This window comes from Phoenix dactylifera, chromosome 5 (genome assembly GCF_009389715.1).
Source record: "Phoenix dactylifera cultivar Barhee BC4 chromosome 5, palm_55x_up_171113_PBpolish2nd_filt_p, whole genome shotgun sequence".
Classification (NCBI taxonomy): domain Eukaryota; kingdom Viridiplantae; phylum Streptophyta; class Magnoliopsida; order Arecales; family Arecaceae; genus Phoenix; species Phoenix dactylifera.
The window spans coordinates 15,469,730-15,541,818 of NC_052396.1; the positions used below are offsets into that span (position 1 = coordinate 15,469,730).

At 35.8% G+C, this 72,089-nt stretch overlaps 1 protein-coding gene across 2 annotated transcripts; it reads left to right on the forward strand.

Moving 5' to 3' along the window:
- The first annotated feature begins 1,859 nt into the window (after positions 1-1,859).
- On the forward strand, positions 1,860-45,807 carry LOC113461497. 2 transcript variants are annotated; one of them, XM_039126876.1, is made up of 16 exons: positions 1,860-1,972; positions 4,965-5,014; positions 6,715-6,778; positions 7,104-7,212; positions 10,231-10,347; positions 10,776-10,793; positions 11,392-11,639; positions 11,705-11,758; positions 19,745-19,933; positions 29,667-29,716; positions 31,416-31,515; positions 34,382-34,498; positions 34,794-34,944; positions 35,543-35,790; positions 35,856-35,914; positions 44,865-45,807. In XM_039126876.1, exons 1-16 carry the CDS (start codon positions 1,898-1,900, stop codon positions 45,013-45,015), a joined length of 1,800 nt encoding a protein of 599 aa, XP_038982804.1. In that variant the 5' UTR covers positions 1,860-1,897; the 3' UTR covers positions 45,016-45,807. The 2 variants fall into 2 exon arrangements, with proteins under 2 accessions (XP_038982804.1, XP_038982805.1); XM_039126877.1 differs by lacking the exons at positions 35,856-35,914; positions 44,865-45,807 and having other exon boundaries at positions 34,927-34,944; positions 35,543-35,752.
- Positions 45,808-72,089: the final 26,282 nt, after the last annotated feature.

Below are 72,089 nucleotides of genomic sequence, written 5' to 3' on the forward strand. Positions count from 1 at the left end.
GTGCCGTGATCTGATTCGTCAGCTCATCATTCATATGTCAACCTAGACATTCTTAGAAATTCTCCAAGCAGAACTATTTTGCGGAAGAGGCAACCTGGTTCATTCACCTAGGTGCACATGTGGCTTCAGCAAGTTCATCATGTGTTAAGTAGCTTTGGCTCATTCTTGGGTTATTATGCCATATCAGTAGTTTGTTATGTACGATCTTGAGTTTGATGGGATACAATTCATTGAAGATGTAGGATTCCGGCTATAACAAAATCTAAAATGTCATCTATAGAAGGTGAATGCTCCACTACTCTCTAATATAGACATTATTATCTTTTTTTTTATTATCTTTGTGTGTGTGTATATATATATATCATGGAGACTAAGCTTGTACAGCTTTCTCCATTCGATATATAGATGCTAGTATTAATATGCTCGACAATGATTAAATTAAAGCTCATTACTTAATATGTAATAAAAATTTGACCATTGAAGGCTTCTATTTATTATAAGTTATTGTGGCAATAAATGACCAATATAATGTACCGTGATCTGATTCGTCAGCTCATCATTCATATGTCAACCTAGACATTCTTAGAAATTCACCGAGCAGAACTATTTTGCGGAAGAGGCAACCTGGTTCATTCACCTAGGTGCACATGTGGCTTCAGCAAGTTCATCATGTGTTAAGTAGCTTTGGCTCATTCTTGGGTTATTATGCTATATTAGTAGTTTGTTATGTACGATCTTGAGTTTGATGGGATACAATTCATTGAAGATGTAGGACTCCGGCTATAAAAAAATCTAAAATGTCATCCATAGAAGGTGAATGCTCCACTACTCTCTAATATAGACATTATTATCTTTTTTTTATTCTTCCTTGCTTTTCACCAAGACTACTGAAACCTTGTATTTGTTATCATATATTATATAGTTATATTATATTTCGTAAAATTGTACCATGCATTTCGTGTAGGGTCGATCTTAATAATGCTAGTATTAATGTTGGTAGTTTTTATATGGAGACACTTATAGAGAGTTTAGAGGTAGGGATTAATAGTGTCAGTTTTAATAATAATTGTTTCAGCTCGGTCATGATTAAAATTATTTTCTCAATCTACAATAGAAGTTTTGCTAAAAAAAATATTTTAAAGTATTTAAAACAACTAAAAATTGAAGGATAAAAAAAAATTAATTAAAACTCCAATACAAACTCCTTCATAATATTTTGAGTTTTAGAGTTGAAAAGATAAACTCCGGCTCCCATCTTATGCTGTTGCACGTCGCTGCATGGAGTGCTATACTTATTGCATCACGATAATAATTTTAAACATAAAGCATCGATAATTGAAAAATATGTGACAAATTCACGACCATCCATATCGTGTTTTTTTCACTCAAATAGTCCACACACGTGATAGCACGGGACAGCACAAGGAACACATCGGTCAACCTACTGATAGACGAATGGCGTGCACTTTCGAAATTCCAAATTGATTGTATCCGAGTAGTATGAATTGCCCGTTTTAGCAAAAAAAAAAAAAAAAAATTCAAATTAATTGTACCGTCCATTCTGAGAAAGTGCAGGGGGCATTTTGCAGGGTTTAAGTCACCGGACAGTGACGGGATTCATGACCAACATGCCGACGTCGACCCGTTCGCCAATGAGATTGAATCTCCTAAAATGCCCAAAATGCCCTCACATCGCCGACATTCCATCGGGGGCCCTTGTAAGGGCATTTTGGTCCTATGGCGACCGATTTAAATCCCGGTTATCTCGTCAGGTGACGTCACCGTGGGCTGCCCTTTAAATAACGGCTTCCCTCACTCGGCTCAGCAGTTTTCTTTCCCCTCCCTCTTCCCCACCTCTCTCTCTCTCTCTCTCTCTCTCTCTCTCTCTCTTCCGGCGATGGAGCTCTCGGCGGGCGGAACTTTTGTTCTCCGGCGGTTGGGATTTCTCCTGGTGATCTCTTCTTTCCTTCAGGTGGTGAAGAACGAACTAGGGTTTTCTGATCTCTCTCCTCGCTCTCTCCTGGGAATCTCTGCTACGTAGTTTGATTTCTTTTTCGTTCTTCGAGTGGAAATTCTTGGAATTCTTGAGCTAGGGTTTTATTTTTTTTGGTTTTATGTTGTTAGATCGAGCAGTTTTAGATGATTCGAAGTTCTTGATTCAGGGTTCGTTAAATTGGGGGGATTTTCCATGGGATTAACAGTTTTTCCTTCCCCCCCCACCCCACCCCCCTGCCTGAAATTTTGAGTTCTTTAATAATGGTTTTGGATTATAAGGTCTTCATATTTGAAGCATTGATGGGTTGGCAGTGGGTTGGCAGTAAGAAAAAAGAATGCAAGAAAGGTGATGGTTAAGGGACGGTAGAGGCAAGTTTGTTCTTCGAGTTCTTTTGCTCTAGCTGTCTATTTTGTTAATTACTTTGGTATATCATCTGTTACTTTTTTGGTTTTATGTTGCTCGATCGAGTAGTTTTAGATGATCGGAAGTTCTTGATTCAAGGTTCGTTAAATTGGGGGGATTTTCCATGGGATTAACAGTTTTTCCTTTCCCCCCCACCCCACCCCCCCTGCCTGAAATTTTGAGTTCTTTAATAATGGTTTTGGAGTATAAGGTCTTCATATTTGAAGCATTGATGGGTTGGCAGTAAGAAAAAAGAATGCAAGAAAGGTGATGGTTAAGGGACGGTAGAGGCAAGTTTGTTCTTCGAGTTCTTTTGCTCTAGCTGTCTATTTTGTTAATTACTTTGGTATATCATCTGTTATTTTTTTGGTTTTATGTTGTTCGATCGAGTAGTTTTAGATGATAGGAAGTTCTTGATTCAAGGTTCGTTAAATTGGGGGGATTTTCCATGGGATTAACAGTTTTTCCTTCTCCCCCCCCTGCCTGCAATTTTGAGCTCTTTAATAATGGTTTTGGTGTATAAGGTCTTCATATTTGAAGCATCGATGGGTTGGCAGTAAGAAAAAAGAATGCAAGAAAGGTGATGGTTAAGGGACGGTAGAGGCAAGTTTGTTCTTCGAGTTATTTTGCTCTAGTTTTCTATTTGGTTAATTACTTTGGTATATCAGCTGTTATTTTTTTGGTTTTATGTTGTTCGATCGAGTAGTTTTAGATGATAGGAAGTTCTTGATTCAAGGTTCGTTAAATTGGGGGGGATTTTCCATGGGATTAACAGTTTTTCCTTTCCCCCCCACCCCACCCCCCTGCCTGAAATTTTGAGTTCTTTAATAATGGTTTTGGAGTATAAGGTCTTCATATTTGAAGAATTGATGGGTTGGCAGTAAGAAAAAAGAATGCAAGAAAGGTGATGGTTAAGGGACGGGTAGAGGCAAGTTTGTTTTTCGAGTTCTTTTGCTCTAGCTGTCTATTTTGTTAATTACTTCGGTATACCATCTGTTATTTTTTTGGTTTTATGTTGTTCGATCGAGTAGTTTTAGATGATAGGAAGTTCTTAATTCAAGGTTCGTTAAATTGGGGGGATTTTCCATGGGATTAAGAGTTCTTCCTTTCCTCCCTCCGGCGCCCGAAGAAAGAATGCAAGAAAGGTGATGGTTAAGGGACGGTAGAGGCAAGTTTGTTCTTGGAGTTCTTTTGCTCTAGCTGTCTATTTTGTTAATTACTTTGGTATATCATCTGTTTGTAATAACAATTTGACTTAACTGATGTAAAATCTGGGTACTCTTGATGTCTTTAAGGAGTTTTGAGTTGAGGATTCTGAGTTCTTGGACAGTAACTTTTGGTATATTAAGCACTGACAGCATTGACTGGTTGGTGAGAAAAGATAGAATGGAAGAAAGCAATGATTAAGAGAATGTTGGGGAAAGTTTGTTGTTGGAATTCTTTTTCAAATTTCTCTTTCATTCTTGATTTGAGTAGTGCTAGCTATTAATATTATGATTTTCACTTAACCACCGATACATTTGGATAACCTTCATGTGTTTGAGCAGTTTCCTCTTTGGGATTTTCAGCTTTTTAACAATATTTGGCATTTGAAGACTTCATACTTTTGACTGTTGTGAGAAAAGGCATAAGGGAAGAAAGCGGTGATTATGAGCTGCTATAAATGGAAAAAATTGTTATCTCTATGCTCTTTGGTAACTAACCAAATCTTATCATTTTGATAGCCAATTAATTTTTAGTAAAATAAAAAATTAAAATATTAATTTTATTTTGTATTACTTTTTTTACTGGCCTCTTCTTAGTAGCTGAGCAGAGTATGAAATATACTGCTTGCTAGAAGTTAGGAGATCAATGATTTTTGGCTCAGTTTTTCAGTGTTGCTGAGATAGAGAAGTATGGGACAGAGCTGAGCAACTTCTGTGAGCGTCATTGATGTTAGTTAACTTCTCTAATTCTTAGTTACAAGATGTTCTGCTATGAGATGTTCAACTTCAGGGTAATAAAAGTTGGCTTTTTTAGTTATTTTTTTTGCCGCATAAAGTCCTATTCCCACCTTCATGTGGAATTGATTATGTTAGGCAATCATTTTTTGATGGTTCAGTCTTGGAACAAACCTCATCTGTTTACTGTAGGAATTTATATATCAATGAACATAGTCCACAAGTCATGGCACCTTTATTAGATGGTTTGTTGTGACAAAAAAGTGTTGCCCATACAAACTGTTTAGTGCTGATATAAAGGTTGTTCAAGGTGGTAATATGTCGTTATTTATTCTCAAAATTAAAGGCTGCGACTCTATTTGGAAATGAAAATTCTGTGATCGATGCCTACTTTTAATTTGTCATCTTACCTTTGCTGATTTAAAATGGAGGAAGAGTCGTCCTGGGGGGAGGGGTGAGTTGGGTTGGGGTTAATTGATGTCCAGGTGCAACATCCGAGACAAATCTTACATAATGTTATCTCTCTGTAGTTTTCAGAAAATGTTTTTGCTTGTACATAATTTAAATTTGCTTTGAGCATTCTGTCAACTCTTTTTGAAGTTGCAATCTCGTATTTGAATGTGCAGATCACTCTTGTGCCTCCAACAGGTGCTCAGCAGTCCAATGCTACAACAGTGTAAGGGCATTCTCTTGACAGATCATGATTTATAATGTCCATTTGGGTAAACAAATTTTAAATGTAGGCCTTCAGCTATTGTTTCATTTGATAGGTCTGCTTCAGGTTACAAATTCTAATTTTTACATTATATCTGGCTACATATCTGGCATGAGCAAAATGTTCTTATGTTTCCATTGCTTGGTGTTAGTTGCGATATGCAATAGTTTCATTCTTTCTTTCTTTTTATTTTTTGTTGATGTTTAGACTTTACTTCTTAGCTAGAGAAAGAGTGGTGAATTATTTCTGAGCAGACAATGACTGATTCCATTGAACCAGGAACATCATTTCTCAAGAAACTAGTAAATCTATCCAATAGAATGCTGAAGGCTATACCAGCCTATAGAAGCACCCGAAAAACTAGTACGATTTTTTTGGCTAGTTCTGGTTCAGGAAGTCCTTTTTTTGTCTGCTTCTGCATCTGGTGCTTCCGACAAATAATTTTGAGTTCAGCATGTTTAGCATGACTAGTTAAATTTGAATGCCTGTTCCATAAAGGGATAAATTCAAGTGAAAGAAACATTTTATATAATGGAAATTTAAGTGAACTATTTTTTTTGTATTGCAAAGATATAACATTTATATATAATATACTTTTTCAACTTCAGTTTTTTGAGAAATCAGTAAACTTGGTAATTTTGAAGCTTTGCCTACTGAATTCAAATTTTTTCCTTCATCTTTTAGTACAACTCAGAAGCATAATTAATTTCCTCATATTTTTGAGATTAAGTGGATATTTAGTCAAAATGCATGTAGTTATTGAGCATTATATTTTGTTTAATATTATTTTTGAGAAATCTTTTGTACATAGTTGTTCATGTAGTCTTTATAAACTACAATAGCGGCCTTTTTGTAGTCCACAGCCTGTCAAGTGTCATGTATTTTTTTTTTAATCTTTCCCTTTTTTTTTACTCAATATTAAACGGAAAAACTGTTGAAAATATCTTACAGCCTATGTACTAAACTAGATAAAGAAATGCCCTCTATCTAGTATGATATTAAAGACCAAAATCTAACATAAAAAAGCATCTGATTAGCTTCCATCATATAGAAAAAGGTATTTTTAAAGTCAAGCTGATAGATTAGTTATCTGGCAGTGTAAGAAAATGTCCTTACTGCCATGTTTTTGAGTGAGCCAGAGGCCACAAAGCAAGACTTCTAATGCTCATTTGAGCTATCCAATGATTCTTATTATTCTAGATCCAAATTGAACATATAGGGATTTTCATTGATTGAAGGAGGGCAGGTTCTGCTGAAGTGACAGTGATCTAAGATTTCTTACATTTGACTGGCCAAAGATCATAGATTTGCCTTAGAAGCTTGACTAGTCCCACTTTTGTTGGTAGTCTTGTAATATCTGTTAGAAAAGAATCCCTCAAAGGTAGTAAACATCTAAACTTTTGTAACGAGGTATGAGATAAGTAAGACACAATGATGAAAAAAGAAAAAGATTTGATGCAGACATGGGGTGTCTGGCCACAATAACTAATAGTAATCATCATTCATTTACATAGGCACTTTTTAGCTCCTTTGTCACATCCAAAACTACAAGTTCCATTGCCTTTCTTGAATCTGATCGTTTATGATAATCACTGTCCATTTTCTTTCAGAAATTCAATATTCTATTTTTGCATTTGAAACATTTTATCATTTTCCTTCAGAAAGATATATGCAGAAGGGTATTGTTCCATGTATGGTATTTGTGGACGCCGCGGTGATGGAAAGGTTTTGAACTGTCCTTATAATGTCCCTTCTATCAAAGTACTTGGTAACACATTGTGGTTATCATTTTATATTTGTATGCAAGATTATAGTTATATTTGTGCTGCTAAGTTATCATTTTGACATGAATATCTGGAAAGGAAAACAAATTAACGGTCTTCTTTTTCTTTCTATAAAAAAAAGGTGGGTGGGCTGGTGTTACTGCATGTGTGTTCAACCTTTTCTTCCTAAATTATTAGGTCTTAATGTATCTGTAACCTTGAGTAGTATAAAGTTAAACTGTGATTGGACTCTTGATCTGTAAAATGTTTTCTTTTTTCCTTCTCAGCCAGATGAGTTGTTGTCCTTGAAGATCCAGAGTTTGTGTCCAACAATCACTGGCAATGTCTGCTGCACTGCAGATCAGTTTGACACATTACCGAGGGCAAGTCCAGCAAGTAAGATTTGTGGCTAAAGTGACATTGTTAACATTCACTAGCATGACCACTCCTTAAAAGGAGAACATTCACATTGTGCTATTTTAATTTCTTATTTTTTTTTATAGAACCCCCATGCTTGTTACTCTGCTTGTATCATGTCCTTAGATTTGTGGTCCCAGTCTCCTACACTAATAGTAGTACATTTATTTAGTATATCTATTTCTTCACACCTGGTTCTTCAGTGTAATGTCATCTTGTTATGGATCGTTATTTACTTCATTTTGAAACACAGAATGCTAATTGCCTTGACTGTTCTCATCATGCATAATCGTGCATGCTATGGATGTTGCCAGGATTGCTAAGACCTCTGACTTTCTAGTTATTATTCTTGCATTATTAAAAGTTTACAAGATGCAGACTTATAAAATAGTAAATGCTGGCTAGTTTACATTGTTACATAAACTAATCTTGTGTTTCTCTCAAGCTTACGAATTTATCATCTTTCTTTTGAAATTTATTATTGGATATTATTGACAAGTTGGGATGCCATTTAGCAAGTTGTAGAATCAATGAATGTTAGAGAACTAGAACTACTTAGGTCAAGGTATAGCATTCTTCAAATCATGTTCTGGTGGAATTGCATCTTATTTCAGGACATCAAACTGCTAAAATAGTAAAAACGTTAAGTCATAAAAGATCATAGGGTTTTTGCATATATTCCCTTCTAAATATGCAAAATTGCATGAATACCCTCGTCAAACTACTATTTGCATGTATATCCTTCTTTTTTTTTGCATATGTACCTGTATTATTTAACGTCGTTAAAAAATAGACGGTTTAAAATTAAAATGACTACAATAATCTTATGGGTAGATATGCAAAAAAAGTTATAAGGGTATATACGCAAATAGTAACTTTCATATTTAAAAGGGTATACATTCAAAAAATTCATTAAAAAATGTCAAAACTCAGCTGAAATTTTCTAAGTCTTTTATGATTCAGTTGGATTGATAAGTCAAAAAAATGTCGAGTCACATTGTTAATTTTTTTTTTAAGATCTTGGCTCAGTCAAGTTGGAATATTAGGTGGTCATTTTGGTAATTCTATTCTTCATTTGATTTTGATATAATTATAATTATTGAATTTATGACATCTATATATTCGTCATTATTTTTAAAAGATTGAAGCTATCAAATTTAAATTAATTATAGATGCTTAGATTAGTAAAATATTTTTTTAGTGATTTGTAAATGTTGAGTTGTTTGTTTTTGAGACGAGAATTTCGTAAAAGTAACATGATTTATTCTGTAAGAGTTGATATTAACATGATTTAATTTTATTTTGTTATCTTTTTTATTAACGATTATCTTTACTGGATTTTGATTATTTTTGATTAGATTTTTTTGAAGTGTATACCCTCCTAAATATGCGTAATTGCATGAATACCCTCGCAAAGTTGCTATTTGCATGTCTATCCATATGAAGTTTTCTTTTTGCATGTATACCCATAAGGGTATTTTAGTCATTTTAATTTAAATCATTTAATTTTTAACGGCGTTAGATAGTATAGGTACATATGTAAAAAAGAAAGTAAAAGAAGGGTATACATGAAAAATAAATAATTGATGAGGGTATACATGCAAATAGAAATTTTACGAGGGTATTCATACGTTTTTATATATTTTGGAGGGTATATATGCAGAAAACCCAAGATCATATGTATCACAAGGAAACATAATAGGTAGACAACAAGGAATGGAAAAAAAAAATGAACAACCTTTTTGTATATACACTTTGATTTTTTTTGGTGGGTTAGCTCAGCCCACGGCTACATTAAATTATCTCCAAATAAATCCTCCAATTACATATTTTGGTACTGATTCTAAGAAGCAGAGTTCGTGAAATCGTCCTGAATCGGACGGTTCCGGTAGCTTCGAGCCGTACCGGCGACTCACCGGTATAGTTCCGGCAACGAAAACGAAAATCGTTGCCGGTACCGAAGAAGGAGAAGAAAAGAGAGTGCGAGCGGGGGAGGGAGGGAGATGGAGAGGGTGGGAGGCGGGCAGACGCTGGCAGAGGCCGGCGGAGGGTGGCGGGAACGAAATAGGGGAACCGACCGTTGCCTCCACTGGCCCTTCACCGGCCTCCTCCATCATCCGCCTGCCTCGTCTCTCCCTCTGACACGGCATGACGCGGTCCCGTACCGCCTAGTGCCATCGGAGAACTAGTACGGTGCTCAGTATCTGTTCCGCTGACCTTGGTAAGAACACAATTACATCTACCGAAGTTCAAAGACCAACCGGCTGGAGTATTGCCTTCGTGTATTATAGTTTTATATTTGTTCTCTTAAAGTCTATTAGTTTAGCAATGACAACATATATCTGAAATGAGAAGTCAATTTCTCAATGTTGAATATTGTCTGCTAGCATACTTCCCGGTCCTCTTCAATTGATATATTCTTCTTCCCTTGTTTGATCAGTTGGTGTGATTTCTTTGAGTTGTCTATGCTTTGCAGTATGTATTTGTATTCAGAGTTCTTAAATACAAAAAAAGGCAGATATAAGCATTGTGTTAAAATATTTGAACTATGGATGATAACCAAATAAGTTTTGCAGGTAAGAATAAATCACAATTGGTGCACATTCTACCTCTCCTTCTGTCTTTATTGTTATAGAAAAAAGTGGATTTATTTGAAGTCATAGCTTCATTCAAAATAATCAGTTCTGATATTGACAGAAACATGCTTGAACTGAATTTTTATCAAAATTGGTGTCATGTTCCAGTTTGGTAGGATAAGAATTTGACTTCTCAGAGGATAAATATTGTTGGGTTGATTTTAGTCCATCACCTAGGATTATCCGCAACCTTTCGGTTTGAACTAATTTGGGGTTACTGCTTAATTGCAAGTTCCGTCCATTGCTTATATTACTTATATAGTTGTCTTTTGTTGTTTTTGAATACTTTGATCCTCTTTTTTCTGTTTGCTGTTATTTTTTGTGTAATACCCACTTATTTTTCATGTGATATCTTTTGCAGGCAATTCCTTTTCTTGTGGGATGCCCAGCATGCTTGAGGAACTTTTTAAATCTTTTCTGCGAGCTCTCTTGCTCTCCAAATCAAAGCCTCTTCATCATCGTGACTTCTGTGATGAAGGTCCTTTTTCTTTATACCCATAGTTTATTTGTAGACAAGGATTTAAGGTTATGGCTTCCTAGTAGATAAACTACTTAATAGTTAACATCTGATTGTTCTTTGTGATAATTTATTGTTCCAGTTCATGATGTTAAAGATTGGGTTCGCACTGTTTTTCCTCCCCTCACCCACTTCTTTTTGAAGTGAATGGCATTTATATATGGAATAAATATTGGATTATGATTAAATTATAAATAACTGCCTACGATGTACAGTCATATATATACTTTTAAATTGCATTCTTATGTAGTTGCAGGTCAATGACAGTTTGACCGTTGATGGCATAGATTTTTATGTAACTAGTCAGTATGTAGAGGAGTTATTTAATTCATGCAAGGATGTGAAATTTGAGACTATGAACACTTGTGCAATGGATTCTGTTGGTGCAGGTGCTCAAAATTACAAAGGTGAGAAGTGCCAAGGTTTTATGTCTAACTCATGCATGGTTGCAAGTGGGACCTAAAGTTCATCTATCTTTGTAATTGCCTTGTCTATCATGCCGAATGAACTAAGCAGAGTAAGAGAAGAAAAAGTATGGATGCCCTTTGGCCTAGGGATATTTTTCATATGACAGCGACATAATTTAATGAGGGAAATAAATTTTTTAACTTTTGAACATGTTGGTTTAAATTGTCTATCAATTATTGCTAATGCTTACATAACGTAAAAATGATCATATTACTGTTCTCATTGTTGAGTTGAACCAGTAAGTTGTTGAAGATTTCCCTTGTACCTATTCTCTTCGGATGTTCTCTCTTGGTCCTGCATTATTTTATTGTATCAGCATGTGCTATTTACGGTGCTGTGTTATAACTTTGATCTCAAGTCATGCCATCATTGCATTGGTATCTTGATTTATGCCCTTACATTTAGCTGGATAAACAATTTCTAAACCTGGGAAGTTGTTATCTTCACTAGCTTCTTTGTTATGTTCAACTGGCGGAATTGTCAATCTTGCTTCTATTTATGGTTGGTTTAACCTTATGCTTCTGATTGCTTTTCCAGAGTGGCTTGCATTTATTGGTCATCAAGCAAATCCCAATGAACCTTGTTCACCATATGCAATAGCCTTTCGAACAAATCTTAATGATTCAGTCAGGATGAAGCCTATGAATGTTACAGTTTATTCATGTGGTGACCCTTCTCTTGGCTGTTCATGTGGTGATTGTCCTTCATCTTCTGTATGCTTTGATTCTGCTTCACCTGCTCCTCATGAGAAACCAGCCTGTGCTATTAGAATTGGTTCTTTGAAGGTATAACTTATCTTTCCTCTGTTGCTTTTTGATGTGATAAAATCTGATGACATTTGTTTCCTTAGGTCATTGGGATAATGTGGAACTATCATTCTGTGCAAAGGATAATAGGCAAAGTAGTAAGGTACACCGTCTCAGTACCGGGCCTCCTACTGTGCCACACTATTGCTGTATCAGTATGTTACGATACGTAGATGGTTCAACATATGGAGTGTCGGTACGCTCCCATACTATGTATTGGTACCGAACTGGTATTGTATGGTATGATGCTCCATATCATCCGGTTCGGTACGTTATGGCGAATCTTGCAAAGTAGTATATACATGCATATCGTGAACTGAAATAATGCATATCGTGAATTGAAATAATGCATGGATTAATTAATCTTATTATCATTTTTCTTCTTGTAAAAATGGAAGACCTTTTGAAATATAGCGGGATCTTATTATTAGGGAAGGAAATTGGTCCCATTTGTATACCCCATCCCCCACCTTGGCGCCCCCCCCCCAACCAATAAAAAAAGGGCGTTGGGGGGGGGGGGGGGGGCTCACCTTGGTTGCACTTGTTATCCAAGTTTTGTATATGATGACATCTGTTTCTTTAAGTCACTGGGATAATGTAGAACTATCATTTTGTGCATAGTATAATAGGCAAAGTAGCAAGATATACCGTCTCAGTACCGAGCCTCCTACCATGCCACATTATTGTTGTCGGTATGTTACGGTATGGGGATGGTTCAGCGTACGGAGTGTCGGTATGCCTCCGTATTATGTATTGACACCGAACAGGTACTGTATGGTATGTCCTGTATCGTCCGGTTCGGCACGGTACGGCAAACCTTGCAAAGTAGTGTATACATGCATATCGTGAATTACAATAATGCATGGATTAATTAATCTTATTATCATCTTTCTTGTAAAAAGGGAAGACCTTTTGAAATATAGCGAGATCTTATTAGTAAGGAAGGAAATTGGTTCTATTTGTATTCCCCATCCCTCCCGTTGGCGCCCCCTCCCCCCCCCCCCCCTCCCCCCACCCCAAAAAAAAAGGGGGCCCTCACCTTGGTTGCACTTCTTATCCAAGTTTTGTATTGATCTCAATACCTTTCTACCTCTTTATCTTTGCCTCAATTGTGATCTTGATCCTTCAATTAATCTTGATTTCTGAATCTTGCTCTAGATATATTACAATCCTCATGCAATACATGGGAATGGACTAGAATCCCTAAGAACAGCCACACATGGAGCCTTTGTCCTAAGTGTCAATATTACATGGTGCAGACATGAGAATCATATTTAGATGTATAGTCAAGTGTCTGACTCAGTAAGAGGAAAGAAAAAAAGAAGATATGTGAATGCTTAAGATTGATGTAGGATGGAAGGAGGAGAGGGAAGAAAAGGGAAGAACGGGAGGGAAGAAAAGGGAGGAAGAAGGAGAAGAAGAATCAGAGGTAGGGCCAACTCAATATTCTCAAATCTCAATAATACAGAACTTGGGTTCTTAATTACATATTAGTGGGTATTTATAGACCCAAAATCCAAGTAAGAGTCCATGTAGAAATAAAATATTGAAGTCCTCAGAAAACTCTAGTCTTAATAAAAATAGAGTTCCCAATAAAAATAAAATTCTCTTCTTTTCAAATAAAATAAAATTAGCCTAAATAAAATAGAATTTTTCTAATTCCTATATTTACGCCTAATAGTGGTGTGCCTAGATCTCTTATAGAATGATCCGTCAAAGATACTATATTAACAGAATTATTTTTATTTATACCTTTACCTATTGTTTGTTTAAACATGAATGTCTTTCAGCATATTTGTTTCTTGTCCAAACTTCCCAGTTGACCTAAGGGTATAAGAAAAATAACATTTTTCCAAAGTTGATTCAACACTTACATCCTCGACCAATTTCTAGTGTCAAATTGGAGAGTGAAAACTCATTGTTGGAAGAGTCCAACTGTTGACCAATCGCTGAAAGCTGCAACGAAGGAACTTCATTAGTATCCAAGTTTCTGACATATATCCAATTCATTGTGAAGCTGGATGTGTGTGTCTATGTAAGATGTCAAATCACAACCTCAACCATGACTAGATCTTATCATAATGTTGACCTTCTTGTCTAGGATCATACCTTGTTTCGTGAACATGAGGTAATATTTTTTGGCCCAATCTTTTTTTGTAGCTCTTAGTGCAACAAATTCCTTACTAAAGACTTAGATCCACTTCTTCATGAAACTTAAAGAAAAAGTTAATCTTCCAAATCACTTACTTTGGATGTCCAAAAATACATGTCTTGATTTTCTATTTCAACAATCTCAATAACTGTAGGTTGATTTATTTCAATTCTTATCTTATTATAGACCGAGTCAAATCCTAGTCTCATTTCTATTGCAGGTTGATTTATCACTTATGCTTTAAGTCATAACTTAAACATTCATTCCAATATACCAGTTATATCCCCAATTCATTTGTTAACTAAGATCCAAATCTAGTGCTACTTCAAAGCTAACTTTGTTTCTTGATCGAACCGGGATCCGTATCGGTCAAGGATCGCCGAACCGGTACCGAGTGCTGTACCGGTCAGCTCCCGATACAGTTTGGTACCAGTTCAGACTGAACCGAACCGGTATTGAACTGGTTAGTGTCGGTTCACGCTTGACCGATACAGATCGGTATCGGTTTGGACCAAACCGGTACCGAACTAGTTGGTGCCGGTTCACGCACCGGCACCCTAATTTTTATTTTTGGAGTTCTCTCTTTTCGATCTTTTATGAATTTAAGTCTAATTTGATATTTTTTTGATGCTTTCTGATGTTTCTAGGATTCCAGTTTAAGCTAGATGATGCATCTTATTGCTTTAAAATGATATAAATCATAAAATGAACAACATAAAATATCTTCAAACCAAGATACAATCAAATTACATACTTTTAAAGTCCAACAGACATACATAATGATATTTAAAATCGAGTCGAGTGGCGATACCTCTCGTAGATATCCGAATCATCAGCATAATCAGAAAGCACATCAACCCATATCTCTGTCCAAGCGATATTGGAGTCTTATATGTTCATCTCATAAGGAATGCGTGTCGAGTTATAAGCACTTTCGGATCTCTCGCTAAAGCTCTAGCTCTGAGAGGTGTTCTTAGTTGATAATACGGCTGTAGAGGGGACCATCCGACTATGCCGGTAGCAAAATCCGACCTGTGGGATGCTCTGAGGTACGTAGGATAGTAGCCACCGAGTCTGAGTCGAACCGGACGGAACCGGCTAAAAATTACCGGTTTCGGCTGGAATTATTGAGGTTTCGACCCCTATGGGGTTGGAACTATTTTCCTATAACGAACAAACTCGGTATGGGACCGGGTTGGCTCGATTCGGCTTGAACCAAGCCGTACGGCCCGGTTTGATCCGGTTCGGCAATCCTTGGACTACCGATCGATCGGCGGGCCGGAACTGGCATACCAATTTTTTTAAATGTTTTCTAGTTTGATTAATTGGTAATTGATTTTTTCAACTTTTACAATGATTTTAAGTATAATTTGATATTTTATGATGTTGCTATGATCCTGGTATAACTTAATGATGCATTTTGTTGTTTTAAAGTAATACAAAATATAAAATAATTAGTAAAATATTGTATGTTACAAGAAGCAATATGAAATATTCTAAAATCAACTAGTGAGGTAAAAAATATAAAATAATATAATTAATTATATATATAAAATACAATAAACATACCGATATCTAAAATCTCATCGAGTGATGATGCCTCTCGTAGATATTCGGATCGTTAGCATAGTCAAGAGGCACCTTAGCCCATCCCTCTAACTAAGCTGCATTGTAGTTTTGTATGTTCATCCTATAAGGAACGTACTCTAGGTTATAAGCACTTTCGGTTCTCTCGCTGAAGTTTTAGCTTTGAGGTGTCCTCTGGCCGATAATACGACTGTAGAGGAGCTCATCCAAATATGTTGGTAGGAAAATCTGACTCGTAAAATGCTCTAGGCTGCGTAGGGTAGCATCTAGACGATGTCTCAAATACACCATATTTATATCCATATTTGTATGGGTTATAAGCTGCATGTGGCTACGGATAGCAGGATCCAATATACAACTCGGAAGTTGATACATCTATTTTTTTTGAATTTTATTTTATTTTTTTATTTTTCAATCCAAAAATTATTTAATTTTTAAAAATTATATATAATCCTACAATTAAAAATTTTTATGTGATCGTGTAGATCATCCATAGATTTACAACATACATAAAATTAAGCCAAAATCAAAAATTTTAGTATGATCTCTTCTTATTTTGCAAATTTTAAGATATATTTTGGTATTTAAAAAAAAGAGAAAATGAGATAGGAAAGAGGAAGCATACCTTATTTACGGTTGGATCCTTCTTCAATCATGCTGAATCAACGTGTCTTTCACCATGGGGAAGGGGGTTATTCGAATAGGTAGCTTCTCAGGCCTTCCTACCTTTAAACCAGAAGGAAGAGAGAGGGGAGGGGGGTTGGTTCAGAACCGGTCCGACTTGGTGCCAACCATTTGGTTCGCACCAGTTCCGCATAGAACTGGCTAGTTTGGATCGAGTCCGTGCGGTTCGCGACAGGTTCCGGCCGGTTCGCGATAGATTCCAAAAAAAAAAGGTGAACCGACCGGGTCCCCTACCGGGGCGGCTCGACCCGATTTGGCCCGGTTTGGCAAACCTTGTTCTTATTAAAGTTATAATTGAACTATTGGTATAAGTTTCAGTCTATACAATTCTAGATCTTATTTTTTATCATTCTTTGATTGACCAAATGTCTTTTCAAATTGCTTGAAAGTTTATACTAAAGATTCTTTTGCTATCATTTATTACATTATACGAATGTTCACTCAAATTGTGAATAATTGGATTTAGGAGCCAAGACAACCATATGATTTTAGGACATGAAAATACTAATAGTGTTATACATTTTTGATGCTGGAAACCTAACTCACGATATGATTTGGGCAAGGTCTGCCGAACTAGTATCGGGATCCGTACCGGTTGGCGGGCCGGTCATTACGGTACTAGTTCGGTACCATACCAATACGTGGTACCCAAAATTCTTTTTTTAAGTTTTTTAAATTTGATTAATTGGTAATCAACATCTATTTTTTTTAAGTTAATAAAGTTTGATTATTTTTCAACTTTTTCAATGATTTTAAGTATAATTTGATGTTTCTATGATCCGGTAGAACCTAAATGATGCATTTTGTTGTTTTAAAATTATACAAAATATAAAATAATTAATGAGATGTTGCATGCGACAAAAAGCATGACATTTTCCAAAATCAATTACTAAGGTAGAAAATATAAAATAATATAATCAATTATATATATTTAAATTACAATATACATACTGATATTTAAATTTTCGTCGAGTGGAGATGTCTCTCGTACATATCTGGATCATTAGCATAGTCAGGAGGTACATCAGCCCATCCCTCTAACCAAGCAGCATTGTAGTTTTTTTCTTTATGGTTCCATTCCTGCAGGTTTATTAGGTATATCAGTTTATCAATTATTTAAAAATAGCAAATTTTTGTTACGATTAAGATAATATTTTTTACCTTAGAAAATGCATTTAATTTATCTAATACATAGTGCTAATTTTTTATATTTATTTATAATAATTTTTAAATTAAAAAAATATGTTTAAATACCATAAATTCAGAAAAATATGTTTTTTACTTCAAAAAATACTTTTGAAATATATATTATGTACTATTTAATTTTTTATATATTTTTAATTATTTTTAATTAAAAAAATAACTTTTGAATCTAAATTTTTTAAAAATTAATTTGATCTCAGATCCATATAGAACCCTATTATGGATGCTACATATATTGTTCTAGGCCCATGGGTATGCATCAAAGGCTACTTATTTCTTAATTTTTCTTAAAATTTAGGCTTAGACTCCTATCTAAATGATCACATCAAAACTTAAATAAATGCACAACAAATTTAGCTAGAGAATAGTTTGCATGCCCCAAAATATGCTTCTGATTTTATATTTTTTTGAATTTTATTTTATTATTTACTATTTTATTTTAAAATAAAAAAAATATATTTTTAATTTTTAAAATTATGTGTAATTTAAAAATTAAAAATTTTTATGTGATTTTATAGATCATCTATAGATCTACAACATATCATAAAATTAGGCCAAAACCAAAAATTTTGGCATGATCTCTCCGTATTTTGCAAATTTCAAGGTATTTTTTGACGTCCAAGAAAATAAAAAAAATGAGATAGGGGAGAAGAAGCATATCTTATTTAGGGTTGGATCTTCTTTCAATGGTGTTGAATCAGCGTGTTTTTCACTATGGGGAAGGGGGTCTTTGAATAGTTTGGAAAGGCTTGAGAAACTTCGCGAATAGGGTTCGTTTAAAACAAAAGAAAGAGGGGAGGAAGGCAGGTTCGGAAACAGTTCTGGTTCGCACCGACGGAGTTGGCCGGCTCGGACTGAGTTTTTGCGGTTCACGATTGGTTCCAGCTTGTTCCGACTAGTTCCTATCAATTCGGGACCGGTCCGGGGTGTTCCTATCGGTTTGGGACCGGTTCCGGCTAGTTTGGAGCCCGCTTCGAAAAAAATAGGTGAATCAACTTGGTCCCCTACCGGTTCGGCCTGGTTCAACCAACCTTGGATTTGAGGTTCATATAGTTTACTATAAGATTCAATTTATCTTGATGTGTTAAGGTCAATATTTGTTTGCCCAGTTCGGCCTGGTTTGGCAAACCTTGGATTTGAGGATCATCCAATTTACAATAAGATTCAATTTATCCTGATGTGTTAAGGTCAATATTTGTTTTGATCTGAAAGTTACATGATGACCGACAACTTAGTTAATCTGTCTGCTTTGTTACCAGATCGGCTCTGGTGCTTCATGCTTACTCTGATGCTGATCTTCAGGTAATCTTGTTGATTGACATTCCACCATGAGCTTCTATATCATTTCTCTAGAGATTCTTATCTATTGGAAGAGCAAGAAGCTAGACATGGCATCTCCACTGTAGTGCTTAGGCAGTGTATTGTTCGCTAACTTATGCTGCTGTGTGGAGATGGTGATTTGTTTGCATCTCTTGCAAATGAGTGTTGCCTTAGCAATTCTTCTCTCTTATGTCGTTAGCTCCATTATTGCAATCCATACTGTGGATAATCTAGTTTTACATAAGTGGACAAAACATATTTAGGTTGATTGCTGCATTTTGCCACTAATTTTATCCTTGTACCTTTTACTCATCTCCTATGTTTTTCAAGAAGACCCATACTGCCATGCATTCCAAAGATTTTGTTAGCAAATCCTTGCTCATTGATCTGATGTTAATTTGAGCAGTAGAGTCAAAGATAATTTTATACCCAATTATGTATGCCATAAGTTATTTCTATTTCTATTGTCGTCAGAAACAATGCATAGGGGCTTGTTACCATTGTAATTGTGTATATAGATGAGAGTGAATTTGCCCCTAAATGTGAGTCCTGCAACATTGTGCAAGCATCTGACTATCTTTCCTCAAATTTTGGACGTGATTCAGTTACCACTGAATCTTACAGTTGATTTCAACAATTTAATGGATCTCTAACTAACAAGGATATAACTAGGTCTTTTGTCAACAATGATGCTACATGGATGATATATTGGTGCAGTCCAACGAGGAAACTAGTCAAGGGTAAATCCACCTCCCATTTTGAGCCTGAAACAGTAGAATTGTTATGCTGTCTACTTGAATGCCTTTATCTAAATAATATATAAATTTGATAGTTTTGGAGTGACAAGTCTACATTTTATTCAGTAACACTAACAAACGGTTGGGACAATTAACTTTACACAGTTGACATCTGAAACAATAGGTATTCTTGGGATTTTGTTTGTAAAACCATTTGTAAGTTTACATCTCTCTACCTCATTTTTTTCATATATAATAAATGTTAGCTTGTGGAGAGGGTGTGCCACGACGAAACAGATTTTTTTTTTTCCAGTAAAAATTCTGTAATTTGTGATTCATTTTAGGATTGTCTCATCTGTTGTCCTTTCTGATTTAACACATTTATCTTTTGTTGCTGGCAGGTCAAATGTTTGGATGTTTCATTAGCAATTTTGTATTTTCTCTTAGTTTCTGCTTTTTCAGTATGGTGTTGGTTACACAGAAAACAAGAAAGAACAGGTCCTTCTAGAACAAAAACTTTGGTGAATGTTATGGGTGAAAATGAGCTCCTTTCTGTTAATAAGCAGGAAATTTCTACTCAGGTTACTCAGGTGCATATTAATTTATATTGTAATTTTTTGTATGTTTTGCTCTCTTGATTAAGGTTCGCTGTCTCGCTTCCAGACCCCATACCATCCTATTATAGTGTTGGTTCGTACCAGTTTGGTTCGAGACTATGTACCATTTTGGTACCAATACAGTACGGTACCGATCAGTACGATGAACCTTGCTCTTTTTTATCCAACGATCATAGTGCTGTCATTGTTATCATTTTTTTCTCTTTTTTGCGTTTTAGACGGTATGCTATTTTGTACCTGGAAGTGTTATCAGCTTTTCTCCTTGCCCAGTAAAATATTCAGATTTCAAGTGATTGCGTTTTCCCTTTTTCGTCTTGTTGCATTTGTGCTTTAAAATCTTTCATTTATTTTTCTTAAGAATTTGTAAAATTGCTCGTTGACTAAAAATTTAATTCTTTATAATCGTAATGATAATATTGATAGCCTTATCTAGCTTGTTCTAATGTTTACTCTGCATTGCCTTCTTTAGTTTTTATCTTTTTTTTTTTTGGTTCTGCAACAAATTTATCTTATTAAATGTTGGAGTCAATGCCTCCAGAGTAACCAGACTTGACTTGGTTCCGTTCACGTCAAAATTTTAGACCTATACTAAACCCCTTGGCTAATAGGGTTGGGTTTGGTCAGGTTCTTGGAAATTTTTTTGTGACCCATCTGGTCATTCATATTGGGGCAAGTCATGCATGACCCAAACCCAACATATGGTATTCAGGTTCAGCTTCGATGCAAGATAAAAGAAGAGCACACTATTCATTCTATTTAGAAGGAAAATTAATAGTGATGGGATAACCAGTGGATAGAACTAAGAAAGGATGTTGGTGTGAAATGCTTCCACTAGTGTTGTTAACAAGGATGCAGTTCAAGCATAACTGAGCCATCAACCTATAAATAATATAGCCTCAATATCTAAACTCCAAAGTCCAAACCAAGACATGGCAACGGGATGTGATAGAAAGGTTAGGTATTTTAAAGTCCCAAGACATGGCAACATGATACATGATAGAAACGTTAGGTGTTTTGAAGTCATGGTTCTTTAGCTTGAGTGTAGGATTGGACCATGCCCGGTCAGGCTAGTTCATCCAATTTTTGACCTATTTTAAATATGGCTAGGATTAGAGAAAAGGAGCAACCCATAGCCAAACTGATAATTGAAAAAGCCATTTTTCAAATCTGATCAAAATATTGGGTTCAAGGTCCGCCGTACCGGTACCGGTCGGCGTACTAGTGGCGTACCGGTCCCGTACCGGTGGCGTACCGGTCCCGTACCGGTGGCGTACCGGTCCGAACCGGTGGCGTACCGGTCCGAACCGGTCTCGTACCGGTTCTTCAACAATAAACTACCGGTACCGGATTCCACGCTGATCCGGTACCGGTCCCAGGCCGGACCGGTACGTACTGGCCCGGACTGGTACGACAGACCATGATTGGGTTCAATCATGCCTAAGTGTGGACTAGGTTGGATCATAGGTTGTCCCGACCTGTTTGTGAAACTGAAACATTGTATTGTTTTTTTGAGGATCTTGATGTTAGAATTGACTCGCCACCCATTCATGTCGAACTATTAGGTGGATGTAAAATCCAAAGATATGGAAAACCTATGCGAACTACTATGCTAGGATGCTTCAATGTGTGAACCGCTTAAGTCACATGGAATGATTTGCATATGTTAACAAATGAAGAGGTAAAATAAAAGGAAAAATAACTCTTCGATCTCTTTCATCTTATGGGCACCATTTCCATTTCTCACCAGATCTTATATTTTCCTTCAACCATCACCACGGTGGTTGATGCTGGAGAAGTTTAATCTCCATCTCTTCTATACTCGTGTCTCGTGGTAGCCTGATGAGGAGGCCACACCTAGAGATCTTGTTGTAGCCATCATTTTATTGTGGTAAACGCTAGAGCATACCATGCCATGGAAAGGAGAACTTGGTGAAGATGAGGCACGACAAGAGGCATAACAGGCTCCATTGTAAGAAAAATTGAAGCAAGGTTGATGAGAGGGCGGCGGCGGCGGCGAGGCATTAGAGGCAATGGAGGCAATATTGGAATGGAGAGGCATCATAGAGAACGGTGGGTGGCCTCTGTAATCCGTAATTTTACAAGACAACAAGGTGTTGAAGGGGGCTAGGTTATTTTAAGTTAGAAACATGGTTTGACTGCTGATTAGTGTTCAACATGACTCAAGCGTCAAAATGGTTTGGATCGGGTTATTGGGTTCTGGTTATAATTCAAACGATGGAGACATTGGCATGTTCTCTTGTTATAATTAACATTCATATGTCAAAAGGGTTACCTGAATCAATGAGTTGGAATGGGAATTGGAGACTGGAAAATAAGGGACCATTCCTGTTTCATTTTATGCACACAAAATGTAGGACTGACGGGAAAAGAAAGGAATGGTAGCTCCCCATTTTGATATCTTAAGTTTGTTTTACTTACAATAGAAGTAATTGTACATTAATTTTTATTATACCTTGGACTACGGAATAGCACCAAATTAAAATGACAACCAATATAATGGTTTTGGATGCCTTCTATTATAAATTTCCATTTTGTTAGTTTCATATTAGTTTATTTGACATTCTATTGTTTTATTTGAGTTAATTATCCTTTTGGTCCTCCAAGTTTAGTTCGTGTTGCCCAAGGTGACAACCCAAGAGGGGGGGTGAATTGGGTTTTTCTGAATTTTTGGTGTTTTAAATGTTTTCTTAGTTAAGTGCGGTGGAAGCTTTCTTAAGTTACTTGTGTGAACTTATCCTAGAGCAAGAATCAAATATAAAGTAAGAATAAATACAAGAACAAGCACAACATAAACAAGACAATGTATAGTGGTTCGGTACACCTCAAGCACCTACGTCCACTCCCCAAGCCTTTTCTTGGGAATTCACTATAATCCCTCGGATTACAGTTGGATTGTTTTCCGGGATCACAATCCAAAACCTTTACAATTTGGTTTTTCGGGATCACCAACAACCTACACCATTGGTTTTACGGGCGCACCAACAAACCTATACCGTTGGTTTTAGGGGCTCACCAACAAACCTATACCGTTGGTTTTACGGGCTCACCAACAAACCTATATCGTTGGTTTTACGGGCTCACCAACAAAACTATAATATTGGTTTTGCGGGCTCACCAACAAACCTTACAACAAGAATAAAGAACAAGGATTTAAAGCTCCTAAATGAGCAAATAAAACAATTATAAGCTACAAAGAAGAGTTTGGAATATAGTTATCGCTTTAATAAGGCTCTTCTCTTCTTTGTCAAGATTGCTTCACTCTTCAAGGATTGGTGGAGCTCTTAATGTCTCTTGGAATCTGCTCAACCACTTTTTTTTGGCTCTTGAATGAAGCAATTGAATGAAGCAAGGGTTTTCTCTTGAATGGACTTGATGATTTTCCAAAGCTTGCTTCCTCTGATGAATACTCCCTTTTAAATAGTTTTCCAACCTCCAAATAGTCCTTCCTGACCGTTGGATTGAAGAAACTAGCCGTTTATAGCCGTTAGGAGTCCAAAAAGCACTTCTGCACAACTAGCCGTTATGCTTCTGCCCGTGCTTGGGTCGATCCAAACTTTCCTGGGGTCGACTCAAACCACTGTTCATCAGACTTGGGGTCGACTCAACTTTCACTGGGGTCGACCCAACTTTAACTAGGGTCGACTAATGCTACATTGGGGTCGGCCCTCTCAGGAAACACAGAACCTTATATTTCAGCCGTTTTTCACTAGGGTCGACTCAACTCTTTTTGGGGTCGACTCAAGGTTGGGTCGACTCAAGTTCCATTGGGGTCGACCCTCTCAGGGATTCCAGAGACTTGTTTTCTTGAGGCTTGAAGATGGGGTCGACTCAACTTTCACTTGGGTCGATCCAAGTACTGTTCATCCGTGCCATAAGTGCTAGAATGTGCCAGAATATTTCTAAAACGTGTCAGAGTCGATCCCATCTCTTCTAGGGTCGACTCCTACTCTGTGCCAAGTGTTCCAAAGGCGTGCCACTTCGTTCCAAGGTGTGCCAATGTATCGGGGTCAACTCCAAACTAATTGGGGTCGACTCTAACCATGTTTTTCTGCACTTTGAAGGTTAATTATGCACATTGAAACAACAATATGATATTCCAAGCAAATTACGATGTATGGCACAATAGAGTTTCATACCCTTAACAGTCGAAATTACAGAATTGCCCTTTTAGGTATTTTTAACGTGAAACTTTGCCAAAATGGATTCTTGAGTTTTCTACCATTCTCTATTACAAATTATATCTCGTTATCAATTCTTGAGAGTAGTTTTGACCATTTATTCTTAATGTATCGTGAATGTATCGAGGGTGTGTCATTTATCAATGATGTATCGAATATTTCTTCCTTACTCACTTATGTACTGGATTAATTGAGTTAATAGCATTAGCACTTCCATATGGCCTTAATGGCTTTGTAAGCATCAAAATAACACTAGGATCCTCAATCTCTCCCTTTTTGATGATTACAAAACATTGAGTATAAGCAAATTGATATTCATGTGAGAAGTAAGGTTTAATGTATAGAAAATGCTTTTGGTGTAAAAGTTTCAAATAGTCCAATTTAGAGAATGTATCAATGAACCAAAAGCTCCCCCTATCTTATCCAAGTAGAATGCCCAATGAATTTTAGCTTTGCTCCCCCTTAAAGCAAGAGTTTCAAGCTATGTATCGAGGCAAGGAAAATCTCTATGATTATGTGCCAGATTCAGATTTTCTCTTTGTCAAATGTCTCCCCCTTAAGTGTATAATACATGTCTCCCCCGTAAGTATACAATATATACCTTTTATATTTTTTCCTTATACAGTCTTTGTTTATAGAATTATCTTTCTTATAGAATTTGCTTCTAGTTTCTCTCTTATACTTTCTCCCCCTTTTTGTCATCATCAAAAAGAATGAATAGCAATGGATAGTATTGTAATGACACAAAGATCATGAGTAAAGAAAAAATGTATTTCATCATCTTTGCCAAAAGTATAATATTCTAGAGAAGAAATGCAGACAATAATAAAGAGTAGATACTGGTCAAAACAAATACAAAATCTAGAAGACACTAATCATAATGAACATGCTTCATTATGAGCATATACTCAGATATTTTTTTCCCTTTTTGACAACATAAAAAAGATTGCAAAATAATGAAATATTAAGCACAAGATAATATTTCATTCATTGCATGCCAAATTATTGCAAGAATATGAATTATGTGACTCAAGACAATACTGTTAAGGCAAGATAATGAGTATAGGTCAGAGCCAATTAATATAGTTTTAAAATTATGATTGGATCGCATCAAAATCAAGGATGAAAAGTTTGGCTTTAAAAATGAGACATTTAAGATGTGAGCCAGAAAAATATCTAAATATAGATTCCAAAGATAGTTGTTAAATTAAGTGTAAATAGAATTTTTTTTAAGTTATTTCAAGGAGTATCGAGAATGATATTCAATGAAAGCACGAATGAAAATCCAACCTCTTTTTTTTTTTAAAAGATCTTTAATAGCATATGAAAGTTTTTTCATAATTTTTTTTATTATATTAAGTATATAGCAATATGAGAGCAATCTAATTAATTTTCAGAGGATAGTATAAAAACAGATAAAGATCAAAACTTATATACTTGAAAAACATAAGATCATGTTAAATCATTAATTCTTAATAACTTAAAAAAATAATTGGGGCACAAATATCAAAACATGAATTTCATGCAATTTATGATACATCTTAGAGCATATATAAAATCCAAAGTTTTGAAAGTTCTTTTAGAGCTCTTTTAAAGACTTTCTTTTACTCCTTTAAAGATATAGCATCAAAATCAATTAAAATAAATTGGTTCAGGATTGAAATACTAAAGTGCAACCCAATAAGAACTCATAAGTAGATTCCAAGATAAATTTTCGATACTAAGACAAATGGAGTCATTTTCAATTAATTTTCAGAAACAAATGATTTACCGTTGAATATAGATGGAAATACAACTTTCAAAAGATATTCAATGAAGCACAAAGTTTAATACAACTTTACATTTAGTATTCTTTCTCTTATCTTTAGTTGTGAATTTACACGATTAAGTTCTATATGATCTCTTCCTCTGAAATTTTCTTTCTCCCCCTTAATTAATCATTCCATTTGAGAGTTTAGAGTTTGAAGATAATTTTCAATAAAAAAATTGAGTATTTAAAGCTCCCCCTCAAAAGATGTATTTTTCTTCAAACTCTCTTTTCTTTTATGAATTTCAGATTTTAATGTGAAGCGTGAATAAAACTGAAATTCTATAATATCAAGAATGTAGAGTGATCCAAAATTTTTCAAGATATATAGCAATCACTCTTTTTAATCTTTCAGGAGCAAATTATGTTTCCTCTTAATTTTTTTGAATATGTATGGAAATATTAATAAGAAAATAATTCTTTTGAAGCTCAAATTTTTTTCAAAAGTAATTACATTTTCTTTCCTATAAGAATTATTGGAGTGAGTTGAAATATTTTAAGCTTTAGGATCATTAACTCTCTTCTTAAGAATAGCTTTTCTTTTGAATGATAGAAGCATTTAATTATGCAGGAGTGTATATTCAAAATATTAATTTCTTAGTCATAGTTTTTCAGCAATGTATATATGAAGCACGATAAATCTTTTTAATATCAAAATAACATCATATATTTAGAAACATTTGTTCGCAATCAAGATCATTGAAAAACACATCATTTAGACCAATTTCAGCACACTTATAAGACAAAAAATGATATGTTTCAGATGCGTATCGGAGTAAACAATCAAGGTATCAAAATTAATTCTATTTTTCTTAGGCTGTAGTTTTTATCTAAGAATCATAGTAAATTATTCTCCAGCATGATGCAATCTTTGAAGCATATAATGAAAATTACAAAAATGCAAAGATATAAGCATTTTATATGGAGTTTAAACTTTTATACTAGGTCATATTCTGAATTTCATAAGAATTTTCAAGAAGGCTTTCAAAATTTATAATTTGAGATATGTATCTTCTACATTGTAGCTCATTTTAAAACATAGAAAATCCAATTCACCCCTCCTCTTGGGTAGTCACCTTGGGCAACAAGTGGTATCAGAACCTCGTGCTCTAATATTGATTGTTAATCTAACGATCAAAGAGACAAAGATCATGACAACTCAAATAGATAGTTTTCTAGGAGAGAGACAATTAATTGATGAACCTCCACTATTTAATGGCATAAACTACACACATTGGAAAGCACGCATGCGCATTTTTATTCAAGCACATGATTATGATTTATGGAGTATCATAGTCAATGGTCCACACACAAACACTAATCATAATAAGAAAATGGCTCAGCAAAATGCAAAAGCCATGAATATTTTATATTGTGCATTAGATGATAGTGAACTTAATTGCATATCCTTTTGCACAACTGCTAAGAAAATATGGAATATGCTTGAAGTCAAATATGAATGCACTAACAAATCTGATACAACATGTGTAGAAGAAGAGCAGTATCATATTGCAAATCCATGCTTCGTGGCACATGAAAATGAGATACATGAGGTACATGCTGAAACTGAAAGCGATATTGCATTTGATGAAACTTCATGATGCCTTTACTTTGGTATATCATCTGTTTGTAATAACAATTTGAAACTTCATGATGGGCCGCTGGGCCCAGTCCACTGCAGGCCCAACTTGGGCTTAGTCCGCTGCAGGCCCAACTTGGGCCCAGTCCGGTTGGCCCAGTTGGGCAGTACCCTTGTGGGCCCAACTTGGGCCCAGTTCAGATCCGAGCCCGGAACCCGAACCCGAAACCCGAACCCATTTGGCCAATAAATGAAATTTTGCGGTTAAGCCCTTGGCAGTATATTATTTCACAAAAGGTTCTTCTGTAATTTGTATTTGATCCCTATAGAAAAGATTTATTATATAATGGTCCCCAACTATATTTATTTAGTCCACTCAAGCTTTATAGAATAGTATCCTGAAATTAAGTATTAGTCCCTGCAATAAATTTTATTGCATAAATGAACCAATTAGAAGCCAACCTTGGGGGCTCTATTTTGCTGGGTCTATGTGGGCCCATTGGACCATGCCCGATATGGGCCCTATCAAGCCATGCCCATTATGGGCCAACTCTAGGCCCTGTTGGGCCGTGTCCAATAGTATTATTTTTGGATTTTGCAAAGTTCTGATATTAACAAGGAATTAATTAAATTTAAACAGGTGAACCTGATCCGCCTATCTGAAGTAGGGATTAAGCGAGAAGAAGTAACTTAATACTTCAAGTGTAATTTCCAAATTATTTGATAAATAGATTAAATTTTGATGAATGTTTTGTATTCTGTAAAATTGGTCAGGCATGTTAAATTTTATTTAAAAATTATGTTGTATGCTCTGAAATCCGTAAACTATGTTTGGAAAATTTATGAAATCTGTCTTATATATATATGTATTCTCAGCATGGCTATGATCTGTTCTGTTCTGTTCTGGCCCCGCCAATGGAGATTATACGTTGGACCTGTCGACTTGTAATCTGTGAGGAACCGGTTTCGACACCGCGCCACCGATGATTAGAATAGTGGTTTCTGGACACCTTTTCCACCGGTGACTAACAATAGTGGTTTCTGGCACTCTGTGCAACCCATGCCACTGGGTTACGTGGCCGTAGCCTATCATGTTGAGATTCTGGTATCTGAGTTTTTGGAAAAATGATCATAAGTTTTGAAAACAGTAAAACGATGTTATTTATGATTTATTCCAGTCATTATCCTGTGTTTTGATCTGATATGCTCTGACCCCACTTTGGGGTATTTTGTTGCTTACTGGGCTAGTGTAGCTCATTATTTTATTTTCTCTATTTTTCAGATCCAGAGGCTTGATCGCACGGGATTGGGGAGTGCGTTAGATTTTTCGATGATTTCTTCGATTTTGGGCATTTTAGTTAAATTAGTTTGGACATTTGAACTATGTTGGCATATGCTATTTTGAAATTTTGTAAGACCGCTTTTGAACAATTTAAATAATTATGTCATCTTTGAATAGCTGTATCTGCTTTGATATGATCTGCTGCCTTGCGCGCCCGTGCGGCCCGCCGTGTGGGCGTGCGGCGTCTGCCGCACCTCGGGCTCGGGGCGTGACAATAAAAGTTGGCTTTTTTAGTTATTTTTTTTCCCGCATAAAGTCCTATTCCCACCTTCATGTGGAATTGATTATGTTAGGCAATCATTTTTTGATGGTTCAGTCTTGGAACAAACCTCATCTGTTTACTGTAGGAATTTATATCAATGAACATAGTCCACAAGTCATGGCACCTTTATTGGATGGTTTGTTGTGACAAAAAAGTGTTGCCCATACAAACTGGTTAGTGCTGATATAAAGGTTGTTCAAGGTGGTAATATGTCGTTATTTATTCTCAAAATTAAAGGCTGCGACTCTATTTGGAAATGAAAATTCTGTGATCGATGCCTACTTTTAATTTGTCATCTTACCATTGCTGATTTAAAATGGAGGAAGAGTCGTCCTGGGGGGAGGGGTGAGTTGGGTTGGGGTTAATTGATGTCCAGGTGCAACATCCGAGACAAATCTTACATAATGTTATCTCTCTGTAGTTTTCAGAAAATGTTTTTGCTTGTACATAATTTAAATTTGCTTTGAGCATTCTGTCAACTCTTTTTGAAGTTGCAATCTCGTATTTGAATGTGCAGATCACTCTTGTGCCTCCAACAGGTGCTCAGCAGTCCAATGCTACAACAGTGTAAGGGCATTCTCTTGACAGATCATGATTTATAATGTCCATTTGGGTAAACAAATTTTAAATGTAGGCCTTCAGCTATTGTTTCATTTGATAGGTCTGCTTCAGGTTACAAATTCTAATTTTTACATTATATCTGGCTACATATCTGGCATGAGCAAAATGTTCTTATGTTTCCATTGCTTGGTGTTAGTTGCGATATGCAATAGTTTCATTCTTTCTTTCTTTTTATTTTTTGTTGATGTTTAGACTTTACTTCTTAGCTAGAGAAAGAGTGGTGAATTATTTCTGAGCAGACAATGACTGATTCCATTGAACCAGGAACATCATTTCTCAAGAAACTAGTAAATCTATCCAATAGAATGCTGAAGGCTATACCAGCCTATAGAAGCACCCGAAAAACTAGTACAATTCTTTTGGCTAGTTCTGGTTCAGGAAGTCCTTTTTTTGTCTGCTTCTGCATCTGGTGCTTCGGACAAATAATTTTGAGTTCAGCATGTTTAGCATGACTAGTTAAATTTGAATGCCTGTTCCATAAAGGGATAAATTCAAGTGAAAGAAACATTTTATATAATGGAAATTTAAGTGAACTATTTTTTTTGTATTGCAAAGATATAACATTTATATATAATATACTTTTTCAACTTCAGTTTTTTGAGGAATCATTAAACTTGGTAATTTTGAAGCTTTGCCTACTGAATTCAAATTTTTTCCTTCATCTTTTAGTACAACTCAGAAGCAAAATTAATTTCCTCATATTTTTGAGATTAAGTGGATATTTAGTCAAAACGCATGTAGTTATTGAGCATTATATTTTGTTTAATATTATTTTTGAGAAATCTTTTGTACATAGTTGTTCATGTAGTCTTTATAAACTACAATAGCGGCCTTTTTGTAGTCCACAGCCTGTCAAATGTCATGTATTTTTTTTTTAATCTTTGCCTTTTTTTTTACTCAATAATAAACGGAAAAACTGTTGAAAATATCTTACAGCCTATGTACTAAACTAGATAAAGAAATGCCCTCTATCTAGTATGATATTAAAGACCAAAATCTAACATAAAAAAGCATCTGATTAGCTTCCATCATATAGAAAAAGGTATTTTTAAAGTCAAGCTGATAGATTAGTTATCTGGCAGTGTAAGAAAATGTCCTTACTGCCATGTTTTTGAGTGAGCCAGAGGCCACAAAGCAAGACTTCTAATGCTCATTTGAGCTATCCAATGATTCTTATTGTTCTAGATCCAAATTGAGCATATAGGGATTTTCATTGATTGAAGGAGGGCTGGTTCTGCTGAAGTGACAGTGATCTAAGATTTCTTACATTTGACTGGCCAAAGATCATAGATTTGCCTTAGAAGCTTGACTAGTCCCACTTTTGTTGGTAGTCTTGTAATATCTGTTAGAAAAGAATCCCTCAAGGTAGTAAACATCTAAACTTTTGTAACGAGATATGAGATAAGTAAGACACAATGATGAAAAAAGAAAAAGATTTGATGCAGACATGGGGTGTCTGGCCACAATAACTAATAGTAATCATCATTCATTTACATAGGCACTTTTTAGCTCCTTTGTCACATCCAAAACTACAAGTTCCATTGCCTTTCTTGAATCTGATCGTTTATGATAATCATTGTCCATTTTCTTTCAGAAATTCAATATTCTATTTTTGCATTTGAAACATTTTATCATTTTCCTTCAGAAAGATATATGCAGAAGGGTATTGTTCCATGTATGGTATTTGTGGACGCCGCGGTGATGGAAAGGTTTTGAGCTGTCCTTATAATGTCCCTTCTATGAAGGTACTTGGTAACACATTGTGGTTATCATTTTATATTTGTATGCAAGATTATAGTTATATTTGTGCTGCTAAGTTATCATTTTGACATGAATATCTGGAAAGGAAAACAAATTAACGGTCTTCTTTTTCTTTCTATAAAAAAAAGGTGGGTGGGCTGGTGTTACTGCATGTGTGTTCAACCTTTTCTTCCTAAATTATTAGGTCTTAATGTATCTGTAACCTTGAGTAGTATAAAGTTAAACTGTGATTGGACTCTTGATCTGTAAAATGTTTTCTTTTTTCCTTCTCAGCCAGATGAGTTGTTGTCCTTGAAGATCCAGAGTTTGTGTCCAACAATCACTGGCAACGTCTGCTGCACTGCAGATCAGTTTAGCAAGTTGTAGAATCAATGAATGTTAGAGAACTAGAACTACTTAGGTCAAGGTATAGCATTCTTCAAATCATGTTCTGGTGGAATTGCATCTTATTTCAGGACATCAAACTGCTAAAATAGTAAAAACGTGAAATCATAAAAGATCATAGGGTTTTTGCATATATTCTCTTCTAAATATGCAAAATTGCATGAATACCCTCGTAAAACTACTATTTGCATGTATATTCTTCTTTTTTTTTGCATATGTACCTGTATTATTTAACGTCGTTAAAAAATAGACGGTTTAAAATTAAAATGACTACAATAACCTTATGGGTAGATATGCAAAAAAAGTTATAAGGGTATATACGCAAATAGTAACTTTCATATTTAAAAGGGTATACATTCAAAAAATTCATTAAAAAATGTCAAAACTCAGCTGAAATTTTCTAAGTCTTTTATGATTCAGTTGGATTGATAAGTCAAAAAAAGATCGAGTCACATTGTTATTTTTTTTTTTTAAGATCTTGGCTCAGTCAAGTTGGAATATTAGGTGGTCATTTTGGTAATTCTATTCTTCATTTGATTTTGATATAATTATAATTATTGAATTTATGACATCTATATATTCGTCATTATTTTTAAAAGATTGAAGCTATCAAATTTAAATTAATTATAGATGCTTAGATTAGTAAAATATTTTTTAGTGATTTGTAAATGTTGAGTTGTTTGTTTTTGAGACGAGAATTTCGTAAAAGTAACATGATTTATTCTGTAAGAGTTGATATTAACATGATTTAATTTTATTTTGTTATCTTTTTTATTAACGATTATCTTTACTGGATTTTGATTATTTTTTATTAGATTTTTTTGAAGTGTATACCCTCCTAAATATGCGTAATTGCATGAATACCCTCGCAAAGTTGCTATTTGCATGTCTATCCATATGAAGTTTTCTTTTTGCATGTATACCCATAAGGGTATTTTAGTCATTTTAATTTAAATCATTTAATTTTTAACGGCGTTAGATAGTATAGGTACATATGTAAAAAAGAAAGTAAAAGAAGGGTATACATGAAAAATAAATAATTGATGAGGGTATACATGCAAATAGAAATTTTACGAGGGTATTCATACGTTTTTATATATTTTGGAGGGTATATATGCAGAAAACCCAAGATCATATGTATCACAAGGAAACATAATAGGTAGACAACAAGGAATGGAAAAAAAAAATGAACAACCTTTTTGTATATACACTTTGATTTTTTTTGGTGGGTTAGCTCAGCCCACGGCTACATTAAATTATCTCCAAATAAATCCTCCAATTACATCCTCCAATTACATATTTTGGTACTGATTCTAAGAAGCAGAGTTCGTGAAATCGTCCTGAATCGGACGGTTCCGGTAGCTTCGAGCCGTACCAGCAACTCACTGGTACAGTTCCGGCAATGAAAACGAAAATCGTTGCCGGTACCGAAGAAGGAGAAGAAAAGAGAGTGCGAGCGGGGGAGGGAGGGAGATGGAGAGGGAGGGAGGCGGGCAGACGCTGGCAGAGGCCGGCGGAGGGTGGCGGGAACGAAATAGGGGAACCGACCGTTGCCTCCGCCGGCCCTTCACTGGTCTCCTCCATCGTCCGCCTGCCTCCTCTCTCCCTCTGACACGGCATGACGCGGTCCCGTACCGCCTAGTGCCATCGGAGAACTAGTACGGTGCTCAGTATCTGTTCCGCTGACCTTGGTACGAACACAGTTACATCTACCAAAGTTCAAAGACCAACCGGCTGGAGTATTGCCTTCGTGTATTATAGTTTTATATTTGTTCTCTTAAAGTCTATTAGTTTAGCAATGACAATATATATCTGAAATGAGAAGTCAATCTCTCAATGTTGAATATTGTCTGCTAGCATACTTCCCGGTCCTCTTCAATTGATATATTCTTCTTCCCTTGTTTGATCAGTTGGTGTGATTTCTTTGAGTTGTCTATGCTTTGCAGTATGTATTTGTATTCAGAGTTCTTAAATACAAGAAAGGCAGATATAAGCATTGTGTTAAAATATTTGAACTATGGATGATAACCAAATAAGTTTTGCAGGTAAGAATAAATCACAATTGGTGCACATTCTACCTCTCCTTCTGTCTTTATTGTTATAGAAAAAAGTGGATTTATTTGAAGTCATAGCTTCATTCAAAATAATCAGTTCTGATATTGACAGAAACATGCTTGAACTGAATTTTTATCAAAATTGGTGTCATGTTCCAGTTTGGTAGGATAAGAATTCGACTTCTCAGAGGATAAATATTGTTGGGTTGATTTTAGTCCATCACCTAGGATTATCCGCAACCTTTCGGTTTGAACTAATTTGGGGTTACTGCTTAATTGCAAGTTCCGTCCATTGCTTATATTACTTATATAGTTGTCTTTTGTTGTTTTTGAATACTTTGATCCTCTTTTTTCTTTTTGCTGTTATTTTTTGTGTAATACCCACTTATTTTTCATGTGATATCTTTTGCAGGCAATTCCTTTTCTTGTGGGATGCCCAGCATGCTTGAGGAACTTTTTAAATCTTTTCTGCGAGCTCTCTTGCTCTCCAAATCAAAGCCTTTTCATCAACGTGACTTCTGTGATGAAGGTCCTTTTTCTTTATACCCATAGTTTATTTGTAGACAAGGATTTAAGGTTATGGCTTCCTAGTAGATAAACTACTTAATAGTTAACATCTGATTGTTCTTTGTGATAATTTATTGTTCCAGTTCATGATGTTAAAGATTGGGTTCGCACTGTTTTTCCTCCCCTCACCCGCTTCTTTTTGAAGTGAATGGCATTTATATATGGAATAAATATTGGATTATGATTAAATTATAAATAACTGCCTACGATGTACAGTCATATATATACTTTTAAATTGCATTCTTATGTGGTTGCAGGTCAATGACAGTTTGACCGTTGATGGCATAGATTTTTATGTAACTAGTCAGTATGTAGAGGAGTTATTTAATTCATGCAAGGATGTGAAATTTGGGACTATGAACACTCGTGCAATGGATTTTGTTGGTGCAGGTGCTCAAAATTACAAAGGTGAGAAGTGCCAAGGTTTTATGTCTAACTCATGCATGGTTGCAAGTAGGACCTAAAGTTCATCTATCTTTGTAATTGCCTTGTCTATCATGCCGAATGAACTAAGCAGAATAAGAGAAGAAAAAGTATGGATGCCCTTTGGCCTAGGGATATTTTTCATATGACAGCGACATAATTTAATGAGGGAAATAAATTTTTTAACTTTTGAACATGTTGGTTTAAATTGTCTATCAATTATTGCTAATGCTTACATAACGTAAAAATGATCATATTACTGTTCTCATTGTTGAGTTGAACCAGTAAGTTGTTGAAGATTTCCCTTGTACCTATTCTCTTCGGATGTTCTCTCTTGGTCCTGCATTATTTTATTGTATCAGCATGTGCTATTTTCGGTGCTGTGTTATAACTTTGATTTCAAGTCATGCCATCATTGCATTGGTATCTTGATTTATGCCCTTACATTTAGCTGGATAAACAATTTCTAAACCTGGGAAGTTGTTATCTTCACTAGCTTCTTTGTTATGTTCAACTGGCGGAATTGTAAATCTTGCTTCTATTTATGGTTGGTTTAACCTTATGCTTCTGATTGCTTTTCCAGAGTGGCTTGCATTTGTTGGTCATCAAGCAAATCCCAATGAACCTGGTTCACCATATGCAATAGCCTTTCGAACAAATCTTAATGATTCAGTCAGGATGAAGCCTATGAATGTTACAGTTTATTCATGTGGTGACCCTTCTCTTGGCTGTTCATGTGGTGATTGTCCTTCATCTTCTGTATGCTTTGATTCTGCTTCACCTGCTCCTCATGAGAAACAAGCCTGTGCTATTAGAATTGGTTCTTTGAAGGTATAACTTATCTTTCCTCTGTTGCTTTTTGATGTGATAAAATCTGATGACATTTGTTTCCTTAGGTCATTGGGATAATGTGGAACTATCATTCTGTGCAAAGGATAATAGGCAAAGTAGTAAGGTACACCGTCTCAGTACCGGGCCTCCTACTGTGCCACACTATTGCTGTATCAGTATGTTAAGATACGTAGATGGTTCAACATATGGAGTGTTGGTACGCTCCCATACTATGTATTGGTACCGAACTGGTATTGTATGGTATGATGCTCCATATCGTCCGGTTCGGTACGTTATGGCGAATCTTGCAAAGTAGTATATACATGCATATCGTGAACTGAAATAATGCATATCGTGAATTGAAATAATGCATGGATTAATTAATCTTATTATCATCTTTCTTCTTGTAAAAATGGAAGACCTTTTGAAATATAGCGGGATCTTATTATTAGGGAAGGAAATTGGTCCCATTTGTATACCCCATCCCCCACCTTGGCGCCCCCCCCCCCCCCCCAAACCAATAAAAAAGGAAAGGGGGGGGGGGGGGGCTCACCTTAGTTGCACTTGTTATCCAAGTTTTGTATATGATGACATATGTTTCTTTAAGTCACTGGGATAATGTAGAACTATCATTTTGTGCATAGGATAATAGGCAAAGTAGCAAGATATATCGTCTCAGTACCGAGCCTCCTACCATGCCACATTATTGTTGTCGGTATGTTACGGTATGGGGATGGTTCAGCGTACAGAGTGTCGGTATGCCTCCGTACTATGTATTGACACCGAACCGGTACTGTATGGTATGTCCCGTATCGTCCGGTTCGGCACGGTACGGCAAACCTTGCAAAGTAGTGTATACATGCATATCGTGAATTACAATAATGCATGGATTAATTAATCTTATTATCATCTTTCTTGTAAAAAGGGAAGACCTTTTGAAATATAGCGAGATCTTATTAGTAAGGAAGGAAATTGGTTCTATTTGTATTCCCCATCCCTCCCCTTGGCGCCCCCTTCCCGCCCCCCCCCCCCCCCCCCCCCCCCCCCCAAAAAAAAAAAGGGGGCCCTCACCTTGGTTGCACTTCTTATCCAAGTTTTGTATTGATCTCAATACCTTTCTCCCTCTTTATCTTTGCCTCAATTGTGATCTTGATCCTTCAATTAATCTTGATTTCTGAATCTTGCTCTAGATATATTACAATCCTCATGCAATACATGGGAATGGACTAGAATCCCTAAGAACAGCCACACATGGAGCCTTTGTCCTAAGTGTCAATATTACATGGTGCAGACATGAGAATCATATTTAGATGTATAGTCAAGTGTCTGACTCAGTAAGAGGGAAGAAAAAAAGAAGATATGTGAATGCTTAAGATTGATGTAGGATGGAAGGAGGAGAGGGAAGAAAAGGGAAGAACGGGAGGGAAGAAAAGGGAGGAAGAAGGAGAAGAAGAATCAGAGGTAGGGCCAACTCAATATTCTCAAATCTCAATAATACAGAACTTGGGTTCTTAATTACATATTAGTGGGTATTTATAAATCCAAAATCCTAATAAGAGTCCATGTAGAAATAAAATATTGAAGTCCTCAGAAAACTCTAGTCTTAATAAAAATAGAGTTCCCAATAAAAATAAAATTCTCTTCTTTTCAAATAAAATAAAATTAGCCTAAATAAAATAGAATTTTTCTAATTCCTATATTTACGCCTAATAGTGGTGTGCCTAGATCTCTTATAGAATGATCCGTCAAAGATACTATATTAACAGAATTATTTTTATTTATACCTTTACATATTATTTGTTTAAACATCAATGTCTTTCAGCATATTTGTTTCTTGTCCAAACTTCCCAGTTGACCTAAGGGTATAAGAAAATTAACATTTTTCCAAAGTTGATTCAACACTTACATCCTCGACCAATTTCTAGTGTCAAATTGGAGAGTGAAAACTCATTGTTGGAAGAGTCCAACTGTTGACCAATTGCTGAAAGCTGCAACGAAGGAACTTCATTAGTATCCAAGTTTCTGACATATATCCAATTCATTATGAAGCTGGATGTGTGTGCCTATGTAAGATGTCAAATCACAACCTCAACCATGACTAGATCTTATCATAATGTTGACCTTCTTGTCTAGGATCATACCTTGTTTCGTGAACATGAGGTAATATTTTTTGGCCCAATCTTTTTTTGTAGCTCTTAGTGCAACAAATTCCCTACTAAAGACTTAGATCCACTTCTTCATGAAACTTACAGAAAAAGTTAATCTTCCAAATCACTTACTTTGGATGTCCAAAAATACATGTCTTGATTTTCTATTTCAACAATCTCAATAACTGTAGGTTGATTTATTTCAATTCTTATCTTATTATAGACCGAGTCAAATCCTAGTCTCATTTCTATTGCAGGTTGATTTATCACTTATGCTTTAAGTCATAACTTAAACATTCATTCCAATATACCAGTTATATCCCCAATTCATTTGTTAACTAAGATCCAAATCTAGTGCTACTTCAAAGCTAACTTTGTTTCTTGATCGAACCGGGATCCGTATCGGTCAAGGATCGCCGAACCGGTACCGAGTGCTGTACCGGTCAGCTCCCGATACAGTTTGGTACTAGTTCAGACTGAACCGAACCGGTATTGAACTGGTTAGTGTCGGTTCACGCTTGACCGATACAGATTGGTATCGGTTCGGACCAAACCGGTACCGAACTAGTTGGTGCCGGTTCACGCACCGGCACCCTAATTTTTATTTTTGGAGTTCTCTTTTCGATCTTTTATGAATTTAAGTCTAATTTGATATTTTTTTGATGCTTTCTGATGTTTCTAGGATTCCAGTTTAAGCTAGATGATGCATCCTATTGCTTTAAAATGATATAAATCATAAAATGAACAACATAAAATATCTTCAAACCAAGATACAATCAAATTACATACTTTTAAAGTCCAACAGACATACATAATGATATTTAAAATCGAGTCGAGTGGCGATACCTCTCGTAGATATCCAAATCATCAGCATAATCAGAAAGCACATCAACCCATCCCTCTGTCCAAGCGATATTGGAGTCTTATATGTTCATCTCATAAGGAATGCGTGTCGAGTTATAAGCACTTTCGGATCTCTCGCTGAAGTTCTAGCTCTGAGGTGTTCTTAGTTGATAATACGGCTGTAGAGGGGACCATCCGACTATGCCGGTAGCAAAATCCGACCCGTGAGATGCTCTGAGGTACGTAGGATAGTAGCCACCGAGTCTGAGTCGAACCGGACGGAACCGGCTAAAAATTACCGGTTTCGGCTGGAATTATTGAGGTTCCGACCCCTATGGGGTTGGAACTATTTTCCTATAGCGAACAAACTCGGTATGGGACCGGGTTGGCTCGATTCGGCTTGAACCAAGCCGTACGGCCCGGTTTGATCCGGTTCGGCCTGGTTCGGCAATCCTTGGACTACCGATCGATCGGCGGGCCGGAACTGGCATACCAATTTTTTTAAATGTTTTCTAGTTTGATTAATTGGTAATTGATTTTTTCAACTTTTACAATGATTTTAAGTATAATTTGATATTTTATGATGTTGCTATGATCCTGGTATAACTTAATGATGCATTTTGTTGTTTTAAAGTAATACAAAATATAAAATGATTAGTAAAATATTGTATGTTACAAGAAGCAATATGAAATATTCTAAAATCAATTAGTGAGGTAAAAAATATAAAATAATATAATTAATTATATATATATATAATACAATAAACATACCGATATCTAAAATCTCATCGAGTGATGATGCCTCTCGTAGATATTCGGATCGTTAGCATAGTTAAGAGGCACCTTAGCCCATCCCTCTAACTAAGCTGCATTGTAGTTTTGTATGTTCATCCTATAAGGAACGTACTCTAGGTTACAAGCACTTTCGGTTCTCTTGCTGAAGTTTTAGCTCTGAGGTGTCCTCTGGCCGATAATACGACTGTAGAGGAGCTCATCCAAATATGTTGGTAGCAAAATCTGACTCGTAAGATGCTCTAGGCTGTGTAGGGTAGCATCTAGACGATGTCTCAAATACACCATATTTATATCCATATTTGTATGGGTTATAAGCTGCATGTGGCTACGGATAACAGGATCCAATATACAACTCGGAATTTGATACATCTATTTTTTTTGAATTTTTTTTTATTTTTTTATTTTTCAATCCAAAAATTATTTAATTTTTAAAAATTATATATAATCCTACAATTAAAAATTTTTATGTGATCGTGTAGATCATCCATAGATTTACAACATACATAAAATTAAGATATATTATGTGATCGTGTATGATCTCTTGTTATTTTGCAAATTTTAAGATATATTTTGGTATTTTAAAAAAAGAGAAAATGAGATAGGGAAGAGGAAGCATACCGTATTTACGGTCGGATTCTTCTTCAATCATGCTGAATCAACGTGTCTTTCACCGTGGGGAAGGGGGTTATTCGAATAGGTAGCTTCTCGGGCCTTCCTACCTTTAAACCAGAAGGAAGAGAGAGGGGAGGGGGGTTGGTTCAGAACCGATCCGACTTGGTGCCAACCATTTGGTTCGCACCAGTTCCGCATAGAACTGGCTAGTTTGGATCGAGTCCGTGCGATTCACGAGAGGTTCCGGCCGGTTCGCGATCGATTCCAAAAAAAAAGGTGAACCGACCTGGTCCCCTACCGGGGCGGCTCGACCCGATTTGGCCCGGTTTGGCAAACCTTGTTCTTATTAAAGTTATAATTGAACTATTGGTATAAGTTTCAGTCTATACAATTCTAGATCTTATTTTTTATCATTCTTTGATTGACCAAATGTCTTTTCAAATTGCTTGAAAGTTTATACTAAAGATTCTTTTGCTATCATTTATTACATTATACGAATGTTCACTCAAATTGTGAATAATTGGATTTAGGAGCCAAGACAACCATATGATTTTAGGACATGAAAATACTAATAGTGTTATACATTTTTGATGCTGGAAACCTAACTCACGATATGATTTGGGCAAGGTCTGCCGAACTAGTATCGGGATCCGTACCGGTTGGCGGTCCGGTCATTACGGTACTAGTTCGGTACCATACCAATACGTGGTACCCAAAATTCTTTTTTTAAGTTTTTTAAATTTGATTAATTGGTAATCAACATCTATTTTTTTTAAGTTAATAAAGTTTGATTATTTTTCAACTTTTTAAATGATTTTAAGTATAATTTGATGTTTCTATGATCCGGTATAACCTAAATGATGCATTTTGTTGTTTTAAAATTATACAAAATATAAAATAATTAATGAGATGTTGCATGCGACAAAAAGCATGACATTTTCCAAAATCAATTACTAAGGTAGAAAATATAAAATAATTTAATCAATTATATATATTTAAATTACAATATACATACTGATATTTAAATATTCGTCGAGTGGAGATGTCTCTCGTACATATCTGGATCATTAGCATAGTCAGGAGGTACATCAGCCCATCCCTCTAACCAAGCAGCATTGTAGTTTTTTTCTTTATGGTTCCATTCCTGCAGGTTTATTAGGTATATCAGTTTATCAATTATTTAAAAATAGCAAATTTTTGTTACGATTAAGATAATATTTTTTACCTTAGAAAATGCATTTAATTTATCTAATACATAGTGCTAATTTTTTATATTTATTTATTTATTTATAATAATTTTTAAATTAAAAAAATATGTTTAAATACCATAAATTCAGAAAAATATGTTTTTTACTTCAAAAAATACTTTTGAAATATGTATTATGTACTATTTAATTTTTTATGTATTTTTAATTATTTTTAATTAAAAAAATAACTTTTGAATCTAAATTTTTTAAAAAATTAATTTGATCTCAGATCCATATAGAATCCTATTATGGATGCTACATATATTGTTCAGGCCCATGGGTATGCATCAAAGGCTATTTATTTCTTATTTTTTTTAAAATTTAGGCTTAGACTCCTATCTAAATGATCACATCAAAACTTAAATAAATGCACAACAAATTTAGCTAGAGAATAGTTTGCATGCCCCAAAATATGCTTCTGATTTTATATTTTTTTTGAATTTTATTTTATTATTTGCTATTTTATTTTAAAATAAAAAAAATATATTTTTAATTTTTAAAATTATGTGTAATTTAAAAATTAAAAATTTTTATGTGATTTTATAGATCATCTATAGATCTACAACATATCATAAAATTAGGCCAAAACCAAAAATTTTGGCATGATCTCTCCGTATTTTGCAAATTTCAAGGTATTTTTTGACGTCCAAGAAAATAAAAAAAATGAGATAGGGGAGAAGAAGCATATCTTATTTAGGGTTGGATCTTCTTTCAATGGTGTTGAATCAGCGTGTTTTTCACTATGGGGAAGGGGGTCTTTGAATAGTTTGGAAAGGCTTGAGAAACTTCGCGAATAGGGTTCGTTTAAAACAAAGGAACGAGGGGAGGAAGGCAGGTTCGGAAACAGTTCTGGTTCGCACCGGTTCTGCACGGAGTTGGCCGGTTCGGACTGAGTTTTTGCGGTTCACGATTGGTTCCAGCTTGTTCCGACTAGTTCCTATCAATTCGGGACCGGTCCGGGGTGTTCCTATCGGTTTGGGACCGGTTCCGGCTAGTTTGGAGCCAGCTTCAAAAAAAATAGGTGAATCAACTTGGTCCCCTACCGGTTCGGCCCGGTTCAACCAACCTTGGATTTGAGGTTCATATAGTTTACTATAAGATTCAATTTGTCTTGATGTGTTAAGGTCAATATTTGTTTGCCCCAAGGTCCTCCGTACCGGTACCGGTCGGCGTATCGGTGGCCGGCCGGACCGGTACGTACCGGCTGGTACCGGTCCCGTACCGGCCGGTATGCGGCCGGTACCGGCCAGACCGGTACGTACCGGCCGGTACGTGGCCGGTATCGGCCGGTACGCGGCCGGTACCTACCGGCCGGTACGCGGCCGGTACGCGGCCGGTTCGGGCCCGTACCGGCCCCGTACCGGCCGGTACGCGGCCGGTACCGGCCGGTACGGGCTCCGAACCGGCCGGTACGGGCCCGAACCGGCCGGTACGGGCCCGTACCGGCCGGTACGCACCCATACCGGCCGGTTCGGATAAAAAATCGGAAAATATCCGTTTTTTATCCGTTTCGGTACCGGTCCACGGCCGGACCGGTACGTACCGGCCCGTACCGGCCGGTACGGCATTCCATGGTTTGCCCAGTTCGGCCTGGTTCGGCAAACCTTGGATTTGAGGATCATCCAATTTACAATAAGATTCAATTTATCCTGATGTGTTAAGGTCAATATTTGTTTTGATCTGAAAGTTACATGATGACCGACAACTTAGTTAATCTGTCTGCTTTGTTACCAGATCGGCTCTGGTTCTTCATGCTTACTCTGATATCTAAAATAATATTTCATAAAAATATAAAATAATATAATTAATTATATATATATATAATACAATAAACATACCGATATCTAAAATCTCATCGAGTGATGATGCCTCTCGTAGATATTCGGATCGTTAGCATAGTTAAGAGGCACCTTAGCCCATCCCTCTAACTAAGCTGCATTGTAGTTTTGTATGTTCATCCTATAAGGAGCGTACTCTAGGTTATAAGCACTTTCGGTTCTCTCGCTGAAGTTTTAGCTCTGAGGTGTCCTCTGGCCGATAATACGACTGTAGAGGAGCTCATCCAAATATGTTGGTAGCAAAATCTGACTCGTAAGATGCTCTAGGCTGCGTAGGGTAGCATCTAGACGATGTCTCAAATACACCATATTTATATCCATATTTGTATGGGTTATAAGCTGCATGTGGCTACGGATAGCAGGATCCAATATACAACTCGGAATTTGATACATCTATTTTTTTTTGAATTTTATTTTATTTTTTTATTTTTCAATCCAAAAATTATTTAATTTTTAAAAATTATATATAATCCTACAATTAAAAATTTTTATGTGATCGTGTAGATCATCCATAGATTTACAACATACATAAAATTAAGCCAAAATCAAAATTTTAGTATGATCTCTTCTTATTTTGCAAATTTTAAGATATATTTTGGTATTTTAAAAAAAGAGAAAATGAGATAGGGAAGAGGAAGCATACCTTATTTACGGTCGGATTCTTCTTCAATCATGCTGAATCAACGTGTCTTTCACCGTGGGGAAGGGGGTTATTCGAATAGGTAGCTTCTCGGGCCTTCCTACCTTTAAACCAGAAGGAAGAGAGAGGGGAGGGGGTTATTCGAATAGGTAGCTTCTCGGTCGGATCCTTGTTACATGATGACTGACAACTTAGTTAATCTGTCTGCTTTGTTACCAGATCGGCTCTGGTGCTTCATGCTTACTCTGATGCTGATCTTCAGGTAATCTTGTTGATTGACATTCCACCATGAGCTTCTATATCATTTCTCTAGAGATTCTTATCTATTGGAAGAGCAAGAAGCTAGACATGGCATCTCCACTGTAGTGCTTAGGCAGTGTATTGTTCCCTAACTTATGCTGCTGTGTGGAGATGGTGATTTGTTTGTCATCTCTTGCAAATGAGTGTTGCCTTAGCAATTCTTCTCTCTTATGTCGTTAGCTCCATTATTGCAATCCATACTGTGGATAATCTAGTTTTACATAAGTGGACAAAACATATTTAGGTTGATTGCTGCATTTTGCCGCTAATTTTATCCTTGTACCTTTTACTCATCTCCTATGTTTTTCAAGAAGACCCATACTGCCATGCATTCTAAAGATTTTGTTAGCAAATCCTTGCTCATTGATCTGATGTTAATTTGAGCAGTAGAGTCAAAGATAATTTATACCCAATTATGTATGCCATAAGTTATTTCTATTTCTATTGTCGTCAGAAACAATGCATAGGGGCTTGTTACCATTGTAATTGTGTATATAGATGAGAGTGAATTTGCCCCTAAATGTGAGTCCTGCAACATTGTGCAAGCATCTGACTATCTTTCCTCAAATTTTGGACGTGATTCAGTTACCACTGAATCTTACAGTTGATTTCAACAATTTAATGGATCTCTAACTAACAAGGATATAACTAGGTCTTTTGTCAACAATGATGCTACATGGATGATATATTGGTGCAGTCCAACGAGGAAACTAGTCAAGGGTAAATCCACCTCCCATTTTGAGCCTGAAACAGTAGAATTGTTATGCTGTCCACTTGAATGCCTTTATCTAAATAATATATAAATTTGATAGTTTTGGAGTGACAAGTCTACATTTTATTCAGTAACACTAACAAACGGTTGGGACAATTAACTTTACACAGTTGACATCTGAAACAATAGGTATTCTTGGGATTTTGTTTGTAAAACCATTTGTAAGTTTACATCTTTCTACCTCATTTTTTTCATATATAATAAATGTTATGATTTTTTTTTCCAGTAAAAATTCTGTAATTTGTGATTCATTTTAGGATTGTCTCATCTGTTGTCCTTTCTGATTTAACACATTTATCTTTTGTTGCTGGCAGGCCAAATGTTTGGATGTTTCATTAGCAATTTTGTATTTTCTCTTAGTTTCTGCTTTTTCAGTATGGTGTTGGTTACACAGAAAACAAGAAAGAACGGGTCCTTCTGGAACAAAAACTTTGGTGAATGTTATGGGTGAAAATGAGCTCCTTTCTGTTAATAAGCAGGAAATTTCTACTCAGGTTACTCAGGTGCATATTAATTTATATTGTAATTTTTTGTATGTTTTGCTCTCTTGATTAAGGTTCGCTGTCTCGCTTCCAGACCCCATACCATCCTATTATAGTGTTGGTTCGTACCAGTTTGGTTCGAGACTATGTACCATTTTGGTACCAATACAGTACGGTACCGATCAGTACGATGAAGCTTGCTCTTTTTTATCCAACGATCATAGTGCTGTTATTGTTATCATTTTTTTCTCTTTTTTGCGTTTTAGACGGTATGCTATTTTGTACCTGGAAGTGTTATCAGCTTATCTCCTTGCCCAGTAAAATATTCAGATTTCAAGTGATTGCGTTTTCCCTTTTTCGTCTTGTTGCATTTGTGCTTTAAAATCTTTCATTTATTTTTCTTAAGAATTTGTAAAATTGCTCGTTGACTAAAAATTTAATTCTTTATAATCATAATGATAATATTGATAACCTTATCTAGCTTGTTCTAATGTTTACTCTGCATTGCCTTCTTTAGTTTTTATCTTTTTTTTTTTTGGTTCTGCAACAAATTTATCTTATTAAATGTTGGAGTCAATGCCTCCAGAGTAACCAGACTTGACTTGGTTCCTTTCACGTCAAAATTTTAGACCTATACTAAACCCCTTGGCTAATAGGGTTGGGTTTGGTCAGGTTCTTGGAAATTTTTTTGTGACCCATCTGGTCATTCATATTGGGGCAAGTCATGCATGACCCAAACCCAACATATGGTATTCAGGTTCAGCTTCGATGCAAGATAAAAGAAGAGCACACTATTCATTCTATTTAGAAGGAAAATTAATAGTGATGAGATAACCAGTGGATAGAACTAAGAAAGGATGTTGGTGTGAAATGCTTCCACTAGTGTTGTTAACAAGGATGCAGTTCAAGCATAACTGAGCCATCAACCTATAAATAATATAGCCTCAATATCTAAACTCCAAAGCCCAAACCAAGACATGGCAACGGGATGTGATAGAAAGGTTAGGTATTTTAAAGTCCCAAGACATGGCAACATGATACATGATAGAAACGTTAGGTGTTTTGAAGTCATGGTTCTTTAGCTTGAGTAGGATTGGACCATGCCCGGTCAGGCTAGTTCATCCAATTTTTGACCTATTTTATACATGGCTAGGATTAGAGAAAAGGAGCAACCCATAGCCAAACTGATAATGGAAAAAGCCATTTTTCAAATCTGATCAAAATATTGGGTTCAAGGTCCGCCGTACCGGTACCGGTCGGCGTACCGGTGGCGTACCGATGGCGTACCGGTCCCGTACCGGTGGCGTACCGGTCCGAACCGGTGGCGTACCGGTCCGAACCGGTCTCGTACCGGTTCTTCAATAATAAACTATCGGTACCGGATTCCACGCTGATCCGGTACCGGTCCCAGGCCGGACCGGTACGGCAGACCATGATTGGGTTCAATCATGCCTAAGTGTGGACTAGGTTGGATTATAGGTTGTCCCGACCTGTTTGTGAAACTGAAACATTGTATTGTTTTTTTGAGGATCTTGATGTTAGAATTGACTCGCCACCCATTCATGTCGAACTATTAGGTGGATGTAAAATCCAAAGATATGGAAAACCTATGCGAACTACTATGCTAGGATGCTTCAATGTGTGAACCGCTTAAGTCACATGGAATGATTTGCATATGTTAACAAATGAAGAGGTAAAATAAAAGGAAAAATAACTCTTCGATCTCTTTCATGAGTTTCATCTTATGGGCACCATTTCCATTTCTCACCAGATCTTATATTTTCCTTCAACCATCACCACGGTGGTTGATGCTGGAGAAGTTTAATCTCCATCTCTTCTATACTCGTGTCTCGTGGTAGCCTGATGAGGAGGCCACACCTAGAGATCTTGTTGTAGCCATCATTTTATTGTGGTAAACGCTAGAGCATACCATGCCATGGAAAGGAGAAGAACTTGGTGAAGATGAGGCACGACAAGAGGCATAACAGGCTCCATTGTAAGAAAAATTGAAGCAAGGTTGATGAGAGGGCGGCGGCGGCGAGGCATTAGAGGCAATGGAGGCAATATTGGAATGGGGAGGCATCATAGAGAACGGTGGGTGGCCTCTGTAATCCGTAATTTTACAAGACAACAAGGTGTTGAAGGGGGCTAGGTTATTTTAAGTTAGAAACATGGTTTGACCGCTGATTAGTGTTCAACATGACTCAAGCGTCAAAATGGTTTGGATCGGGTTATTGGGTTCTGGTTATAATTCAAACGATGGAGACATTGGCATGTTCTCTTGTTATAATTAACATTCATATGTCAAAAGGGTTACCTGAATCAAAGAGTTGGAATGGGAATTGGAGACTGGAAAATAAGGGACCATTCCTGTTTCATTTTATGCACACAAAATGTAGGACTGACGGGAAAAGAAAGGAATGGTAGCTCCCCATTTTGATATCTTAAGTTTGTTTTACTTACAATAGAAGTAATTGTACATTAATTTTTTATTATACCTTGGACTATGGAATAGCACCAAATTAAAATGACAACCAATATAATGGTTTTGGATGCCTTCTATTATAAATTTCCATTTTGTTAGTTTCATATTAGTTTATTTGACATTCTATTGTTTTATTTGAGTTAATTATCCTTTTGGTCCTCCAAGTTTAGTTCGTGTTGCCCAAGGTGACAACCCAAGAGGGGGGTGAATTGGGTTTTTCTGAATTTTTGGTGTTTTAAATGTTTTCTTAGTTAAGTGCGGTGGAAGCTTTCTTAAGTTACTTGTGTGAACTTATCCTAGAGCAAGAATCAAATATAAAGCAAGAATAAATACAAGAACAAACACAACATAAACAAGACAATGTATAGTGGTTCGGTACACCTCACGCACCTACGTCCACTCCCCAAGCCTTTTCTTGGGAATTCACTATAATCCATCGGATTACAGTTGGATTGTTTTCCGGGATCACAATCTAAAACCTTTACAATTTGGTTTTTCGGGATCACCAACAACCTACACCATTGGTTTTACGGGCGCACCAACAAACCTATACCATTGGTTTTACGGGCTCACCAACAAACCTATACCGTTGGTTTTACGGGCTCACCAACAAACCTATACCGTTGGTTTTACGGGCTCACCAACAAAACTATAATGTTGGTTTTGCGGGCTCACCAACAAACCTTACAACAAGAATAAAGAACAAGGATTTAAAGCTCCTAAATGAGCAAATAAAACAATTATAAGCTACAAAGAAGAGTTTAGAATATAGTTATCGCTTTAATAAGGCTCTTCTCTTCTTTGTCAAGATTGCTTCACTCTTCAAGGATTGGTGGAGCTCTTAATGTCTCTTGGAATCTGCTCAACCACTTTCTTTTGGCTCTTGAATGAAGCAAGGGTTTTCTCTTGAATGGACTTGATGATTTTCCAAAGCTTGCTTCCTCTGATGAATACTCCCTCTTAAATACTTCTCCAACCTCCAAATAGTCCTTTCTGACCGTTGGATTGAAGAAAATAGCCGTTTATAGCTGTTGGAAGTCCAAAAAGCACTTCTGCACAACTAGCCGTTATGCTTCTGCCCGTGCTTGGGTCGATCCAAACTTTCCTGGGGTCGACTCAAACCACTGCTCATCAGACTTGGGGTCGACTCAACTTTCACTGGGGTCGACCCAACTTTCACTAGGGTCGACTAATGCTACATTGGGGTCGGCCCTCTCAGGAAATACAGAACCTTATATTTCAGCCGTTTTTCACTAGGGTCGACTCAACTCTTTTTGGGGTCGACTCAAGGTTGGGTCGACTCAAGTTCCATTGGGGTCGACCCTCTCAGGGATTCCAGAGACTTGTTTTCTTGAGGCTTGAAGATGGGGTCGACTCAACTTTCACTTGGGTCGATCCAAGTACTGTTCATCCGTGCCATAAGTGCTAGAATGTGCCAGAATATTTCTAAAACATGTCAGGGTCGATCCCATCTCTTCTAGGGTCGACTCCTACTCTGTGCCAAGTGTTCCAAAGGCGTGCCACTTCGTTCCAAGGTGTGCCAATGTATCGGGGTCGACTCCAAACTAATTGGGGTCGACTCTAACCATGTTTTTCTGCACTTTGAAGGTTAATTATGCACATTGAAACAACAATATGATATTCCAAGCAAATTACGATGTATGGCACAATAGAGTTTCATACCCTTAACAGTGGAAATTACCGAATTGCCCTTTTAGGTATTTTTAACGTGAAACTTTGCCAAAATGGATTCTTGATGTATGGCACAATAATACATGTCTCCCCGTAAGTATACAATATATACCTTTTATATTTTTTTCCTTATACAGTCTTTGTTTATAGAATTATCTTTCTTATAGAATTTGCTTCTAGTTTCTCTCTTATACTTTCTCCCCCTTTTTGTCATCATCAAAAAGAATGAATAGCAATGGATAGTATTGTAATGACACAAAGATCATGAGTAAAGAAAAAATGTATTTCATCATCTTTGCCAAAAGTATAATATTCTAGAGAAGAAATGCAGACAATAATAAAGAGTAGATACTGGTCAAAACAAATACAAAATCTAGAAGACACTAATCATAATGAACATGCTTCATTATGAGCATATACTCAGATATTTTTTCCCCTTTTTGACAACATAAAAAAGATTGCAAAATAATGAAATATTAAGCACAAGATAATATTTCATTCATTGCATGCCAAATTATTGCAAGAATATGAATTATGTGACTCAAGACAATACTGTTAAGGCAAGATAATGAGCATAGGTCAGAGCCAATTAATATAGTTTTAAAATTATGATTGGATCGCATCAAAATCAAGGATGAAAAGTTTGGCTTTAAAAATGAGACATTTAAGATGTGAGCTAGAAAAATCTCTAAATATAGATTCCAAAGATAGTTGTTAAATTAAGTGTAAATAGAATTTTTTTTAAAGTTATTTCAAGGAGTATCGAGAATGATATTCAATGAAAGCACGAATGAAAATCCAACCTCTTTTTTTTTTTTAAAAGATCTTTAATAGCATATGAAAGTTTTTTCATAATTTTTTTTATTATATTAAGTATATAGCAATATGAGAGCAATCTAATTAATTTTCAGAGGATAGTATAAAAACAGATAAAGATCAAAACTTATATACTCGAAAAACATAAGATCATGTTAAATCATTAATTCTTAATAACTTAAAAAAATAATTGGGGCACAAATATCAAAACATGAATTTCATGCAATTTATGATACATCTTAGAGCATATATAAAATCCAAAGTTTTGAAAGTTCTTTTAGAGCTCTTTTAAAGACTTTTTTTTACTCCTTTAAAGATATAGCATCAAAATCAATTAAAATAAATTGGTTCAGGATTGAAATACCAAAGTGCAACCCAATAAGAACTCATAAGTAGATTCCAAGATAAATTTTCGATACTAAGACAAATGGAGTCATTTTCAATTAATTTTCAGAAACAAATGATTTACCGTTGAATATAGATGGAAATACAACTTTCAAAAGATATTCAATGAAGCACAAAGTTTAATACAACTTTACATTTAGTACTCTTTCTCTCATCTTTAGTTGTGAATTTACACGATTAAGTTCTATATGATCTCTTCCTCTGAAATTTTTTTTCTCCCCCTTAATTAATCATTCCATTTGAGAGTTTAGAGTTTGAAGATAATTTTTAATAAAAAAATTGAGTATTTAAAGCTCCCCCTCAAAAGATGTATTTTTCTTCAAACTCTCTTTTCTTTTATGAATTTCAGATTTTAATGTGAAGCGTGAATAAAACTGAAATTCTATAATATCAAGAATGTAGAGTGATCCAAAATTTTTCAAGATATATAGCAATCACTCTTTTTAATCTTTCAGGAGCAAATTATGTTTCCTCTTAATTTTTTTGAATATGTATGGAAATATTAATCAGAAAATAATTCTTTTGAAGCTCAAATTTCTTTCAAAAGTAATTACATTTTCTTTCCTATAAGAATTATTGGAGTGAGTTGAAATATTTTAAGCTTTAGGATCATTAACTCTCTTCTTAAGAATAGCTTTTCTTTTTAATGATAGAAGCATTTAATTATGCAGGAGTGTATATTCAAAATATTAATTTCTTAGTCATAGTTTTTCAGCAATGTATATATGAAGCACGATAAATCTTTTTAATATCAAAATAACATCATATATTTAGAAACATTTGTTCGCAATCAAGATCATTGAAGAACACATCATTTAGACCAATTTCAGCACACTTATAAGACAAAAAATGATATGTTTCAGATGCGTATCGGAGTAAACAATCAAGGTATCAAAATTAATTCTATTTTTCTTAGGCTGTAGTTTTTATCTAAGAATCATAGTAAATTATTCTCCAGCATGATGCAATCTTTGAAGCATATAATGAAAATTACAAAAATGCAAAGATATAAGCATTTTATATGGAGTTTAAACTTTTATACTAGGTCATATTCTGAATTTTATAAGAATTTTCAAGAAGGCTTTCAAAATTTATAATTTGAGATATGTATCTTCTACATTGTAGCTCATTTTAAAAGATAGAAAACCCAATTCACCCCTCCTCTTGGGTTGTCACCTTGGGCAACAAGTGGTATCAGAGCCTCGTGCTCTAATATTGATTATTAATCTAACGATCAAAGAGACAAAGATCATGACAACTCAGATAGTTTTCTAGAAGAGGGACAATTAATTGATAAACCTCCACTATTTAATGGCATAAACTACACACATTGGAAAGCACGCATGCGCATTTTTATTCAAGCACATGATTATGATTTATGGAGTATCATAGTCAATGGTCCACACACAAACACTAATCATAATAAGAAAATGGCTCAGCAAAATGCAAAAGCCATGAATATTTTATATTGTGCATTAGATGATAGTGAACTTAATTGCATATCCTTTTGCACAACTGCTAAGGAAATATGGAATATGCTTGAAGTCAAATATGAATGCACTAACAAATCTGATACAACATGTGTAGAAGAAGAGCAGTATCATATTGCAAATCCATGCTTCGTGGCACATGAAAATGAGATACATGAGGTACATGCTGAAACTGAAAGCGATATTGCATTTGATGAAACTTCATGATGCCTTTACTTTGGTATATCATTTGTTTGTAATAACAATTTGACTTAACTGATGTAAAATCTGGGTACTCTTGATGTCTTTAAGGAGTTTTGAGTTGTGGATTCTGAGTTCTTGGACAGTAACTTTTTGGTATATTAAGCATTGACAGCATTGACTGGTTGGTGAGAAAAGATAGAATGGAAGAAAGCAATGATTAAGCGAATGTTGGGGAAAGTTTGTTGTTGGAATTCTTTTTCAAATTTCTCTTTCATTCTTGATTTGAGTAGTGCTAGCTATTAATATTATGATTTTCACTTAAACACCGATACATTTGGATAACCTTCATGTGTTTGAGCAGTTTCCTCTTTGGGGAGATCGGGAAGGAAGAAGGCCCATTGTGGGCCGTGAGCACTTTGATGGGCCGCTGGGCCCAGTCCACTGCAGGCCCAACTTGGGCTTAGTCCGCTGCAGGCCCAACTTGGGCCCAGTCCGGTTGGGCCCAGTTGGGCAGTACCCTTGTGGGCCCAACTTGGGCCCAGTTCAGATCTGAGCCCGGAACCCGAACCCGAAACCCGAACCCATTTGGCCAATAAATGAAATTTTGCAGTTAAGCCCTTGGCAGTATATTATTTCACAAAAGGGTCCTCTGTAATTTGTATTTGATCCCTATAGAAAAGATTTATTATATAATGGTCCCCAACAATATTTATTTAGTCCACTCAAGCTTTATAGAATAGTACCCTGGAATTAAGTATTAGTCCCTGCAATAAATTTTATTGCATAAACGAACCAATTAGAAGCCAACCTTGGGGGCTCTATTTAGCTGGGTCTATGTGGGCCCATTGGACCGTGCTCGATATGGGCCCTATCGGGCCATGCCCATTATGGGCCAACTCTAGGCCCTGTTGGGCCGTGTCCAATAGTATTATTTTTGGATTTTGCAAAGTTCTGATATTAACAAGGAATTAATTAAATTTAAATAGGTGAACCTGATTCGCCTATCTGAAGTAGGGATTAAGCGAGAAGAAGTAACTTAATACTTCAAGTGTAATTTCCAAATTATTTGATAAATAGATTAAATTTTGATGAATGTTTTGTATTCTGTAAAATGGGTCAGGCATGTTAAATTTTATTTAAAAATTATGTTGTATGCTCTGAAATCCGTAAACTATGATTGGGAAATTTATGAAATCTGTCTTTATATATATGTATTCTCAGCATGGCTATGATCTGTTCTGTTCTGTTCTGGCCCCGCCAATGGAGATTATACGTTGGACCTGTCGACTTGTAATCTGTGAGGAACCGGTTTCGACACCGCGCCACCGATGATTAGAATAGTGGTTTCTGGACACCTTTTCCACCGGTGACTAACAATAGTGGTTTCTGGCACTCTGTGCAACCCATGCCACTGGGTTACGTGGCCGTAGCCTATCATGTTGAGATTCTGGTATCTGAGTTTTTGGAAAAATGATAATAAGTTTTGAAAACAGTAAAACGATGTTATTTATGATTTATTCCAGTCATTATCCTGTGTTTTGATCTGATATGCTCTGACCCCACTTTGGGGTATTTTGTTGCTTACTGGGCTAGTGTAGCTCATTATTTTATTTTCTCTGTTTTTCAGATCCAGAGGCTTGATCGCACGGGATTGGGGAGTGCGTTAGATTTTTCGATGATTTCTTCGATTATGGGCATTTTAGTTAAATTAGTTTGGACATTTGAACTATGTTGGCATATGCTATTTTGAAATTTTGTAAGACCGCTTTTGAACAATTTAAATAATTATGTCATCTTTGAATAGCTGTATCTGCTTTGATATGATCTGCTGCCTTGCGTGCCCGTGCGGCCCGCCGTGCGGGCGTGCGGCGTCTGCCGCACCTCGGGCTCGGGGCGTGACAATAAAAGTTGGCTTTTTTAGTTATTTTTTTTGCCGCATAAAGTCGTATTCCCACCTTCATGTGGAATTGATTATGTTAGGCAATCATTTTTTGATGGTTCAGTCTTGGAACAAACCTCATCTGTTTACTGTAGGAATTTATATCAATGAACATAGTCCACAAGTCATGGCACCTTTATTAGATGGTTTGTTGTGACAAAAAAGTGTTGCCCATACAAACTGGTTAGTGCTGATATAAAGGTTGTTCAAGGTGGTAATGTCGTTATTTATTCTCAAAATTAAAGGCTGCGACTCTATTTGGAAATGAAAATTCTGTGATCGATGCCTACTTTTAATTTGTCATCTTACCTTTGCTGATTTAAAATGGAGGAAGAGTCGTCCTGGGGGGAGGGGTGAGTTGGGTTGGGGTTAATTGATGTCCAGGTGCAACATCCGAGACAAATCTTACATAATGTTATCTCTCTGTAGTTTTCAGAAAATGTTTTTGCTTGTACATAATTTAAATTTGCTTTGAGCATTCTGTCAACTCTTTTTGAAGTTGCAATCTCGTATTTGAATGTGCAGATCACTCTTGTGCCTCCAACAGGTGCTCAGCAGTCCAATGCTACAACAGTGTAAGGGCATTCTCTTGACAGATCATGATTTTATAATGTCCATTTGGGTAAACAAATTTTAAATGTAGGCCTTCAGCTATTGTTTCATTTGATAGGTCTGCTTCAGGTTACAAATTCTAATTTTTACATTATATCTGGCTACATATCTGGCATGAGCAAAATGTTCTTATGTTTCCATTGCTTGGTGTTAGTTGCGATATGCAATAGTTTCATTCTTTCTTTCTTTTTATTTTTTGTTGATGTTTAGACTTTACTTCTTAGCTAGAGAAAGAGTGGTGAATTATTTCTGAGCAGACAATGACTGATTCCATTGAACCAGGAACATCATTTCTCAAGAAACTAGTAAATCTATCCAATAGAATGCTGAAGGCTATACCAGCCTATAGAAGCACCCGAAAAACTAGTACAATTTTTTTTGGCTAGTTCTGGTTCAGGAAGTCCTTTTTTTGTCTGCTTCTGCATCTGGTGCTTCGGACAAATAATTTTGAGTTCAGCATGTTTAGCATGACTAGTTAAATTTGAATGCCTGTTCCATAAAGGGATAAATTCAAGTGAAAGAAACATTTTATATAATGGAAATTTAAGTGAACTATTTTTTTTGTATTGCAAAGATATAACATTTATATATAATATACTTTTTCAACTTCAGTTTTTTGAGGAATCATTAAACTTGGTAATTTTGAAGCTTTGCCTACTGAATTCAAATTTTTTCCTTCATCTTTTAGTACAACTCAGAAGCAAAATTAATTTCCTCATATTTTTGAGATTAAGTGGATATTTAGTCAAAATGCATGTAGTTATTGAGCATTATATTTTGTTTAATATTATTTTTGAGAAATCTTTTGTACATAGTTGTTCATGTAGTCTTTGTAAACTACAATAGCGGCCTTTTTGTAGTCCACAGCCTGTCAAGTGTCATGTATTTTTTTTTAATCTTTCCCTTTTTTTTTACTCAATAATAAACGGAAAAACTGTTTGAAAATATCTTACAGCCTATGTACTAAACTAGATAAAGAAATGCCCTCTATCTAGTATGATATTAAAGACCAAAATCTAACATAAAAAAGCATCTGATTAGCTTCCATCATATAGAAAAAGGTATTTTTAAAGTCAAGCTGATAGATTAGTTATCTGGCAGTGTAAGAAAATGTCCTTACTGCCATGTTTTTGAGTGAGCCAGAGGCCACAAAGCAAGACTTCTAATGCTCATTTGAGCTATCCAATGATTCTTATTGTTCTAGATTCAAATTGAACATATAGGGATTTTCATTGATTGAAGGAGGGCAGGTTCTGCTGAAGTGACAGTGATCTAAGATTTCTTACATTTTGACTGGCCAAAGATCATAGATTTGCCTTAGAAGCTTGACTAGTCCCACTTTTGTTGGTAGTCTTGTAATATCTGTTAGAAAAGAATCCCTCAAGGTAGTAAACATCTAAACTTTTGTAACGAGATATGAGATAAGTAAGACACAATGATGAAAAAAGAAAAAGATTTGATGCAGACATGGGGTGTCTGGCCACAATAACTAATAGTAATCATCATTCATTTACATAGGCACTTTTTAGCTCCTTTGTCACATCCAAAACTACAAGTTCCATTGCCTTTCTTTGAATCTGATCGTTTATGATAATCATTGTCCATTTTCTTTCAGAAATTCAATATTCTATTTTGCATTTGAAACATTTTATCATTTTCCTTCAGAAAGATATATGCAGAAGGGTATTGTTCCATGTATGGTATTTGTGGACGCCGCGGGTGATGGAAAGGTTTTGAGCTGTCCTTATAATGTCCCTTCTATGAAGGTACTTGGTAACACATTGTGGTTATCATTTTATATTTGTATGCAAGATTATAGTTATATTTGTGCTGCTAAGTTATCATTTTGACATGAATATCTGGAAAGGAAAACAAATTAACAGTCTTCTTTTTCTTTCTATAAAAAAAGGTGGGTGGGCTGGTGTTACTGCATGTGTGTTCAACCTTTTCTTCCTAAATTATTAGGTCTTAATGTATCTGTAACCTTGAGTAGTATAAAGTTAAACTGTGATTGGACTCTTGATCTGTAAAATGTTTTCTTTTTTCCTTCTCAGCCAGATGAGTTGTTGTCCTTGAAGATCCAGAGTTTGTGTCCAACAATCACTGGCAATGTCTGCTGCACTGCAGATCAGTTTAGCAAGTTGTAGAATCAATGAATGTTAGAGAACTAGAACTACTTAGGTCAAGGTATAGCATTCTTCAAATCATGTTCTGGTGGAATTGCATCTTATTTCAGGACATCAAACTGCTAAAATAGTAAAAACGTTAAGTCATAAAAGATCATAGGGTTTTTGCATATATTCCCTTCTAAATATGCAAAAATTGCATGAATACCCTCGTAAAACTACTATTTGCATGTATATCCTTCTTTTTTTTTTGCATATGTACCTGTATTATTTAACGTCGTTAAAAAATAGACGGTTTTAAAATTAAAATGACTACAATAACCTTATGGGTAGATATGCAAAAAAAGTTATAAGGGTATATACGCAAATAGTAACTTTCATATTTAAAAGGGTATACATTCAAAAAATTCATTAAAAAATGTCAGAACTCAGCTGAAATTTTCTAAGTCTTTTATGATTCAGTTGGATTGATAAGTCAAAAAAAGATCGAGTCACATTGTTAATATTTTTTTTTAAGATCTTGGCTCAGTCAAGTTGGAATATTAGGTGGTCATTTTGGTAATTCTATTCTTCATTTGATTTTGATATAATTATAATTATTGAATTTATGACATCTATATATTCGTCATTATTTTTAAAAGATTGAAGCTATCAAATTTAAATTAATTATAGATGCTTAGATTAGTAAAATATTTTTTAGTGATTTGTAAATGTTGAGTTGTTTGTTTTTTGAGACGAGAATTTCGTAAAAGTAACATGATTTATTCTGTAAGAGTTGATATTAACATGATTTAATTTTATTTTGTTATCTTTTTTATTAACGATTATCTTTACTGGATTTTGATTATTTTTGCTTAGATTTTTTTGAAATGTATACCCTCCTAAATATGCGTAATTGCATGAATACCCTCGCAAAGTTGCTATTTGCATGTCTATCCATATGAAGTTTTCTTTTTGCATGTATACCCATAAGGGTATTTTAGTCCATTTTAATTTTAAATCATTTAATTTTTAACGGCGTTAGATAGTATAGGTACATATATAAAAAAGAAAGTAAAAGAAGGGTATACATGCAAATAAATATTTGATGAGGGTATACATGCAAATAGAAATTTTACGAGGGTATTCATACATTTTTATATATTTTGGAGGGTATATATGCAGAAAACCCAAGATCATATGTATCACAAGGAAACATAATAGGTAGACAACAGGGAATGGAAAAAAAAAAATGAACAACCTTTTTGGTATATACACTTTGATTTTTTTTGGTGGGTTAGCTCAGCCCACGGCTACATTAAATTATCTCCAACTAAATCCTCCAATTACATATTTTGGTACTGATTCTAAGAAGCAGGGTTCGTGAAATCGTTCTGAATCGGACGGTTCCGGTGGCTTCGAGCCGTACGGCGACTCACCGGTACAGTTCCGGCAACGAAAACGAAAATCGTTGCCGGTACCGAAGAAGGAGAAGAAAGAGAGTGCGAGCGGGGAGGGGAGGGAGATGGAGAGGGAGGGAGGCGGGCAGACGCTGGCAGAGGCCGGCGGAGGGTGGCGGGAACGAAATAGGGGAACCGGACCGTTGCCTCCGCCGGCCCTTCACCAGCCTCCTCCATCGTCCGCCTGCCTCCCTCTCTCCCTCTGACACGGTATGACGCGGTCCCCGTACCGCCTAAGTGCCATCGGAGAACTAGTACGGTGCTCAGTATCTGTTCCGCTGACCTTGGTAAGAACACAATTACATCTTCCGAAGTTCAAAGACCAACCGGCTGGAGTATTGCCTTCGTGTATTATAGTTTTATTTTTTTCTCTTAAAGTCTATTAGTTTAGCAATGACAATATATATCTGAATGAGAAGTCAAATCTCTCAATGTTGAATATTGTCTGCTAGCATTACTTCCCGGTCCTCTTCAATTGATATATTCTTCTTCCCTTGTTTGATCAGTTTGGTGTGATTTCTTTGAGTTGTCTATGCTTTGCAGTATGTATTTGTATTCAGAGTTCTTAAATACAAAAAGGCAGATATAAGCATTGTGTTAAAATATTTGAACTATGGATGATACCAAATAAGTTTTGCAGGTAAGAATAAATCACAATTGGTGCACATTCTACCTCTCCTTCTGTCTTTATTGTTATAGAAAAAAGTGGATTTATTTGAAGTCATAGCTTCATTCAAAATAATCAGTTCTGATATTGACAGAAACATGCTTGAACTGAATTTTTATCAAAATTGGTGTCATGTTCCAGTTTGGTAGGATAAGAATTCGACTTCTCAGAGGATAAATATTGTTGGGTTGATTTTAGTCCATCACCTAGGATTATCCGCAACCTTTCGGTTTGAACTAATTTGGGGTTACTGCTTAATTGCAAGTTCCGTCCATTGCTTATATTACTTATATAGTTGTCTTTTGTTGTTTTTGAATACTTTGATCCTCTTTTTTCTTTTTGCTGTTATTTTTTGTGTAATACCCACTTATTTTTCATGTGATATCTTTTGCAGGCAATTCCTTTTCTTGTGGGATGCCCAGCATGCTTGAGGAACTTTTTAAATCTTTTCTGCGAGCTCTCTTGCTCTCCAAATCAAAGCCTTTTCATCAACGTGACTTCTGTGATGAAGGTCCTTTTTCTTTATACCCATTAGTTTATTTGTAGACAAGGATTTAAGGTTATGGCTTCCTAGTAGATAAACTACTTAATAGTTAACATCTGATTGTTCTTTGTGATAATTTATTGTTCCAGTTCATGATGTTAAAGATTGGGTTCGCACTGTTTTTCCTCCCCTCACCCGCTTCTTTTTGAAGTGAATGGCATTTATATATGGAATAAATATTTGGATTATGATTAAATTATAAATAACTGCCTACGATGTACAGTCATATATATACTTTTAAATTGCATTCTTATGTGGTTGCAGGTCAATGACAGTTTGACCGTTGATGGCATAGATTTTATGTAACTAGTCAGTATGTAGAGGAGTTATTTAATTCATGCAAGGATGTGAAATTTGGGACTATGAAACACTCGTGCAATGGATTTTGTTGGTGCAGGTGCTCAAAATTACAAAGGTGAGAAGTGCCAAGGTTTTATGTCTAACTCATGCATGGTTGCAAGTAGGACCTAAAGTTCATCTATCTTTGTAATTGCCCTTGTCTATCATGCCGAATGAGCTAAGCAGAGTAAGAGAAGAAAAAGTATGGATGCCCTTTGGCCTAGGGATATTTTTAACTTTTGAACATGTTGGTTTAAATTGTCTATCAATTATTGCTAATGCTTACATAACGTAAAAATGATCATATTACTGTTCTCATTGTTGAGTTGAACCAGTAAGTTGTTGAAGATTTCCCTTGTACCTATTCTCTTCGGATGTTCTCTCTTGGTCCTGCATTATTTTATTGTATCAGCATGTGCTATTTACGGTGCTGTGTTATAACTTTGATCTCAAGTCATGCCATCGTTGCATTGGTATCATGATTTATGCCCTTACATTTAGCTGGATAAACAATTTCTAAACCTGGGGAAGTTGTTATCTTCACTAGCTTCTTTGTTATGTTCAACTGGCGGAATTGTAAATCTTGCTTCTATTTATGGTTGGTTTAACCTTATGCTTCTGATTGCTTTTCCAGAGTGGCTTGCATTTATTGGTCATCAGGCAAATCCCAATGAACCTGGTTCACCATATGCAATAGCCTTTCGAACAAATCTTAATGATTCAGTCAGGATGAAGCCTATGAATGTTACAGTTTATTCATGTGGTGGACCCTTCTCTTGGCTGTTCATGTGGTGATTGTCCTTCATCTTCTGTATGCTTTGATTCTGCTTCACCTGCTCCTCATGAGAAACAAGCCTGTGCTATTAGAATTGGTTCTTTGAAGGTATAACTTATCTTTCCTCTGTTGCTTTTTGATGTGATAAAATCTGATGACATTTGTTTCCTAGGTCATTTGGGATAATGTGGAACTATCATTCTGTGCAAAGGATAATAGGCAAAGTAGTAAGGTACACCGTCTCAGTACCGGGCCTCCTACTGTGCCACACTATTGGCTGTATCAGTATGTTAAGATACGTAGATGGTTCAACATATGGAGTGTTGGTACGCTCCATACTATGTATTGGTACCGAACTGGTATTGTATGGTATGATGCTCCATATCGTCCGGTTCGGTGCGTTATGGGCGAATCTTGCAAAAGTAGTATATACATGCATATCGTGAACTGAAATAATGCCATATCGTGAATTGAAATAATGCATGGATTAATTAATCTTATTATCATCTTTCTTCTTGTAAAAATGGAAGACCTTTTGAAATATAGCGGGATCTTATTATTAGGGAAGGTAATTGGTCCCATTTGTATACCCCATCCCCACCTTGGCGCCCCCGCCCCCAACCAATAAAAAAAGGGGGGGGGGGGGAGGGGGGGGGGGGGGGGGGGGGCTCACCTTGGTTGCACTTGTTATCCAAGATTTGTATATGATGACATCTGTTTCTTTAAGTCACTGGGATAATGTAGAACTATCATTTTGTGCATAGGATAATAGGCCAAAGTAGCAAGATATATCGTCTCAGTACCGAGCCTCCTACCATGCCACATTATTGTTGTCGGTATGTTACGGTATGGGGATGGTTCAGCGTACGGAGTGTCGGTATGCCTCTGTACTATGTATTGACACCGAACCGGTACTGTATGGTATTCCCGTATCGTCCGGTTCGGCACGGTAACGGCAAACCTTGCAAAGTAGTGTATACATGCATATCGTGAATTACAATAATGCATGGATTAATTATCTTATTATCATCTTTCTTGTAAAAAGGGAAGACCTTTTGAAATATAGCGAGATCTTATTAGTAAGGAAGGAAATTGGTTTCTATTTGTATTTCCCATCCCTCCCTTTGGCGCCCCCCTCCCCGCCCCCCCCAAAAAAAAGGGGGCCCTCACCTTGGTTGCACTTCTTATCCAAGTTTTGTATTGATCTCAATATTTTTCTACCTCTTTATCTTTGCCTCCATTGTGATCTTGATCCTTCAATTAATCTTGATTTCTGAATCTTGCTCTAGATATATTACAATCCTCATGCAATACATGGGGAATGGACCTAGAATCCCTAAGAACAGCCACACATGGAGCCTTTGTCCTAAGTGTCAATATTACATGGTGCAGACATGAGAATCATATTTGATGTATAGTCAAGTGTCTGACTCAGTAGAGGAAAGAAAAAAGAAGATATGTGGATGCTTAAGATTGATGTAGGATGGAAGGAGGAGAGGGAAGAAAGGGAAGAACGGGAGGGAAGAAAGGGAGGAAGAAGGAGAAGAAGAATCAGAGGTAGGGCCCAACTCAATATTCTCAAATCTCAATAATACAGAACTTGGGTTCTTAATTACATATTAGTGGGTATTTATAAATCCAAAATCCTAATAAGAGTCCATGTAGAAATAAAATATTGAAGTCCTCAGAAAACTCTAGTCTTAATAAAAATAGAGTTCCCAATAAAAATAAAATTCTCTTCTTTTCAAATAAAATAAAATTAGCCTAAATAAATAGAATTTTTTCTAATTCCTATATTTACGCCTAATAGTGGTGTGCCTAGATCTCTTATAGAATGATCCGTCAAAGATACTATATTAACAGAATTATTTTTATTTATACCTTTACCTATTATTTGTTTAAACATCAATGTCTTTCAGCATATTTGTTTCTTGTCCAAACTTCCCAGTTGACCTAAGGGTATAAGAAAATTAACATTTTTCCAAAGTTGATTCAACACTTACATCCTCGACCAATTTCTAGTGTCAAATTGGAGAGTGAAAACTCATTGTTGGAAGAGTCCAACTGTTGACCAATCGCTGAAAGCTGCAACGAAGGAACTTCATTAGTATCCAAGTTTCTGACATATATCCAATTCATTGTGAAGCTGGATGTGTGTGCCTATGTAAGATGTCAAATCACAACCCTCAACCATGACTAGATCTTATCATAATGTTGACCTTCTTGTCTAGGATCATACCTTGTTTCGTGAACATGAGGTAATATTTTTGGCCCAATCTTTTTTTGTAGCTCTTAGTGCAACAAATTCCTTACCAAAGACTTAGATCCACTTCTTCATGAACTTAAAGAAAAAGTTAATCTTCCAAATCACTTACTTTGGATGTCCAAAAATACATTGTCTTGATTTTCTATTTCAACAATCTCAATAACTGTAGGTTGTTTATTTCAATTCTTATCTTATTATAGACCGAGTTCAAATCCTAGTCTCATTTCTATTGCAGGTTTGATTTATCACTTATGCTTTAAGTCATAACTTAAACATTCATCTCCAATATACCAGTTATATCCCCAATTCATTTGTTAACTAAGATCCAAATCTAGTGCTACTTCAAAAGCTAACTTTGTTTCTTGATCGAACCGGGATCCGTATCGGTCAAGGATCGCCGAACCGGTACCGAGTGCTGTACCGGTCAGCTCCCGATACAGTTTGGTAACCAGTTCAGACTGAACCGAACCGGTATTGAACTGGTTAGTGTCGGTTCACGCTTGACCGATACAGATCGGTATCGGTTTGGACCAAACCGGTACCGAACTAGTTGGTGCCGGTTCACGCACCGGCACCCTAATTTTTGTTTTTTGGAGTTCTCTCTTTTCGATCTTTTATGAATTTAAGTCTAATTTGATATTTTTTTTGATGCTTTCTGATGTTTCTAGGATTCCAGTTTAAGCTAGATGATGCATCTTATTGCTTTAAAATGATATAAATCATAAAATGAACAACATAAAATATCTTCAAACCAAGATACAATCAAATTACATACTTTTAAAGTCCAACAGACATACATAATGATATTTAAAAATCGAGTCGAGTTGGCGATACCTCTCGTAGATATCCGAATCATCAGCATAATCAGAAAGCACATCAACCATCCATCTGTCCAAGCGATATTGGAGTCTTATATGTTTCTCTCATAAGGAATGCGTGTCGAGTTATAAGCACTTTCGGATCTCTCGCTGAAGTTCTAGCTTTGAGGTGTTCTTAGTTGAATAATACGGCTGTAGAGGGGATCATCCGACTATGCCGGTAGCAAAATCCGACCCGTGAGATGCTCTGAGGTACGTAGGATAGTAGCCACCGAGTCTGAGTCGAACCGGACGGAACCGGCTAAAAATTACCGGTTTCGGCTGGAATTATTGAGGTTCCGACCCCTATGGGGTTGGAACTATTTCTATAGCGAACAAACTCGGTATGGGACCGGGTTGGCTCGATTCGGCTTGAACCAAGCCGTACGGCCCGGTTTGATCCGGTTCGGCCTGGTTCGGCAATCCTTGGACTACCGATCGATCGGCGGCCGGAACTGGCATACCAATTTTTTTAAATGTTTTCTAGTTTGAATAATTGGTAATTGATTTTTTCAACTTTTACAATGATTTTAAGTATAATTTGATATTTATGATGTTGCTATGATCCTGGTATATAACTTAATGATGCATTTTTGTTGTTTTAAAAGTAATACAAAATATAAAATGTTAGTAAAATATTGGATGTACAAGAAGCAATATGAAATATTCTAAAATCAACTAGTGAGGGTAAAAATATAAATAATATAATTAATTATATATATAATATAATACAATAAACATACCGATATCTAAAATCTCATCGAGTGATGATGCCTCTCGTAGATATTCGGATCGTTAGCATAGTTAAGAGGCACCTTAGCCCATCCTCTAACTAAGCTGCATTGTAGTTTTGATGTTCATCCTATAAGGAACGTACTCTAGGTTATAAGCACTTTCGGTTCTCTCTGCTGAAGTTTTAGCTCTGAGGTGTCCTCTGGCCGATAATACGACTGTAGAGGAGCTCATCCAAATATGTTGGTAGCAAAATCTAACTCGTAAGATGCTCTAGGCTGCGTAGGGTAGCATCTAGACGATGTCTCAAATACACCATATTTATATCCATATTTGTATGGTTATAAACTGCATAGTGGCTTACGGATAGCAGGATTCAATATTACAACTTGGATTTGATACATCTATTTTTTTTGAATTTTATTTTATTTTTTTTATTTTTCAATCTAAAAATTATTTAATTTTTAAAAATTATATATAATCCTACAATTAAAAATTTTTATGTGACTCGTGTAGATCATCCATAGATTTACAACATATAAAATTAAGATATATTATGTGATCGTGTATGATCTCTTGTTATTTTGCAAATTTTAAGATATATTTTGGTATTTTTAAAAACAAGAGAAAATGAGATAGGGAAGAGGAAGCATACCTTATTTACGGTCGATTCTTCTTCAATCATGCTGAATCAACGTGTCTTTCACCGTGGGGAAGGGGTTATTCGAATAGGTAGCTTCTCGGGCCTTCTACCTTTAAACCAGAAGGAAGAGAGAGGGGAGGGGGGTTGGTTCAGAACCGATCCGACTTGGTGCCAACCATTTGGTTCGCACCAGTTCCGCATAGAACTGGCTAGTTTGGATCGAGTCGTGCGGTTTCGCGATAGGTTTCCGGCCGGTTCGCGATCGATTCCAAAAAAAAAAGGTGAACCCGACCCTGGTCCCCTACCGGGCGGCTCGACCCGATTTGGCCGGTTTGGCAAACCTTGTTCTTATTAAAGTTATAATTGAACTATTGGTATAGTTTCAGTCTATACAATTCTAGATCTTATTTTTTATCATTCTTTGATTGAACCAAATGTCTTTTCAATTGCTTGAAGTTTATACTAAAGATTCTTTTGCTATCAATTAATTACATTATACGAATGTTTCACTCAAATTGTGAATAATTGGATTTAGGAGCCAAGACAACATATGATTTTAGGACATGAAAATATAATAGTGTTATACCATTTTGATGCTGGAAACCTAACTCACGATATGATTGGGCAAGGTCTGCCGAATAGTATCGGGATCCGTACCCGTTGGGCGGTCCCGGTCATTACGGTACTAGTTCGCCACCATACCAATACGTGGTACCCAAATTCTTTTTTTAAGTTTTTTAAATTTGATTAATTGGTAATCAACATCTATTTTTTTTAAGTTAATAAGTTTGATTATTTTTCAACTTTTTAAATGATTTTTAAGTATAATTTGATGTTTCTATAATCCGGTAAAATACTAAATGATGCATTTTGTTGTTTTAAAATTATAAAAATATAAAAATTAATGAGATGTTGCATGCGACAAAAGCATGACATTTTCCAAATCAATTACCTAAGGTAGAAAATATAAAATATAATAATCAATTATATATATTAAATTACCAATATACAATACCTGATATTTAAATTTTTCGTCGAGTGGAGATGTCTCTCGTACATATCTGGATCATTAGCATAGTCAGGAGGTACTCAGCCCATCCCTCTAACCAAGCAGCATTGTAGTTTTTTCTTTATGATTCCATTCCTGCAGGTTTATTAGGTATATCAGTTATTAATTATTTAAAATACAAATTTTTGTTACGATTAAGATATATTTTTTAACCTTAGAAATGCATTTAATTTATCTAATACATAGTGCTAATTTTTTATATTTATTTATAATAATTTTTAAATTAAAAAATATGTTTAAATACCATAAATTCAGAAAAATTGTTTTTTACTTCAAAAAATACTTTTGAAATATATATTATGTACTATTTATATTTTTTATATATTTTTTAATATTTTAATTAAAAAAATAACTTTTGAATCTAAATTTTTTAAAAAATTAATTTGATCTCAGATCCATATAGAACCCTATTATGGATGCTACATATATTGTTCTAGGCCCATGGGTATGCATCAAAGGCTACTTATTTCTTAATTTTTCTTAAAATTTAGGCTTAGACTCCTATCTAAATGATCACATCAAAACTTAAATAAATGCACAACAAATTTAGCTAGAGAATAGTTTGCATGCCCCAAAATATGCTTCTGATTTTATATTTTTTTTGAATTTTATTTTATTATTTACTATTTATTTTAAAATAAAAAAAAATATATTTTTAATTTTTAAAATTATGTGTAATTTAAAAATTAAAAATTTTATGTGATTTTATAGATCATCTATAGATCTACAATATATCATAAAATAAGGCCAAAACCAAAAATTTTGGCATGATCTCTCCGTATTTTGCAAATTCAAGTATTTTTTGACGTCCAAGAAAATAAAAAAAATGAGATAGGGGAGAAGAAGCATATCTTATTTAGGGTTGGATCTCTTTTCAAATGGTGTTGAATCAGCGTGTTTTTCACTATGGGGAAGGGGGTCCTTGAATAGTTTGGAAAGGCTTGAGAAACTTCGCGAATAGGGTTCGTTTAAAACGAAAGAAAGAGGGGAGGAAGGCAGGTTCGGAAACAGTTTCTGGTTCGCACCGGTTCAGCACGGAGTTGGCCGGCTCGGACTGAGTTTTTTGCGGTTCACGATTGGTTCCAGCTTGTTCCGACTAGTTCCTATCAATTCGGGACCGGTCCGGGGTGTTCCTATCGGTTTGGGACCGGTTTCCGGCTAGGTTTGGAGCCAGCTTCGAAAAAAATAGGTGAATCAACTTGGTCCCCTACCGGTTCGGCCCCGGTTCAACCAACCCTTGGATTTGAGGTTCATATAGTTTACTATAAGATTCAATTTATCTTGATGTGTTAGGTCAATATTTGTTTGCTCAGTTCGGCCTGGTTCGGCAACTGGATTTGAGGATCATACCAATTTACAATAAGATTCAATTTATCCTGATGTGTTAAGGTCAATATTTGTTTTGATCTGAAAGTTACATGATGACCGACAACTTAGTTAATCTTCTGCTTTGTTTACCAGATCGGCTCTGGTGCTTCATGCTTACTCTGATGCTGAATCTTCAGGTAATTCTTGTTGATTGACATCCACCATGAGCTTCTATATCATTTCTCCTAGAGATTCTTATCTATTGGAAGAGCAAGAAGCTAGACATGGCATCTCCACTGTAGTGCTTAGGCAGTGTATGTTCGCTAACTATGCTGCTGTGTGGAGATGGTGATTTGTTTGTCATCTTCTGCAAATGAGTGTTGCCTTAGCATTCTTCTCTCTTATGTCGTTAGCTTCCATTATTGCAATCACCCCCCCCCCCCATACTATGATAATCTAGTTTTACATAGTGGACAAAACATATTTAGGTTGATTGCTGCATTTTGCCACTAATTTTATCCTTTACCTTTTACTCATCTCCTATGTTTTTCAAGAAGACCCATACTGCCATGCATTCTAAAGATTTTGTTAGCAAATCCTTGCTCATTGATCTGATGTTAATTTGGGCAGTAGAGTCACAGATAATTTTATACCCCAATTATGTATGCCATAGTTATTTCTATTTCTATTGTCGTCAGAAACAATGCATAGGGGCTTGTTACCATTGTAATTGTGTATATAGAGAGAGTGAATTTGCCCCTAAATGTGAGTCCTGCAACATTGTGCAAGCATCTGACTATCTTTCCTCAAATTTGACGTGATTCTTAATGAATCTTACAGTTGATTTCAACATTTAATGATCTCTAACTAACAAGGATATAACTAGGTCTTTTGTCGACAATGATGCTACATGGATGATATATTGGTGCAGTCCAACGAGGAAACTAGTCAAGGGTAAATCCACCTCCCATTTTGAGCCTGAAACAGTAGAATTGTTATGCTGTCTACTTGAATGCCTTTATCTAAATAATATATAAATTTGATAGTTTTGGAGTGACAAGTCTACATTTTATTCAGTAACACTAACAAACGGTTGGGACAATTAACTTTACACAGTTGACATCTGAAACAATAGGTATTCTTGGGATTTTGTTTGTAAAACCATTTGTAAGTTTACATCTCTCTACCTCATTTTTTTCATATATAATAAATGTTATGATTTTTTTTTCCAGTAAAAATTCTGTAATTTGTGATTCATTTTAGGATTGTCTCATCTGTTGTCCTTTCTGATTTAACACATTTATCTTTTGTTGCTGGCAGGTCAAATGTTTGGATGTTTCATTAGCAATTTTGTATTTTCTCTTAGTTTCTGCTTTTTCAGTATGGTGTTGGTTACACAGAAAACAAGAAAGACAGGTCTTCTACAACAAAAACTTTGGTGAATGTTATGGGGTGAAAATGAGCTCCTTTCCGTTAATAAGCAGGGAAATTTTCTACTCAGGTTACTCAGGTGCATATTAATTTATATTGTAATTTTTTGTATGTTTGCTCTCTTGATTAAGGTTCGCTGTCTCGCTTCCAGACCCCATACCATCCTATTATAGTGTTGTTTCGCACCAGTTTGGTTCGAGACTATGTACCATTTTGGTACCAATACAGTACGGTACGATCAGTACAGATGAACCTTGCTCTTTTTTATCCAACGATCATAGTGCTGTATTGTTATCATTTTTTTCTCTTTTTTGCGTTTAGACGGTATGCTATTTTGTACCTGGAAGTTTATCAGCTTATCTCCTTGCCCAGTAAAATATTCAGATTTCAAGTGATTGCGTTTTCCCTTTTTCGTCTTGTTGCATTTGTGCTTTAAATCTTTCATTTATTTTTCTAAGAATTTGTAAAATTGCTCGTTGACTAAAAATTTAATTCTTATAATCGTAATGATAATATTGATAGCCTTATCTAGCTTGTTCTATGTTACTCTGCATTGCCTCTTTAGTTTTTATCTTTTTTTTTTTGGTTTTGCAACAAATTTATCTTATTAAATGTTGGAGTCAATGCCTCCAGAGTAAACCAGAATTGACTTGGTTCCTTTCACGTCAAATTTAGACCTATACTAAACCCTTGGCTAATAGGGTTGGGTTTTGGTCAGGTTTCTTGAAATTTTTTTGTGACCCCATCTGGTCATTCATATTGGGGCAAGTCATGCATGACCCAAACCCAACATATGGTATTCAGGTTCAGCTTCGATGCAAGATAAAGAAGAGCACACTATTCATTCTATTTAGAAGGAAAATTAATAGTGATGGATAACCAGTGGATAGAACTAAGAAAGGATGTTGGTGTGAAATGCTTCCACTAGTGTTGTTAACAAGGATGCAGTTCAAGCATAACTGAGCCATCAACCATAAATAATATAGCCTCAAATTCTAAACTCCAAAGTCCAAACCAAGACATGGCAACGGGATGTGATAGAAAGGTTAGGTATTTTAAAGTCCCACACTGGCAACATGATACATGATAGAAACGTTAGGTGTTTTGAAGTCATGGTTCTTTAGCTTGAGTAGGATGGACCATGCCGGTCAGGCTAGTTCATCCAATTTTTGACCTATTTTATAACATGGCTAGGATTAGAGAAAAGGAAGCAACCATAGCCAAACTGATAATGGAAAAAGCCCATTTTTCAAATTTTGATCAAAATATTGGGTTCAAGGTCCGCCGTACCGGTACCCGGTCGGCGTACCGGTGGCGTACCGGTCCCGTACCGGTGGTGTACCGGTCCGAACCGGTCGGCGTACCGGTCCGAACTGGTTTCGTGCCGGTTCTTCAACAATAAACTACCGTACGGGATTCCACGCTGATCCGGTACCGGTCCCAGGCCGGACCGGTACGGCAGACCCATGATTGGGTTCATCATGCCTAAGTGTGGACTAGGTTGGATCATAAGGTTGTCCCGACCTGTTTGTGAAACTGAAACATTGTATTGTTTTTTTTGAGGATCTTGATGTTAGAATTGACTCGCCACCCCATTCATGTCGAACTATTAGGTGGATGTAAAATCCAAAGATATGGAAAACCTATGCGAACTACTATGCTAGGATGTTTTCAATGTGTGAACCGCTTAAGTCAACATGGAATGATTTTGCATATGTTAACAAATGAAGAGGTAAAATAAAAGGAAAAATAACTCTTCGATCTCTTTCATCTTATGGGCACCATTTCCATTTCTCACCAGATCTTATATTTTTCCTTCAACCATCACCACGGTGGTTGATGCCTGGATATGTTTAATCTCCATCTCTTCTATACTCGTGTCTCCTGGTAGCCCCGATGAGGAGGCCAACACCTAGAGATCTTGTTGTAGCCATCATTTTATTGTGGTAACCTAGAGCATACCAATGCCATGGAAAGGAGAAGAACTTTGTGAAGATGAGGCACGACAAGAGGCATTAACAGGCTCCATTGTAAGAAAAATTGAAGCAAGGTTGATGAGAGGGCAGCGGCGGCGAGGCATTAGAGGCAATGGAGGCAATATTGGAATGGAGCAGGCATCATTAGAGAACGGTGGGTGGCCTCTGTAATCCGTAATTTTACAAGACAACAAGGTGTTTGAAGGGGGCTAGGTTATTTTAAGTTAGAAACATGGTTTGACGCTAATTAGTGTTCAACTATGACTCAAGCGTCAAATGGTTTGGATCGGGTTTTGGGTTCTGGTTATAATTCAAACGATGGAGACATTGGCATGTTCTCTTGTTATAATTAACATTCATATGTCAAAAGGGTTACCTGAATCAAAGAGTTGGAATGGGAATTGGAGACTGGAAAATAAGGGACCATTCCTGTTTCATTTTATGCACACAAAATGTAGGACTGACGGGAAAAGAAAGGAATGGTAGTTCCCCATTTTGATATCTTAAGTTTGTTTTACTTACAATAGAAGTAATTGTACATTAATTTTTTATTATACCTTGGACTACGGAATAGCACCAAATTAAAATGACAACCAATATAATGGTTTTGGATGCCTTCTATTATAAATTTCCATTTTGTTAGTTTCATATTAGTTTATTTGACATTTATTGTTTTATTTGAGTTAATTATCCTTTTGGTCCTCCAAGTTTAGTTCGTGTTGCCCAAGGTGACAACCCAAGAGGGGGTGAATTGGGTTTTTCTGAATTTTTGGTGTTTTAAATGTTTTTTAGTTAAGTGCGGTGGAAGCTTTCTTAAGTTACTTGTGTG

Bases quoted from the DNA above. Each gene is read 5' to 3' on its own strand.
- LOC113461497 (XM_039126876.1), top strand. From the start codon at position 1,898: ATGGAGCTCTCGGCGGGCGGAACTTTTGTTCTCCGGCGGTTGGGATTT. The intron at 1,973-4,964 runs GTGGTGAAGAAC...TTGAATGTGCAG, and splicing joins TGATCTCTTCTTTCCTTCAG to ATCACTCTTGTGCCTCCAAC. The intron at 6,779-7,103 runs GTTTTGAACTGT...TTTCCTTCTCAG, and splicing joins GACGCCGCGGTGATGGAAAG to CCAGATGAGTTGTTGTCCTT.